The sequence below is a fragment of the Nothoprocta perdicaria genome, unplaced genomic scaffold (assembly GCF_003342845.1).
Source record: "Nothoprocta perdicaria isolate Ctin4 unplaced genomic scaffold, notPer1 scaffold_51, whole genome shotgun sequence".
Lineage (NCBI taxonomy): Eukaryota > Metazoa > Chordata > Aves > Tinamiformes > Tinamidae > Nothoprocta > Nothoprocta perdicaria.
Genome location: NW_020455766.1, coordinates 3660340 through 3731609, shown reverse-complemented (window position 1 = coordinate 3731609; position 71270 = coordinate 3660340). Strand labels below are relative to the sequence as shown.

Below are 71270 nucleotides of genomic sequence, written 5' to 3'. Positions count from 1 at the left end.
TAGATAAGGACTGTAGCAGAACAACCTGGGGGCAAGAGAGGGAAGATCCGCTATCCGTTATCCAACTGACACRCATATCAGAGCTATATAGACCTCCCTTCTAATGGCAAATAGCAGCTTAGGATACGTGGTTACCGTAACCCTTCTGTCCCCTAGTGCTTTGCTGAGGGAGAGGATGGTCCTGCCTGGAGAAGATGGAAGTCCAGGTAAGGCTTGAAGAGAGCCTAGCCTGGAAAAAAACCATGGAGAACCTCTGAGAGGAGCAGCACTCCATGAAGTGCCTCAGTAAAGCAAGGAGCTTGTAGAGGTCAAGAAGTCCCACTCTCTGACTTCGCTGGGGCATCTAGCATATGCATGAGCTGCAGAATTAACTTCTTGTCACTTAGAAGCCTTGTAGCTAGGTGTGCAGCTCCAGCCCTGTCTGGAACTAAAATGAAGAAGAATTGGTTAAAAATGGAGAGCAGGTTTTGCAAGCAGCTTGTAGGCAGTGCTGGCTCCAAGAACAGGTGTTGGAGCTTGCCCCTTAGGGCTTGATTCTTCACAGATGCAGGACTAATTTGGCACATGATTTCCCAGGCTGGTAGTTTACACAGCAGCTGACAGTGTGCATGGTTGGGATGTCTGAAACGTGCTCACTGTAGGATCAGGTGAACTCTGCACCATCTGATGAAGAAGAAATAGTTGCCAGGTGGCCACTTGGGTGCAGATTACGGCTCTGAAAACACATGCTTGTTATATGTGGAACTCCTGAGCAGCTTGTGCTGGCAAGCCTGTAAGCAGCTTCTTTGAAGAGGTAGGTTTGATCTGTTAGATGATGGGGAGTTACAGGGCCAAGAATCAGGGGCTGTGAGAGGCACAGGGTGAAGTCCTTGTTGGTGTGGGTCTGTTGTACAAAAATGTTTTCACCTGCAGGTGGCAAAGAGCCTGGATGAAGAGGAGTTGATGTTTCCAGGAACTGAGTGCCTGGAGTTGCCTGTTTTAATGTTGGAGACAGGGATTAGTGCTGTTGACTGTGACAGATACCAAAAGGGTTAGAAGTATTTCCCTGCTCTAACATCTCTTGCTAATATAACCCCAGCCCCCCACAAATGAAAGTCAGTGGAAGCTGCAGGCACCTCAGAGCTCTGAAATCAGGGCATTCACTCTTCGTATCTCCTTTCAGCACTAAGAAAGTGTTGCAGTGTCCAGGCAGCATTTTCTGCTCTTGTTTTTTCATACCCAGCCTGCTTCATAGCCAGCCCTGCCACGGCTCAGCAGGCTGCTTTCCAGTTGCTGCTGCTTGTCATGCTTCCATCTCAAAGTGCTTGATGTAGCAAGAGTTGATCCTGCTTTGCACCCAGACTTGAGGACCCTAGAAACCTCTATTTCTGATTTAAAGTTAGTGCCTGCACTGAGCTGTAAGCAAAACAAGCAAGCCAACAACAACAAAAATTGTTCAAGAAGCTACTCTACAGGTTAATGTAGCAATATGACTTGCAAATTTCCTCAAGGCAAAGGAGTGCTTATCTACTTAAATATGTGTCAAAACAGCACTGAGATATTCCTGCCTGGAGCAGGGCATCCTGCAGGAGGTGCAGGAGGTGCAGGAGGGTCATATATAGACAGGAATTTATGCACAGTGTTAAAATAAACATTTCTTTATTTCATAAAGAAACCTTTATGAAATATTCCAAGTGGGGTATCTCTACAGGCACGATCCAGCACCTTTGAAAATCTCATTCCTGTTTTTCCCAAGAAAAACATTTCTGGGTGGAAAAAAAAGATAATCCCAGAGAGGCCCTAATGTATGGTAAGGGTCCATGCTGCTCCAAAGACTTTTAAGGCTAAGGTAATGAACAGCAGGTGAACAAAATAAGCATCCAGAGAAAGCTCCAAGAGAACACAGGTGCAAAGGAGGTGGTCCTACCAAACCAGGAGAGCAGCAAAATCAACCCTGATTTCAAACCTCCCTTCTTTCGTTTCTTTCTTTCCCCTTTGCAGGAATGGACATACACATACAACCACCAAGTCCGCCAGCAGCAGTTGTGCTTGTCCGTGTACACCCTCTTCCCAGGGTCCCAGGTGCAGCTGTTACCTTGCAAAGAAGGGGATAACAAGCAGGTGAGCCTTTTAATCCATCTCCTAGTTACGTTTGCTTTGCAGCAAGATCAATGGGATATTACTACACATCTAATTGCCAGTGTATTGCTTCCTAGGAAAGGCACGGCCTGCCCGTGCCCTGGCCTGCTCAGCCCTTTGCCTCTCAAATCAGTGTGCTGATGAGGGTGTCTATTAGTGTGGGTGGTAATCTGGATGATAAGCCACAGAAGTCGAACCGAAACTGGCAATTTAGTTCCTGCGAGCTGCCAGTCAGCCCGCAGACACTGGCGCTTCTCAGAAGTTAATCATCTAGCTGGCATTTGAACCAGTGACCTGGGGAAAAGCCGTTAGTGATATCTCATCTGTGCGAAGGCTGCAAGCCGGGCAGAGGCCGAGTCCTCATGGTTCTGGTGTATGTCTGACAGGAGAGGCGCTCAGCACGTGTCCTGCTCAGCATGGGCTGTGGGTGCTCTGTAACTGCCGGATTCAAGCCAGGAAGACTTAGCGATGACTTTCTTTTTGATCCCGGGAGGGTATGTTAAAAGCCTGAGGAGGAGGAGGGTGTTTTTCCCATGTTTCTTATCCTCGTGTGTGTCTCTCCACAGCGATGGGGTAAAATCGGCTCGCGCATTGAGCACATAGCTTCACGCTTCTGTTTAGACACCGAGACGATTGGGGACACGAACGAGAGTACCAAAGAGCTTGTCATCAATCCTTGTGAAAGTACAGCCATGAGTCAGCGCTGGGACATGGTSATGTCTTGACCTGCTTGAGGACTTGCCTGGTTGGGCCAGACACTGAGACTTTGCTACGTGCAACTGATATACACCAAACAGAGCTTAAATGCAAAATCGTTGGGGGTCCTTGTGTGTTACTGGGCAGAAGAATCCTTCAAATAAAAATAAGGACACCGTTTTCTAGGTTGAACAACAAATACAGACTGCAGGATGTGTAGGCATTATTGGCTATTGGCAGTCATACGTGCAAAGAGAAGGGATGACAAGGAACCTTGAAGAAATCTTGAAATGTCTTTAAGTGATCCTGAGGTTCCTGGGATGGGCCCTGCTGCARTTCAGTGTGTGTTTATTGATCTCATTGGAAACACTGTCCAAAGAGGCCCAAAGACCAAGAGGAGACTTGGACTTGGCAAAACAAACATCTCGGGAGCTTTGTAAGAAGTGGGGCAGATGCACAAGGAGAGGACTTGCCAAGGGGTAAAAAGAGACATAACCTGGGGTCAGGTGGAAAACACTGAGTAGTCTTTGCACTTTTTGTTGGGGTGGTTGAGCTTGTCTTCTGAAGACAGTGTGAGCAGAGCTGTGTTGCACATTTTAGTTTGTGTGTGATCCATGTTTGTGTTGTGTATGCAGAGAGACAGAGCTGTCATTTAGGAGTGCAGCCAGGATCAAACCAGCAGGTAATGGAGGAGTCCTGCTCATGGGTGGTGTTACATCTCCAAAGTTCAAGCAAACAGAGGATTCATTGTGTGAGATGAAAGGATSCAAACTGCTGTGACGCTGGAAGGAGAAGCGTAATGTGATTATTTAACCTCTCTGGAGGCCATGGGTGAGCCTCAGCCGCTAAAAACTCCCTTATAATCTCAATATATGTCTCACTATTTCACATCTGGAATAAGTTAATTTTTCACTCTATTCCATAAAAGTAATATTTTTGATAATTGAAGGTAATTGTGTCATATTTGTATTTCTCAATTTCCTGACAACAAAAGGAACAAAGGAGTTGATTAAAACTAGAGACTGTGGTAAAGTACAAGGATAGGTAAAGGAATTACCTGGTTTTGCTTCCCAAGTGCCCAAGTAGCCCAAGTAGCCCAAGGTGTGAATTGATGAGGAAATGCTTGGGGCCATTTCTCTGAAGCCTGGGTCACAAAGTACCTCTCTTCTGACATCTTTTCATGTGGGCAGATTTCTTTGTGTTTTGGCATTAACCAGAAGTCATGTGTAGGTGCTAAAGCTACACGACAGTTATAATTGCCAAAGGAGTAGAGGATTAAAGACCACAGAAGAGGAAGGTACAGAGAAAAATGAAGGGTTCTTTCCAAGCTCCCTTTCAGAGCAGATCCCGCTATGGTGACAGATGACAGGCAGTGAAACACCAAGAGCTGCATGTACAACTCTTGTGTAATAACAGTTCTTGAGGAGAGTTTTCACAAGACTCTAAATGTAACCTCAAAGCAAATGCAGTTTGTGCCTCTAAAAGCCCTAAGTGGTAGCTGAGGTCGCATCCTTTTGTCCCTGTACTGGAAACTGCAGCTAGGATATCGTAAGCTTTGAACCTTCAAGCTCCTTCAGCACCCTTTCTTGAATAATGTGTTAGATTTCAGCATTTTACTGCCTCAGTTTCTTCTTCCTCAGTGCTAGGAGAAAGCAATATATGCAAATCTCCTTGGCTTTAGTGGCAAAACCAGTATAACTCCCTTTATCTACAGAAGGTCAGAGTCTATAAATGCTTTTCCATATGCTGTAGTGATTACTAAWCTAACAAAACTCCCATGGTGCAGACCTGAAGGGCTTATGTTACAGAAGGGCTGGAGTTAGCTCTCACTTTGTGGTGGTGGATTGCATTGTTTTAATGTCACCACTTTCCAAAGGAAACAAAGGAGAATATTTGAAATGTAATGAACCGTTTCACAAAGAACGTYAGTGATCTTATGGCCCTTCTATTTAATTGAACCAGGAAGCATCACACCTGCCTTTCTCCCTGCAGATGACAGGCAAGTTTTAATAATTTCCTACTCATTGCTCACAAGGGAAAGCAGCTTCCAAGAGCATGCAGCTTAATGAGGCCACACCTGGGCCGTGCTTGCAGCCTGACAATGGAGTTGCTCCAATTCTTAATACTTAAAGAGAAATGCTGCTGCTGCACACCCATTAGCTGAACAACTTGGCTTTAATTCGAAGTCCAGCATCTGCCAGGTACACTCTGACCTAAAGTTTTATAGCTTATTATTTTCCACCTGAGCCTGAACCATCTGTTCTGCTGACAGCCAAAGTTCTCTAACCAGGTGACACTCTTCTTTGCCTTAGTAGAAACAGCTACCTCACTGCACACACGTGGGCTTGAACGTATGTGTATACGGGACCTGCATAGATGTATTCTGGGAATAAGTTGTTTGGACAACTCTCCAGCTCTCTTGCCTTTTGTGAAGGACTGAATTGGAGTACTACATACCCATTGCAAGATGCACATGGGAGKGATCACTGGGAACCTGCTTAGGGGTAGCTGGAGAGAGGAGGTGGGGAATGTGACATCAGGCCCGACATCACCTGCGAGAGCTGCATCACTCAGCTAAATCTCTTGCCAGTCCAAAAGCTGCCAAATACCTAAAAGTCCTGGGAAGCAGCAACTACTTCACAAACCGAGGATTGTTCCTCATGCATCCATCTGCTCCAGCCCTTGGACTACAGCATGCCTCGTGGTCCAGGAAATGAGATTAGCCCTGTGGATTAGCAAGGTTTTCAGAAGCCTGAGGGTGTGAGCGTGACTCCTGGGAAGCTTAATATAAGCAAGCATGCAACAGCGTGGCACTTAGTGAATCTTCCCTCGCTGTCCCTGCAAAAGACCTTGCATTGTGTTGGTGGAAAGGTGACTGCTCCTGAAATCCAAGTCACTCCTTTGGATTTATTTTACTTATTAAAATTACACTGGATACAGGTTTTTTTTTTCTTTATATGTTTTACTGTATGTTTACACTTATAATCATACTGTGAATTGAGCTATGGTAGACACACGTAGATGCTCCTATGTCTATACACCTGAATCCCTAATACCATTTGGTAATATTTTTCATTGACTCAAAGGAATAKCAGATAAAGTAGCAACTGTGGGTCTAACCCTGTCTCTGTTGGGCTTTTTGATGGGCTGTATGACCTTCAGATAATGCTCCTTGTGCCTTGCTGAAAACCCATGAGAAAATTAGATTGAGAGAAGGAAGTTCTGGACTGGAGCCTGTACTACCTCTGAAAGGACTGAAAACAACAACAAAAACTCATCTCAACAAGAAAAACCTGAAGGAGATCCATGTTCTAATGAGAACAACTACAGAAGGTTTTAAGTGGACTAGGGATAGTTTTGCAGTCCCTATCTTGTTGCCTATCCAATTTCCAGTTAATTTGTGTTCATCTTCTGCCTGTACCAGCACACTACTCTAACATAACAATACGAAGTCTTAGTGCTTGGAACATCAGCTTATAACCTGCTGTTGCTATCATTTAGTAGTAAAGAGAAGGAAAGTGAATTCAAAGATCTTTGATCAGCCGGGAGGCAATAGGGAAAAGGAGGCTGATGGATGAGGACTGGGAGGCTGTGGTTCAAGACAGGCACCAGTGTGTTGAGCGCTGATCCCTTCCACTGCTTGTAGAAGTGCGCTAGGATAGCGTAGTTCAATTCTCTTAGTTTCCCRGACCTTTAGTAAAGACTGAGGGTGACAACAGTAAGACTTTTCTCACCAAAAGAAAACACGACATGGGTTTCCAAACTGGATTTTGCATAAGCACCCTTTCAGGATTGCTCTGTCATCTGTCCTTCACRAACACTGACATCTCTTGATTTCTTGTGGTTTATCTGAAGGAAGGTTCCAGCCAAAACATTTCTCAGGGTTAAATCAAGCTGTAAAACTAACCCAACTGAAAGGAGGGGCAGGAAACAACATAGCTTTGGCAGCTTGTACGTAACCTGAAATGTGTAATAAAAGAAGGATATTACTAGAAGAGCACTATGCCTATGCTGAAAGCAGTTGGGGTCTCTAAGTTAATAGAAAGGGGTTTAGGGACTTTTTTAAAAGAAAAGAGATCTTCACTGTGAACAAAATGAATGATTCTAAGCATATTATTTATTCCATGCAGTTTCTGCAGTCTAAACTTTCCAACCTTGGGCTAAAAGCTGGTGAGAGGTCAGTGTCCTGACTAACCTGTTGCTACTGCTCAAATGGAGAGAAGTGGGACAGAGCCAAGTCTCATCGACTCATTCCCACCTGTGAGAGGGAGGGAGATGGCTGTTTTTCCTTTAGGGAGCAGCTTGCTCTCTGTCACAGCAAGGCTTCCTCTGCAAGGACATCCAGAGTGTAAGAGGCACTTTAATGTCCACAAACAAGTAATGTATATTCTCCTGCCCATGGGCTTAAGCTGCTGTGCTCTGTGCGAGCAAGCTGCAAACCCACCCCAGTGACCCAGGTCTGCCCCACCACTGCTGAGCTCGATTTCTTACTGAAAAGATGCAGTGACTTTGCAGTGTTCTGTGGTCGTTCAGAGCTGCAGTGCTTTTATTGGRTATTGAACACACACTACGTGCTCCAAACTAGCTCTAGCCATAAGGGCATGTAACGATCTACAAATCTATCTGTGGCTCTGTGCAGGAGAGATGTTGAATGCCTTTCTTCCTCCTCCTCTTAGCTTTGCAGAAGTTGCCCRAGCCTATGTTATTAGAATTAGAATGCCCGAGGTCGGCATTCTAGTATCCTAAGTCTAGGTCATGGAGTCTTGCATACGGAACGTTTTTAGATGAATCGGTATTAGAAGCACTTGTAGTAGTTTTCCTGACTTCTATTTTTACTACAGCCTTCTTGGATCCTGCATATGAACATCCCAGCTGAGTGAGCTGGGCCTTTTTAGCCTACAGAAGAGAAGACTGAGAGGAGATCTGATCAATATGTGTAAGTRTCTGAGAGGAGAAGGTAGGAAGGAGGAGGCAAGCTCTTCTTYGTGTTGGCCGGTGATAGGGCAAGGGATAATGAGTACAAGTTGAAACACAGGAAGATCCATCTCCATATGAGGAAGAACTTCTTTACTGTGAGGGTGACCAGAGCTCTGGAACAGGCTGCCCAGAAAGATTGTGAAGTCTTCTTCTCTGGAGATGTTCAAAACCCACCTGRATGTGACCCTGTGCCATGTGTTCTAGATGTCCCTGCTTGATCAGAGGATTTGGACTAGATGTCCAGGGACAAGGAAGGGACTAGAGGTCCCTTCCAGCCTTAACCATTCTGTGATTCTGTAATCCAATCTGTTTCCTTTCATAAAGGTTTTCTTTTTTTCTTCTTTTTTTTTAATGCCTAATGCATGAATACTACGTGCAGTCATGACTTAATCCAAGCATATTACTGACATTAATAGCACCTGACTTTTGAGCTAAACCAACACAGTGTAGAGAGCTACTACAAAACTTAATGTCCTTTAGCTGTCCACAGATGTTGAGACAAGATCACCGCTCTGTTTAGCTGGAGGAGGATGTGTAACCATGTTTGGTTCTTGCAAAGTCAAACAGCATGCCAAAGTCAAAGAGAAGGACCTGGATGTCATGGTGGAAGTAAGTTGACCATGAGACAGCAGTGTGCTCTGGTGGCCAARAAGGCCAATGGGATCCTGGGGAACATTAAGAACAGCATCTCCAGCAGGTGAAGGGAGGTGATCATCCCCCTATACACAGCSCTGGTGAGGCCACATCTGGAGACTSTGTTCAGTTCTGGGCTCCCCAGTACAGGAGGGATGTGGAGCTGCTGGAGAGAGTCCAGCGCAGGGCCATGAGGATGATCAGGGGCCTGGAACATCTGCCCTATGAGGAAAGGTTGAGGGAGCTGGGCCTKTTCAGCCTGGAGAAGAGAAGGCTGAGGGGGGACATGATCAGTGTCTATAAATACCTCAAGGGAGGGAGGAAGTGAGGAGGATGGGGCTGGCCTCATTTCAGTGGGGGCCACTGATAGGACAAGAGGAAATGGCCATAAACTGAAGCACCAAAAGTTCCACAGGAATTTAAGGAAAAATTTCTGGACAGTGAGGGTGACAGAGCACTGAAACRGGTTGTCAAGAGAGGTTGTGGAGTCTCCTTCTCTGGAGATCTTCAAAATCCGCTTGGACGCAGCCCTGTGCCACTTGCTCTAGGGGACACTGTGTGTGCAGGGGGGTTAGATCATCTCTAAAGGTCCCTTCCAACCYTAACAATTCTATGTTGTATTCTGTGCAGTATTTAGGGGAAGCCCAGGCTGGGATGTAAACGGGTACGGTGTAAGTCACCTGAGTATGTGCCCGCTCAATGCCCTGGGGAGAACCTGCATAGGTATTGGGTCAGCACTGAATTTTGAATTTTTGTTTGTTTGTTTGCCTGATAACTGATTTACTGGTTTTGAAATGGCTGAAATGGCTAAAATGGTTAAAAGAGATTTGTTTATCTGGTCATAACACATTTCAACTTCTGTACGTGAAACTGTTGTTAGAGGAGCATTGGATTATTGAGTGTACTGGAAGTGAAACCTTGATTTGGGCATGGCACATATGTGGACTTGTAATACTTGTCTCCATATGTTTGCATTGCCAAGCACTTAGTACATTTACAATAGATCTTTGGCTTGAAAGATCACAGCCATTGCAACTTGAAATTGATTTTCCTCTGCAGAGAGATGTTTGAAGCAAAAACCAATTTGGTTTATATAAAGTACATTAGATAAAAGAAGATACCCCTCAGACTGCATAGGATCACCTTTGAAGCCATTTTCACCCTACTGCAAATAACAAGTTGCACAATAAAAAGGAATTTCTTACAGCTGATCTGATGTCTACCCATCCATGAGTTGTCCCTGAAATGATTTGAGCTTATCTGCTCCGGTTCAGAACTGGTGTTTCCTATTTCCTAATCACATTGCAGAGACTCATAAGGCCTGGTATTGTAAACCAGAGAATGTTACCAGAGCAAACAAATCAGTTCAGCCTATTTTTAGGGTCCTGACATGTTCATAGCATGCCAGAATGCTTCTGTTGACTTCAGTGGAGACAAGTTGGTCTACCTGGGCTGCTGGGCGATGAGTTGTGGCTTTGGAGGGTCACATGTGTTTCCTGTTTTTCTCTTTGAATATATTCAGTTTCTTCTTATGTGTTCTCCCTTGTTATTACAGTCACTCCATACCTCTATCCTTAGAGTCTGTTCTCTCCTTCTGGTCTGGCCCACAACCAAGGTAGCTGGCTGCCTGTGYAGCTACTCCAGCAGCCAAATTAAAGCAAATGATAAAACAGAAAGCATGCTTTMAAGAGAGAAGTGGTGACAAAGACAATCCCTGTATTCACCTTCTTTACTACCTTCTTAGTCTTCTGTAGTTGGTTTTCCTGGAGTCTTCCAGTATCTTATTTTGAGGGTATATAAGTGGTGTTGGGGTTTAATACGCTTGTTGTGTAGTTGACCTGGCCCAGGGCAGGCGCTGGTCACTCAGCAGGTGAGAGGGTGATGTTTCCTGCTGAGCTGACTTCTTCTGGTGGTGGAGAGCATATCCTGCCCTGATTTGCCTGTATGCCACTGTGAAAATTAATGGTCCCGTGTTCATATTTCATGATAATTAATGGGAGTTGTCACAAGATGCCCAAAGTGCATGCATCCAGAAGCAGAAGGAAAGGCTTATGGACATCAATAGGATTAAATAAGAAGCCACTGGATTGGAGGAGAAGAAGGGGGTTTCACCCCTTCACACCCCAGCCCTTTCACTCCTTTGGTGAGCTTTCTTGCTTAAGGAACCTCAAGATCTGCTCTATGGCATTCAGGGTGTGTTGTGCATCAGGACTCCTTTGTCTGACCATAATTTAAGTATCATAGAAAAATTTCAGACCTCAGTTTTTCAGTATAGGGATCAGAACCTCTAAGGCTCTGATAAAAAGAAGGGACTTCGTTTCCCCTGCTGGCTTTGTGTCTTGCCCAGCTGCCAACAGTGATGGCCAATTGGGTAGCTCTTCTTCTTTGGTAGTTGTTTGCACTGGTCTGTTTTCTGTGATGTGCAGTGGAGCACAGCMATGAGGAATGGCTCTTGTGTGTATTCTTTGCTACCTCAGTCTGTTTAGGTTGTGAACAGGGGGTAGAAGTATATGCTCTTTATTTTCAGTCTGGTGAGTTTGCCCTTCTTGGCACATCATCCCTTTCCTGTGACAGCCAGTGAAAGAAAGCGCTCCTGGGGGACAAACACAAACCTCAGTGGGACAGATGGGATCCTGCTTCCCTTCATTGTGGCCCCAATGGCACGAGGAGCTTGGCGTTTTCAGGCAGCTGTGTGAGTGAGATGCTCCTTGGAGGCTGCCCTGTCTCATGCATCATGCAACCTGCTTGTAAGAGTAAGCTAATTTAGAATGACTCAAGCCCTTAATGGCATTTGAGATGGAAAGGTATTAGTGAGCACAGTGACAAGGAAGACTCCAATGAGCCGCTTTATGAAACCAAATCCTTAGGAGTTATCAAGGCCATAATTAAATTTGAGGATAATATGATTTTTTTCCCTTCTCTGGTACTTGACAGAAAGTCAAGGAAAAAAATTAGAGCACTCCGTTTTTTCTGGTTAAGTTGGGGTGTGGTTTTAGGCTTTTTACTCAATAACCTGAATGGATTGCAAGTTGGTACTAGCTAGCTAGGAGGATGGYGTGTATATCGAAGGTATAGGAGTCTCTTGCTGTTGGCCTCATGGATCCTTTACTATGCAACTTGAAATACTCTCCTGAGCCATAGGAGCAATTAATAATGAAATTAGCTAATAATGGGGCCCAAAACACAAAGAGAAAACCAGACAGTATTTGTTATGGGGAGAAAATGAACAAGCCAGCAGGGGACATGCTGATCGTGGCTGATTCACGTTGTCTTTACAATCCCAGCTAAAGTTTTTGCAGTCCAGGAAGATGAATTACTCGCTCTAACCTACACACAGATCAGCGTGGGGTTTATTAGAAGCAGACTATCATTTAGCAATGTCAGGAGTATATTTATTATTAAGCAGTAGACTCGACATTCTAAATGGAAAACCATTACTCCTCCTTAGACACCAAGCAAGGTACGTTTACAAAGCCAAAGAGCCTAAGTACTATATGCTTGCATAGACACAAAAATTGGGTCTGTTTTACTGGACCTCAGGGCTTTCCATCTTTAGACAGAGATAGCAGAACGGGAAGCTTTAAGTTATAGGAGGACAAAGCTGTATGCTATGTGTTAATTTTGATCCCACAGATTCCCTGCTGCAGCACTGTCCCACAGGACCTCTGCAAGAAACCASAGAGATGCTTCTGGTACAGAGGAACTGCTGAAAAGCAGTTGCCTATTGGCCACAGTATGAAAAACAATGAGGAAACTTGCACACTGCCTTCCCTCTAACTTTTCTGAGTTATGGCCTCTGTGTTTTTCGTTTAGAGATTCATCAGAGCCCTTCCCTTTTACTCAAGATTGCTGACTTTGTCCCTGGAATGACAAACTAGTAAAAAGTAGGGGAGGGCACAGTCTGAAGGGTCTTGCTGTACCTATACTTTTTCAGCCCCACTAGCTTTCAGTGCTCCATTTATCCAGTCAAACGTAACGTCCTTTGGTGTTTCCTTGTGGTTCCTATCAGCCAGTGCCGCTGCTGAATGCAGTCTGTCACTGTTCCCCCAATTCCCCATAACTATTATTCACAATCAAGTCATAAAAGGAGACCTGATATCATCTCAACAGGAGTGATTCTCAGCTAGGCATGATGAATTCCTCTTGCATTCTGATACCTTGGACTTGAGCCATGCATAATTTTTACATTAATTATATCATTACTGTTTAATTGCTGCAATTAGCAATATCACTTTCTCTGAGCTGTGCCTGTCATCAGATGGCCTCCACGCTCTACCAGACTCTCCCACTTCTGCAACGAGATTCCTACCTGTAGGGRCAGTCTAGACTTTTTCTCATATATGAGATGTCCATCTGGAAGATAGACCCATAATTCCCAGATGACAAATCTCTTTAATATCCTCAGAAGAAAATCTTCCTGCTTATAGCTACATTGCAGTAGACAAAATGAACAGTGCTCAACTGACCAAGAGGAAGTGGCATGAGCTGTTTAGTCAGGACACCTAGCACCCTACAAGACAAATGAAAAATGACACCTCTGGTTAGATAATGTCCTCTTCATTTGGTTTCAGATAGCAAAGCAATGTGCAGGTAAGTTTGAATCAGCCCTTGAAACCTGAATTCTAAGGACTGTTTCATAATAGCAACCTGGATGTTGCCATGTCCACTCTTGAAATATCAGTAAGTCCCACCAGCAACTGATATTCTAGCCATTTAGGTCAGGGAGTGTGGGGCAAGCTGATAGCATGTTTTAGGTGGTAGACTGATATAGCTGATTAAAAATGTGACTAGGGCTTCAGAAGTGTTGCTYCTGGTCCCATAAGGCAAGTGTGGATCAGTTCATAGCCATTAGGGTGATGCTTTTGGAAAACAAAATACTCCCTGTTGTCTCATGGAGGTGTTAAATGGTAGGCTAGTGAAGGGAATTCATCTCATGTGCAAACAGTTGTGCTTCTTGTGCTGCCAATGAGTGTGTAGTCAGTAAGAAAAGGGTAGACTTATAAATACATCTTCAGTGTGGAGGCTCTATGCGGACCTGGTTATGGATGCTGGACTCAGTCTTGTAAGATTGGGGTGATCATGTAGCACAATGAACTGAATGGAAGCATCTCATAAGTAGGCATGAAGCTCTCTGCTTTCATTTTCTTACAGCAGACTTGAATGAAGCCCAAACTCTCATGGCTGTAGACTGCATCTTTATTCTCTTTGACTTTGTCAGCTGAAATTTTCAGGCTCAGCTCTACCTTTTGTCAGTATTCTTCACTAAACTGATCTCCATTTTTGGATAATGTCACAAGGAAGCTATTAGTCTTACTGCCACTGAAGAAAACCTGAAGAACTGAACACCTGAAGAACACCTGAAGAAAACGTTGCACTAGAGCACACTCTTGATACTGCCCAAGTACCAGTGTCCATGTTTTCATTTTGCACAGGAAATTACCCTTCAAGGAATCTGACCAGCCTCCAGAGATCCCATAATTATAAACTACTCTCTGACACTTGGAAGCCAACTTAATTCTTTAATAGGAGTCATGTTCATTACTATGGCTGTCAGGGTCAGGCAGCTTCTGACTGGCTGCAACCTGTTATCTGAGCCTCCTCTCTCCCACTGAGCAGTAAGCTATCTCCTAACAGCTCCATCAGCCATCATTACTGCACAACATCCATCAAGCAACAAACCTTGGCATTTATTTAGCAGCAGGAAGTGATTATCCAGTAGAAGTGTTTTTCATGCCTTTAGACAGTTTACCTTAAATGAGGATCAGCCATCCAGCTGACTGCTTAAAAACTTGGGTTTACCCTGACTGCAAGAAGTGTGTGTGTTTGTTGGAGATATGAATAAAACAAGAAGAAATTGAATTTCGTAGACTGCTTTTAATTCTCAGACTCTTTTTTTTTTTTTTTTTTTTTTGATAATGTAGGATGATGAGGCTGTATGTATAGTTCTGGGGACTTTGGGCAACAGCAATTGCTCTACTGGGAGCTCTCGTTATTGTTACATTCATTGGAGTTTGCTTACACAGACAAAAATCACTCGAGCAAAATCAGTGCTGATCACTGTGCAAGTGGGAGTGATGTTAAGGTGACAATTATATGGATTTTGTTGCATGGATATAAACTAGCTTCACTGGCTGGAAAGCCTGCCTTGGGAGGGGGCCTGAGCTTTTCGCATGGCTTTCAAGTGCTTAGGAAGAAAGGCAGCAATTACAGAGCATGGCTTAGGGTCACTTTAAGTCGTTCAGTGATGAACATTTATGTCACATATTACCAGCCTTTTAAAAGGCACTGTTCTGCGCCAGCGGTTACCCACTGTATAGATAATTGTAAAACAAACTCCATATTCCAGTTGACACCCTTTCTAATTACATCTCACCTTCATTAGGCTATTAAAGTGATAAATGCTAGCAATTACACTGAACTCCAGTGAAAACACTCTCTGTGACATGCACCGAATGCGATGTGAGAGTTATTTGTCCAGGAGCCTAGCACAACTCTGCTCGCACAGAGACGTCCTGAAGGAAGCAAACAAAAATAATGAGCCAAATGCTGCCGTGACAGGCTTTTAGAGAGGCTCTGACTGTAGTTTCCCTACCTGGCCGTGAACCACTCTGCTGGCGTGGGCTGATCTACCAACGTGGTGCTCGGCAGCAAGCGCTGGCTGCCGACGGGCCTGTTGCTGGGAGCAGGTTTGGGGTGATAAAACACATTCCTTGTTGGCTGAAAGAGGAGAGCATCAGGAGTGGGGAGCGTGGGTGCCAGGGAAAAGAAGGGAGCACATATGGCACCTACTGAGAAGCGGCAGCCCCTGGGTAACTCCTGTGTCTGTAAGTGAGCCCTGCAACCAAGACCSCTGGGCTGCTGAAGGGCTGATGTGCCCTTGCCTTGAGCCAAGGGTTGCTGACAGAAATGGCAGAGGTGGCAGAAAGTTGAGTGATGATGACGAAGTTGGGTGGTGTGGATTTTTTTTTTTCTATACAATATCTTTTGCAAACTCTTTCCTGAGGTTGGCTGTAGGGCAGCTAAAGTTGCTGCTAAGAGAATGCCCTGAACTAGACTGAGGTTCTTGAGAACTTTACTCAACTGTTCAGAGCTGGTGATCTGAGAGAGCTTTGTTTCCAAAAAGTAAATTATTTCTAAGAGAAGGAGATTCAAAGTTGTCTCTTACCACTTTTAACTTTCCTATGGACARATTTAGAATTTCTCAGATATATTTGCTGTTTGAAATTATTAGCTGTTTACTATCATCCAGCATATTTGATTTAGGCATTTTTCAGTCCATGAGCAGCTCAAACTCCAAGTATTTGATATTCAGAATCTTGGTTGCATCCATGTGTTGGTTAGCTAGTCTGTATGTGTTAAGATACTTAATGCGTTTCTATTTGCTGATTAAAATGAGTGCGCCCTTTGAATATTTAGTACTGCTAAAAACAATAAGTCATTAAAAGCATTAATAGTTGGCCTGTGCCTTAAGAATACAATCCAGGCCTAATCAGACTCAGTGTTGCATGAGATGAAACATGATTTGATGCTATAGAAATTCCTGTGGTTGCCATCACCAAATGTTGCAAGCTTATGTGCGTGATGCATAATTAGAAAACTACATAGTTTAGTTAGAAAACCACATAGTTTTCTAACTCTGCATCAGTTCTCAGAGTGAGAACTGAAAGCTTTGCTCAAAATACTACCCCTGAGTTTCCTCTTGTTGCTAGAAGTGTTTGCAAACACACTTGTAGAAAAGTTGAGTTAAGGTAGCATGAACCTGAGGGGAAAAATGAAGTCTTGAAGAAGAGGAAAGGTAAATCCACAGACAAAAACCTGCAAGGATTATCAAGAAAGAGCCTTCCCTGAKTGCCAGTCCTCTGAGCTCTCTGTGGGAGCGGGGCAGCCGCAGTCCCCGCCACCCGCTGTGCCATCCACATGGGCAGAGCTGCTCCTCAGCTTRCCTGGCCACCCCCAGACGCCAAGCAGTGATGGTGGAGGGCGCAGATACACACGTGTGTTCCCTGATGGCTGCCRTGCAAGGTGCCCTCTGCACCACAAGCAAAGCAAACGCATTAGAAATCTTTACAAAACGTGCATCCTTTAAAAAACACTTTTTTGTTGTTGTTGTTAATCTCTTCACTTTTCCGTGGCACGTGATAACGGCACTCATTAACAAAATGCCCAGAGATTTATTAAGTCAGTTTGGTTAATAAAAAACAATTAAGGATTAACTGCTCTGCAGCTACCCTGTGCTTTTTTATATCCCCAACTGTTAAACATAATAAAATGTTTTCAGCCTTCCATCGTTCTGACAGGGAGCAATTGTTTGTTAATACTGCATGGATTATACAGCTCCTGGAAGTGCCAGTCAGGGATCAAAGTCTTGCTGCACCAGGCACAGTGAGCGCTGAGCAGCCCCAGAGAGGTTGAAGCACATGCTGCACCTGTGCTGTGTCCTGCTCGGGTTCCACCTTGGCAATCTCTTCCACTCCTCCTCTCTGCATCCGTTTGGATATTCAGCACGAAACCCCTCTTTGTGCCTGCTGCAATGTCCTCGGTAGCCCACAGTTGGCAGGACCATGTCTGGTGCCGTGGCGGGAGGCAGCASAGGGAGTGGGGAAGAGGAGGGTAACTCTCAGGAATCAGACCCACTGAACACCACAGCGTTTCCTCCTCGATACATTCTAGTGAGTTGCACCAAATGGTAAGTTGGGCCAAAGAATACCCCACTGCAGTTTGGTTCTTTGGTGCCCATGCCAAGTTTTGTCTCGGGTGCAGTAAACAAGGAGCTGTTGTCGCCCTGTCCCACGCTCTCCGGCATAACACGGCTATGCGGAGAGGTCCCAGCATAGACTGTTCCTAAACATAAAGCATCTCATCGGAGGCAGGGAACAGACCTTGGGCTGTTTGCTGTGGCTGAGTGAAGGTCCCTGGTGTGCTCGGCAGATGCGAGGGTGCTGTCACCTTCTCTTCTCCATCAGTGAAATGGGAGAGCTGCTCAGCTGAGCTCTGCTCAACACCCGCTTCCTTCTTCTTGCCTTCGTGGCACCAGGGCACCTGGAGAAAATGAAATGCCATGGAGTAAGACAGGGCTTTTCTTCTCAGGTGGGCTGTGAGGGATGTGACAGCTTCTCATCTAGTTCTTCATCTGTTTTAAACTCTCTTTCATATCTGTGTTAGATTAGTGGAGTTAGTGATTTTTATTTGTGAGTTTCTAATATACTTAGCAAATTAGAATTAATGTTTTCTGTTAAAAAAAAAAAAAAGAAAAAAGAGGAGGGGAGGTGAGAAATGCAGCAGATATTGAGGCACTACCATGTTGTTTTCCAGACCCTTTTTGGACTCTGCTGTAGGCTTCCTCTGGAGGAGATCGCAAATACTTCACTTGCCTCAACCCAGAACAACCATTTCTGCCTCTGCTCTGCCTTGGGGTGTCTCTCTTCTCTTCCAATGTTTTGTGTTCTCTTTCATTTCCCACTCTTTTACTGGAGGATATCATTTTGACAGACATTATCCTCTGTACTGAGGGCAGTACACCTGAGAACTTGCTCATCTCCTTACAGTCTTTATTTTGGTTTCTTTTRCCTGCTGGTTTGTGACTGTTAAATACAATGTCCTGTTCCTCATTGCAGAAGTTTAATACAGGTTGGTTCCCAGGCTTCTACGCTTGGGGAGACAGTAGGTGCTGAGATGTACGGTGCTGTAATGTTAGGCTGGTAAAGTTACCTGTATTTGGTGAAGAATTTCCTTTACCTACTGTAAAACAACTGGAGAAGAGAGAGAGTTGAAATTGTCCATTAAAAAGGCTCTGTAATATTCAGAGGGGCCATACGCAGTTCTCGGTACTGATATCCTGCGTTCTTTACATGCACTGAGCCCCAGTGAATGCCTTATCTAGCTAGTTAAGGTATTTAATTAATTTAGTTAAGGTACTTAATTAATACCTCAGATATGGTAATGATCCCCACTGCAGAAATGCTGAAAATGATAAATTGACTGATAAAAGTAAAGGCTTCATGTCGATGCTCCTTACACAGAGGCTTGGCTAGAGTGGAGTCCCCACTATCAGGCTTCATTTTTGATGTCCAGGTACAAGGAGGAAGATAAGGGACACCAAGGTGAGAAGGGCAACGGCACACAGTGCTCCTTCATAGCTCTGGTTACTAAACGTTTATCAGCAAGGTTTGGTAAAGCAGAACAACAGTCACCTGAATACTTGAAAGGATAATGGCATGAATGAAAATGAAACAAAACGGCAACAACAAAAAACCAAATTGGTGTTACTGCTGATGGTGTAATGGGCTTTTTTTTTTTTTTCCCTTGGAGGGTTTCAGTGTTACCTGTCACAGCCAAACTGAGCTTTCAGTTTTGTGGGCAGTTCAGTACAAGGGACTTTCATATTCTGTTCCTCACTCAAGAGGAGACCAAAGTCTAAATTCGGCCACGAAACCAAGGTCTGAAAAATAATGCCAGGTTGAATGTATTGAGCTATTGTAATAATATTTTTGAGAAGTTATTTATTTATTTATTTTTACATTGCATCACATTAAACCTTTTGGATAACACATAGAGGTTCCAGAAATGCTGTTTTTTTTCATAAGTGAAAAAAAATCAAAATCGAATATAGTGATAATGCTGAAATATATCAAGTCTTTCTTATAATGAAACTTTATTGCTAGTGGCTTTCAAGTTTGATAGATAGACATTTTCTGAAKCAAAACTATTCCCCTGGGAAATTTCTAACCAAAGCTAGTGCTAATATAGGTGCCAGTAGTGGCTGTCTGCCTTTTTGTTTTGATTTTGAGAATTCACACTGTCATTCTGAGGCCAGTGGATATTTCTCCTAAAAATACAACCCTAAAGAGATGCATATTTTTCATACTGAACCTCTCTACCTCCAGTGGCAATAGGGTCTAGCTGTGCAGGTTCACACTCCACTTCAGCAGCAGTTGTTCTCCATTTACTAGCAAAATGATTCATATATGAACATGGGTGAGTGATGAAGGCCTGGGTTAGTCTGTGTGAAGGGGCAGCTGCTGGACAAAGGCTGGGTAAAAGCAGATATGGAGGTAGGACRTTGGTACTGCCTGATACTTCATACACCCATAAAAGACTCTGCTTTAGAATGGAAGGTCCTGCTGGAAACATTAGCTCATGAAGTCAGAGCAAAGGAGGTAGTGACTTGTCTGTGAATACAATTATTCATAGTCTTCCTAAATCTTGACTAAGAGAAGCAAATAAATGGTAACATTTGACTGATACAGAAAATTATGAATGAGTAAATGATGTGGCTTGATAACAACTTTTCCACTAGTCCCAGCCCACGAAAGCAGTGGGATGCCCAGGAACAGCGACTATGGCAAATGTCAAGGTTATTGAAGGAAGATTCCCTCCTTTACATGCGAAAAGAAAAAACAAASAAAGAAAATAGTAGTTTTCACTGCCCTGGATAAATTCCCAGCCTGTTTCTCATTTTTTTTTACCATGATGTGCATTAGGACAATCTCTGTAAAGTGGGATCCTTACAAGGATCCCACTTTCCAGCAGTGGAAAGAAGACACGCAGGCACACGTGTGAAATCCTGCAGACGGTACCAACTGCAGTACTTCAGCACACAGGCACCAAGGGTGCAGTGGGGAGCGTTACCTTTCCTAATGCCCAAACTGCCAAAAGTACTCGGGCAAAATTACACCATTCCCTTTCCTCCTCGGAAGGATGACATAAAACTTGCTGCTCCGCAGCGCCTGCAGCAGCWGCCTGCCCTTGGGACTGCTGATGGGCATCAGCAAGATAAATATATTTCCTTTAAAATCTCCTTTAAAAGAAGCTCTGGTTTTGTGCAGTTTACTTTTCTTCTGCAGAGGAGCCGCAAAAGGGTAGGTTAAATCCCCAGATACATTAAATGCTGTGGTGCTAGCCAAAATATGAAAAGTCAGTTTAACTTCACAGAAAACAAGGCTTCAGCATTTGATGTTTGCCCTTGGTGTCAGTGCAAGTTGGATGGGAGGAATTGCTGAACCGCTGATGTTGGCCTGATGTCCAGGGACCCCATTTAATTTGTATTTTTAACTGCCCTCACCCTGTAGAGGCAACTCTGGGTTTCCAGTGATCTCCCAGCATCTTTTGCCGGTGAGTGGATTAAATTGCATGGTTTCCCCAAAGGCAGATCTGTGTCTCTGCTCAGCAAAAGCAAACTCCAAGTCGGGGCAGTGGTGCATCTGCCAGAGCCTCACAAGCAGAAGACATCCCTGTTGGAGCAGTGCAGAGCCCTGGGCTTTGCACCGAACATCCCTTCCCTTCCGTGGGATTCCACGGGCACTTAGGAGAGGAAATAATCCTCATTACTGTCTGTAAATCTCTCTGCTTTCCAGGTTTCATCCTCCAGAGCCCCTGTGACAACAGACACATCAGCAGAGCCTTCTGCAGAAAAGCTGGCAATCACAAAACGGTGTCATGCTGCAATCACTGAAATCCCCTGCCAGGCTGGTAACGGTGCCTTCTAATCAACTTCGCAATGAATATTTCTTAAATCATGCTAATCCAGCATTTAAGGCAGAGATATCCGTTCCGGACAATGAATCCCTATAGCTGGAGGGGGATATACCTGCCGTTTCCCCAGGGAGGCAGCGATTAACAGCACGGGCGCTGTCAGATGAGCGAGCAGCACCGGAGTTTATCACCCCAGAGCGCCTCTCCTGCAATGAAGGAAATCTTTGCTCCCTGCTTCTGGTGCAAACAGCTTTTATTTATGTAGTGGTTGTGGAGTATAGTTCTTAAAGGAAAACCGCACCTGTTTTGCTCTCTGGGGCAGGTTTTTCCTCTACTTTATGCAGCGGCAGTTTGCTAAATGTTGAGTTCTCTTGTGGAAGTGAGAACTGTAAAATGTGGGCAGGCAAGATACCTTGCACAGCTTCTAAAGATTCAGTCTGGAGTCCCACAGACCTGAATTAAACACTAGTGAAGAAGCTGAAGTGTCTTTTTTCATGAAAATTTTCTTCTTCTCATCTCCCCATACTCTAGTGAACCAGCTGTTATGGAAAGTGCAAGCATTGCACCTCAAAGACATTGTAGCCATATAAGAAGTCTTGCTCCAAACACATTTCTAAGTGCAGGTGATGCAGTTATTGGGGAAAGAAGTAGGCACAGGTTCTATCTTATGTGTAGCCCCAAACTAAATTTCTGAGAAGGGCGTTAGGCCATCACTGAGCCCATCCCATGTTCAAACCAGGGCTATAGAGTTAGGTGGGGTTGTTCAGGTCTCTGTCCAGTTGAATATCTCCAAGGATGCAAGTGACTCCTCTCCCCAAAATGAACCACCCTGAAGAATTTTTTCCCCACTTTGACCACCTGGAAACTACTTTGCTGCTGCTTGTGCCTGTTGCCTCTTGCTCTTTTGAAGTGTCCCTTTGAGAAGAGACTGACTCCACCTTCTCCATAGATGCCTTGTAGGTGGTGGAAGATTGTAGTCAGATCTGATTCCCAAAGCTGAAAAGAGCAGCTTTCTCAACCTCTCTTCTGACATCACCTACTCCAGGTTCAGGGTGCCTCTTACACTGGGGACCCCAAAATTGGACCCCATGCCACAGGTGTCAACCTGCTGGCTGTGCTTCAGCTTTTGTGGGTGGGATGCTGGTGACCTTCTTTGTTGTAAGAGTGCGTGGCTGGTTTGTGCTCAAGTTGCTCTCCACAGGGACATCTAGGTCCCTTCATCCAGGAATATGTTCCGTAGGTTCCATGTTCCTATCTAAGGAAATCACTTAGATACGCTGCTGGGGGATGTGTCTCATAGAATGTGTGGCACACCGTGCTCTGTGCCCTGCCTATTTAGGCTAGCTCAGTTCAGCCGCCACCGCTTAAAATCACCTTCTCCACACACAGTTGCTAGATACTTAACTTTGGCCTTTAGGAACAAGGGTCAGATTCCTAGACATCCTAATTATATGGATAATCCTTACCTCCTCAGCCAGTCCGACCCACTCATGCTAGTAAAGCRATAGAAAATTCAAGTTCTGGCATAAGGGCCCAATGTAAATTCCAGCAGATGCTGGCCTAAAACTGCTGGCACTGGCTTGTACTGCTGCAGAAAGAGATACTAAGCTCTGATAAGTTGTTTCTTGGTGAGTACTGCCAGCCTGTGACTGGACCCAGGATCATTTTTGCTCTTCCTGGAGCTGCCAGGAGGGGAGCAGATAAGATAAAAGAGCAGGAGCTACAAGCAAATTCTGCTTTTCCTATAAGAACAACTTCGTCTGAGATCCCAGCAAGCTACGAGAGGCTAATTACCAGCTTGTTTTGGTAGAGAGCCAGAGTTGTGGGCGGCTATTTGTAGTAGTATATAAATATACATGTATATGTACCTGTGCTGGAGTGACTGCACGAAACTACTATGACAGAGTCACATTGTTTGTTTTTTGGCCTTGAACTTGAGTTCAACTTGATTACGTTTCTTAAAGGAGGGGCAAAACCTGCTTTATAAAAGAATACAGGATAATGCTGTCGTGTCTGTCGTTGTTTTTGGCTGGATAGTTCCACTGGAGGCTTTGCAGGTAAAACATGACTTTGCTGTTTTACATAGTACGAGGTAGAGTAGGAGAAATACAAGCAATAGTGCTGGAAAAGCACTATGCTCACATTGAGAGGGATTTGTCTTGGGGAGATGGAATAAATTAGAGCTCCCCGTCCTTAATGGTACTTGGAGGGAAAGAAAAGATGAATTTGCCATCCTAAAAGGAGCCTTGCAGTAAAACAGTGAGTTGTCAGAGGTAATTGGATCAAGTGGGAGTAGAGATTCTGGAGGAGGAGGAGGACTCTATAGTTACTGTGCGCTGCTGTTAAATGAGGCAAAGAAATGTAGCTGGAACTGTCTTAAGCTATGTATGAAAATGAGAGGAAATTGTCTTAATCGGTAGCCAGAAAGAAATACTCCTAGACACCACTGGAAAAATATTTTCTTATAGAGTTGCCAAAGTGCCTGGCTTTGGTTTGGTTTTGATTTTCTGAGGTGCTCGAGGCTTTCGTACAATATAGGCATGGTGTTGTCCATCCTTGACAGAGAGGATTTAGGGGATCCAATTTGTTTCCTGCTCTGCTTCTGCAACATACTGCTGTGGTGGGAATGCTGCTGAAAACCAGCTTTCTCTTTATTTGTGTGTGTGTGTATGTGTTGTTTTTTCTCTGACTACAATGAGTTAACAAGCTCAGGCGTTGTTCGTGATAAGATTATTCTGAAACCAGCTCTCCAAAGTTCATCCAATACTTTCAAAATGTTAAATGACAGAGTCTTAGAAGGAAAGAAGGCTTGCATTATTATAGCACGCCTTGAATATTGTGGATGAAATTAAATGTACATGGATATTTTTAAATGTCTGAGAGGGAAGAGAGGAGGGAGGGCTACTGTGTTTCTGGAGTATTCTTATAGTGTCTGAGGCAAGTTCAACTGTTCTTCCTAAAGCACAGCTGAGCCCACACATGATGGAGATGTCCTGGGATAACTGGCAAAGTGCTAAAGAAGGCAGACAGCTGACCTATGAAATAGTCTGTGTTTCTTCTTATCTAATTTCCACCCTAGTATTCAGTGCAAAATAGCAGAAGATGCCACTGAACGAAATGATGTCTATCCCCCGACATAAATCTTTATGCAACGTACAAGTAGCTGCCAGTAGCATTTGTCTTCATTGAGTTTCTGGCTTTAATAGTGGTTTGATGTCTTTTATGAATGAGTCCTGGAGGGAGTGGAGGAGCATCCTTCACCATGGGGCTTAAGCTGTTTATGACTGAATAAAATGATGGGTTCCTTGGGTTTCTTTCAGTAGTCACCAACATTTTAGCTCCCATATCCTGACACATTCAGCCCTCTTGCCTGTCCTGTCCAGCTGTCCCACYTGATCTCTTTTCTGGCTTCTCCCAGTGGCTTTTTCATTGACCCACTTCCCTCTCCCACCCTTGGCCGTTTGACCCTCCCTCRGTGACTGGCAACATGCCGTCTGCTGAGAAGGAAGAGAGGAACCAAAAAACAAMAAGAAAAGGGAAGTATACACAAATTTGGACATGATTCATGCATGCATTTCAGATAAGGAACTATCTTGGAGAAGCTCCCAGTATTAAGGAAATGTCTTTAACCCCTCCTGAATAACAATTTCCTTTCCTAGAAGTGACCCAGTCTCTTTGCTTTTGCCAGTGCTCCACAATTTGTCTGAATTGGCTTTTTGAGATGTTCAAAACCCCTTCCCCTTCCCCATGCCCTGTGGTAGGGAACAGTCTAAGGCCAGTACCTTGGAGACCTGATCTGTTACAAAACTGAGGCACAGAGTGCTTCAAGGGACAGAGTTCAGCACTGTAAGATGCTCCTGAACCAGGCAGGCCACGTTCTGCCTTATAAGATGCCCAACTTTGCTGTTCTTGATACATCCATCAGAGCAAAGCAGAAGGGAACCGTGGCCAGAGATAAGGATGCTGCTCTAGATAGTGCAGACTGAGTGGTCCAGCACTGAGTCAGGGAGCAAAGTGGGTGCATGGTGCTTGGGGCTACAGACACACGGGGCTCATGCATCCGTGCGCACTCAGACACAGTGCCTGCAGTGCTGATGAAATAATTCCTGAAGGGAAAACGCTTAAGTGTATTATTTTCTTCACTCTGGTTGCTAAATTATTCCGGATATGTTAAACAACATAATTAAATACACACACACACATGCTAAAAACTCTTGTTCTCTGTCAGAAGAGAGGGAACGTGTGTCAGCCCCAGCCTTCAAGCTCTGTTAGTTTTAATTTGAGTTGTGGAATTAGTAATCAGTTTTGCTGGAACACTGTTGCAGGAAATAGATCTTAGCATGCATGGGGTCTGGGCACAGTTTCAAATGAGTATTTGTTAAGAAGAAGCCATTCCCTTGTCGTGCTATGGTACATTACATAAGATTTATTTCCATTGTATTAAAAAATGCAAGCCCAAAGGGAATGCGCTCTCTTCTTGTTGGCCGAGGTGACGATTCCTGATATTTTTTGTGGGGCTTTTAATTAAAATGGTAAGACACAAAAGTCCTTCTCTTTCTAGGCTGTTGCTACAGGTCCTTAGAGGCCCATGCCAAAGGTCAAGTTACTTTAAGCACTTGGAAAGGCAATGACTCTAAGTAAAAAGGGGGGATTGCATCGCAGCGTCAGCGAGGCCAGCCTGTGTTTTTTGCATTTGTGTGAAAGGTTCACAGGGGAAATCAGACATGTAGCTCTTACCAGAATCGTCATGCCTCTTTACACAGCAACAGGAATATACCAGTTTAAGGGGAAGTTGGGAGCCAGGTGCATGCATTAGTAGGTCTGTCCAGAGGGGAGTTTTCCTGGGTGTGTGTGTACAAAATGTTCATTTTTCCTAAAGTGAGTCACCTCGTGGCTTTACACAAACAAACACATCCAGCAAAGGTGGGATATCCTCCTTCAGATACCAGACTCCCCAGCCTAGATATGAATCTACAGTTTGGGTCTGTTTAAACAATGTCCCCAGCAGGAACTACTGAGTCCGGAATTCCAGACCCTGGGCACACTCCCATCAGTGAGCAGTGTGTGCCAGAGGCAGGTCTGGTCCCGTTCTAGTACTGGAGCTCTTAGCAGGTCTGATCTGGGTCTGTGGATGATGGTAGGAGCCCATGTACATATCTGGGTGCAGGATGCTTGTACCATCCATTCCACAGCCCCTGCTCACTGGCCGCGTCCTTCAGCAGCAACACAGCCCTGCGCTAACAACTCTGTTCTCTGTCCTCAGGGAAGGCGCAAAATTGAATCTGTAGCAGTGACAGCACTGGTTTAAGATAAAACCAGCTGGGATTCGACTGCTCCATTTTCCCCAGATGTTTCCAGCTAATAAGAATTTTGCCACCGCGAGTGGCCTCTGCCTCGCACGCAGGGCTGGCCGGGGGTGTCCGCTCCCCTGGGAGCTGCTGCAGAGCTGCTGGCTAACGGCAGGCCCCATCTTCTCTCCTTCACAGGGAAGGGGCGCAATGCTCTCCCCCCGCTCTTCCAGGAGGCTGGGACAAGCCTGGGCAGCAACAGGGACAGCTGGGAACCTCCAAAACCTGAAGAAATTTAATGACCAGGACTTCAGCCGCCTGCGAGCCTCATGCTTGAGCCAAGGCCTGCTCTTCGAGGATGACACCTTCCCAGCTCATGTCAGCTCCATCGGGCCCAMCCTGCTTCCAGAGAGAAAGCAGGGACTTGTTCAGTGGAAAAGGCCAATTGTAAGTACCCGGCTGTGGTGTTTCCATGCGCTGCCTCTGAAGGGGACTGGCGGCTTCCAGARTGTAAATGCCTCGGCTCTGGGGATGGGGCCTCGGTTAAAATAGGAAAGCGGAGCTTGAGCACCATGGAGCACGATGCTGCAAGGAGGGATCCTCAGTGAGAGACATGTGCAGTGTGGAAATCCATGTGGATTCTCCTTTGCAAGTCAGTGCAGAAGGGAAGGTGGTGCTGCAAAATGCCTCCTTGGGCAGGGAGGTCTGCAAGCAGCTCATGGGAGATGGCCGATGTTCACTGCATGCTCTGATCTCTTGGGCAGGAGCTAGTCAAACTCTGGATCTTTGCAGAGCCTGTTTATTCCGAGATTTTTCTCCCCAAATCCTGGTGCTCACAAACTGCCCCTTCAAATCAACTGCCTATTTCTCTCCCATTCTGAAAATGAATTCATTTCTCCATTTAAGTTTTCCTGAAGTAAGCAGTGCCCTAAATCAAGTATCCTCAGATTTTCCTTGTATTTGGTAAACGTGCAGGTTTGAACCTTCCACTACTGCAACTCCTGTGGCTTTACTCATGGCTGCAGATCTTGTAGATGTTGCATGACATGTAGCTTCCCTTGTATCCATCCGAGTGTATCCTACAGAGGTGTGAAAGAGCCTTGGTTCCTGCAAGGTGATCTCAGATGTTCACCACCTCTGGATTTGTCCTGCAGAATAAGCGTCACTAGCAACAAATCCAGCTTGCTATGCACTCTGCTGCCGTGTTGGTTACAAGATTGTCCTAATGACCTGTTTTTGCAGGGTTTGTCTAGCAAGGCTAAAAGACATCTGTAATTTCCCTAGGGAAAACCATTTCATACCAGAACGTATCTTCCAGAAAGTAAGAGAATTTTCATCCTGCCTACAGAGTGAGACCAATTTACCCAATGTCCCTTGTTTTCTCACCCACCACCACTGGCTCCCTCTAACATTAAAAATTTGGCTGCAAATGTACCTGTGACAAAAGAAAATGGCAGCTTGATCCTGTTAATCTCAGAGACTCTACCTTCTGAATCATATAGCATCTAGTTATCAAGTGGCAGATAGCAATTGCAACTGCTGCCATTGCTCCAGATCCAATATAGCAGTTGAGCAACATGCTGCTTGTGTTTTAGTCAAGAGAATTGCCAATTATGTTCAAAGTTTGGAGCCCTCGTATGCAGTGCTAATGTATAAAGCAGAAAGAAAACAGCTTGATTTTTCAGACAGCAGTACTCAGCAGTGACAGGCAGAAACAACTTGTTTTGATTTGCAAAGTGAGCCCATCTGACATGGGAGTCCCTGAAAGGGGAAGCAGATCAGGAGCACCAATACAAGATTTTAAATGATACTCCTCTTAGCTCCTTCATATTGTGCAGTAGTTGCAATTTCTCACTAGGAGTGAACTGAGACAGTTCATGTTTTCTACCCCAGGTCCTCGTTTGGTGTCTATTGAAATGCATGTGCTGTTTGTCACTGAAATTTTGCATGCAGTACTTGAGGCACTAGAGGTAGGCCTGAAAGTACCAGATGTGGAAGGAGTTTGGCTGGGAACAACACTATGTGATCCTGCAATTAGAAATTATATTGTAAGAGCTCTGCAATTAGCTAGTCTTTTTGCTTGCCCATGATTTTGACAAATGGAAGGGAAGTATTATTTTAGGCTAAAAGGAAGTGCTTTCTATTGCCAGTATTTTAAAAGGTCAGTCAGAGGGAAATCCTACTTGAAAAGTTGAACCAGACTTTAAAAACTGAGCTATTGAAAAGAACAAGTTCCTTTCCTTGYTTGGTGCTTTCCTTCATGCAAGAAAAGGAACGGGACAGAGGAAGTCACAAAACTTCAGTGAAGTTGAACTTTTTTTTTTTAATCAATGAATGTTTTAGCTATTTCACTCTGTCCTAATCACAAAGCACAGTATCATACAGATGTAGAAAGAAACGGAATTATCACAGTTCAGATAATAACACCACCATGACTCATGTTATCTTTTAAATGTTTGGCCTTGCAGTACTAGTTATGTTTCTAGCTCCATGTTTTTGTGGAGAGAGAGGTTATCATTATGCAGCGATGCCTTGGCTTTGGGACAGAAGTGGCCCTCCCACCCCCGCTATGCTAGATCCGCTGCCCAATGCACACTTTGGTACATCAGGATAGTTCCTGGTCTGTGGAGTCTAGGGCTTAAAAGGCAAAAATGGGCAAAGGTTAAGTCGCTGATGGTGTTTCTAGGGAATATGCAGCTGTTTAGTGGAAGAGACAAGATGTGAAGTGGGGTGTGCTGTTGCTCGCATTTTTTTTCCCTCTCCTCCTCTGCCTCTTCCCCGTGCAAGTTTCTCCTTCTTTCTAGACCAATGCGTCTGGCATGGAAAAGGACGGCTTTTATTCAGGAAAAAAAGCAGGCGGTGGTTTAAACTTAATCTTAAAATTTAGCTCTAATAGTGCAGGGGAAAAATCCATGAAAAAGCAATGAGAATCGTCACATGGCCAACTTCAACCCAGCTATGGGAAATGGGCAGCGATGATGAACAGTGCTGCCCTGCCCTCCTTGCAGGGCTGTTGCTCTATAGGGCCATTTTCTGGCATGAGGCAAAGCCACTTTCCAGCTCTTAGTGGTGGTAGCTCACAGCTTTAATATTTCATAGTGACCACAAGAGTAGAGAGGCCTTTGGATTCTGCTGGCTATTTTTCCTTGGCAAAAATCAAAAGCAATTCACCTTATTGCGTGCGTGCGTGCACACAATCAGTGTAATTGAATGGAAGCGGCGTCTCCAGCGTCTATCAGAGCCGCCTTCGCCTGCTCAGCTGATTGAGTCTGACCTCGACTTCAGCATTAATATCTCTGGGCTGAGGAAGCTGCAGTGCCTCACTCTTTATTACATCTGCCTCCGTGCGTGGGCTGCAGCATTAGCACGTTTGGTCTACATGGTGTCTCCCGGCTCTGTTTTGGAAAGGGCTCCTTACGGAGGGGGACTGTGCACATCACCATTTGAGGGGGGAAGAAGCAATTGCGATCTTCTGCTGACCAGCACTTTCCCATTTCTCCAGCTGCCCAGTCAGATAGCAGGATTATAGAGCAATGCTGGGACCTGGCAAATGACTAGTAGCATTGTCCCGCTCTGGAAACTTCAACTAGAACAAAACAGTCTGACCTGAGAGCACAGGAAATTCATGCCAAGCCTTCGCCTCGGTCCCTCCAAGCAGCAAGGAGAGCAGGACTTACGTGCTAGGTAGCCTGGCTGCGGCTTGGCTGCGTAGCAGCCTTCCCTGCACCAAAGTAACCTGCCCAAGAAAATGGGGAAGAGAAAATGAAAATGGTGAAGAGTGAGAGACAAAAAAGACCACCCTGACTTGAAGCCAAGCAAAACTGAAGCAATTCTGTCAYTGACATCGTGTTGTTAGTTAAGCCTTTTATTGACTTCCCCACTTGTGATATAGGGGTATGATTTGTGAGCACAGTTCCCCTGCCAACACAAGCACAGATTGCAAGGCTTCTAAAGAAGCAGTCTCTGACAGGCTCAAGGCAAGACTGTATTTACCCTTTTTGATGCAATTTTCATTGTATTTAAGCGCTGAACCACACAAAATAAAGTGTGGATAAATCTGAGCTGGCGCTCTCTTCTGGTGTTTTGGAAAGTAGTTCCTTCTCCAGCAGAACTTTGTGACTCATGAGCATTTTTATTTTACTTTTTTTTTTTTTTTTTTTTTTTTTAAGGAATTGAGGGATTCGCCAATTTGAGAATCGGAAATTAAGAACTCAGCTAGTTATTCTGCCACAAAGCAGGAAATTGAGTCCTAGTGGTGCAAGGAAACCTCTCAAGCTCAGCCTGTTTTTCTTCCCCTCTAATGAAATGTCAAAGAAAAGCAGTATATGAGTAAAAAATAAGATGATTAGGCAGAGCCAAGGGAGAGATTCCCTCAATGTCTATTAAACACCAAAGAATATACAGAAAAAGCCTGTTAAGTCTTGTAGCATCAAGAGAGGGGAGATGGCAGGAGATGGAGGAGGAGGTGTTAGCTCCTGCTTGTCCTGGTCTTCTCCACCCTCACCACGCTGTTGGAGATGAGGAACACAAACAGCTAGATGCTGGTCTGACTCCATGTGGCTGCTTCTCTGCTCAGTGTCCTTCATCGCTCCGAGAAGCCTGTTTCTGTGTCAGTTATTCCAAGGAGGCTGGGGGATGAGTTTGGGTAGAGCAGGATACCTGCCCAGGCTGCTCTTCCCTGGCATCCGCTTGGCTGTAGGAGTGTGATCCATGCACCAGCTTGGGACAGCTGCTTTCCATCTTACCACCTGCTGCTGGAGGAGCTTCTCTAGAGGGCTTTGATCCCTGGGAAGCCATTTCAGAAAACTGACAGTGTTTGCTAATTCTGAGCTCATGCAGCCGTTGAGTCACGTTGTGTGTCGGTCTCGTTTGTGCAGCGAATCGAATCAGYCGGGGAGAAGAAATACCAGGACCTGCTTAAGGAAGAGCTGCTGTATTATTTTCTTATTCGGAGGTTTTTTCTTTTCCTTATSTTCATTTCCGTAGGTGTGCAATGGCTTTTCTACATAGGGCTGATCGCTCCTTCTAAACAGATCCTTAGCCGTGGAAAAGTGTGCCAAGAGTTACTCCTTGGGAATGTTCAGGTCCTTCCAACCTGAGCACTTGGGTATCCCAGGCCAATAGATGGTGCAGGGAGAACGGTTTGAATTTCTGTGTGCAAGGCCAGGTGATGACACTCTTCCTCCTACATTGCCCAAGCAAGTCTCTCTGAATATGGGGAAAATTCTCCCTGAATTTGAAATAAAAAGTCAGCTAGGGCTGTGGGATTTTGCAGCCAGGGATTAAGCCCTCTTTCTACAGTTTATTCGCCAAATGTGATGAAAAGCAGCCTAGGAAGATGTGTTTTATCTGTGCATGAAACACAAAAGACTCAACAAAACCTTCACAGGGTTAGTGTGAAGCAGCAGCACAACCCTGCTCCACGTTCCGTGGAAAGCTGTCCGGCTCTCTGCCCTCCTGGCCCCCAGAAACTGCATGTTTTGGCAGCCTTGCTCAGAGCCCCAGCTCAAAGATATCAGTAGCATTAGAGAAATTCAAATGAAAACCCAGTGAGGACCCAGCCACCACTTCCCATCCTCGGCAACAGCCAAATGAACTGAAGAAGTAGCCTTACTCACTCAACCCAGCTTGACTTTGTTGTTGGAGGCACTGAGGTATGCCAGCTCAAGAAAAATGGTTTTCCTCTGGGGAAATAGGGTTAAAAGGCGGAGTGATACCTCTGATAACCATAGGGTATCTTCCAGTTTCATGGCACTGTAGTAACCTTAGTAAATTCTTCTGAGATTCCTAACTGACAGTAGCTAGATGCCSTTGTGGAACTGAGTTTGTGACTTTTTGCAGCCTTTCCATGAGGATTTGCAACCTACCATGACAGGGGCTCATCTGTGTGACAAGCGATCTGCAAGGGCAGGAACATGCTGCTTGTAAGGGCTGGGCACTCATGATGCTCTTTGCATTTTTTCTTTCAGGAGCTCCAGGGAAATCCTCATTTGATCGTGGATGGAGCTAGCAGATTTGATATTATGCAAGGAAAAATAGGTATGGTCATATTAATGTTTTGGAAATCAACATAGAACAATGACCTGTGGTTGCTTTGCTGTGTCCTGAGTGGAGTGTTACAGGTAGTGGTGGCTGCAGTAAATAAGCAATGAGTGCAGGTCATTCCAGATCTAAGAAGTCCCTACAGAATTCATTGCAGATGTCTAACAAGATTCCCAAACTCAGCAGCTCTAAGCCCTGTTACATTAATTATACTACACTTTCCCTCTCTCTGTATAAAGATAAGCATAAAAATGGAGGCCCAAAGAAGACCAGGGAGTTCTGGGTTGAGCAGGCACAGATCCAAATTAATTTTGATAAAAGAAAAAAGTGAATTTTATGTTTTCATCCTATTGTCTCTATTTGRTCACTCTCCGGCTCTTCTTTCAAAACTCTTCACTTTTATGGATGTTGTTACCCATTTTCTGTGATACTTATGCCCAATGTCTGTTCCTGTACTGGTTCCCATAAGCATAGTTGTCTTTGGGAGTAGCTCTGCTCCAACAATTCACTGTCTCTGTTTCTCACCCCAATGGGAGATTTGTGAAACCTCTTTCTAGACCTGACCTTCTCAACATGACTGCATAGGTTTGGAGGAGCATGAAAGCAGAAATGGATAACTATGTGGCAACACCCATGCTAGGTGATGGCTCAGTTTTTCAGTGGGAGGGAAGGGATGATAGACAAAAGTCAGTTTCTTTTAAAAAGTTGATTCTTAGATGTTTTAGATGTTGAAACCCTGTCTCCTAAAGGATTATTTATGGACCATCACAATGGGACAGTGAATAGCTGTCTGAATGTATTTGATTCTCCTCTTCCTTGAGGTGACTGCTGGATGCTGGCTGCCCTGGGCTCCCTGACACTGCGGAAGCAATTGGACAATGTTTTACCAARGGACCAAGGATTCCAGAAGGATTATGCTGGGATTTTTCATTTCCGGGTGTGTATTCTGTGCTGTGCTGGGGCTCCTCTGGCTTGTTAGGGTGGATTATACAGAGGGTCCAAACTGCAGTCTCAGATGTCAACTGCTTTCAGTGTTCTGTTTCTTCAGTTCCCAGATCAGAATTTCGTAAACCCCAGATTTAATAATGGCCCCTGTGCTCCAGGCATAGGCAAACTTCAGGGAATTCAAAACCGTTTGCCAAAAGTTATGAGTTATGTACAGATGCCAGCTATTCAGATAGATTTGTGTCCATATGCGTTTTAGAGGGCTTTCTGGCACCTGATTTAATTTGTGCTATTTGCATCTGAATTCTTTACCTATTTGGACTCATTTTCTATTTCTCCATATGCTTCACCTTCCATTTTCAGCTGGAAGAACTTGCTTGAAAATTACAAGACCTTTGAGACAGATTGGAGGAACTGCCTTTTGACATTTTAAAAACAGATCTGATTTCCGTAGTAAATCTCACTTTCTAACAGTTCTTGAAATTCTCTGAATCACAGAGGAGGGGGCAGATGGGTGCCTGGGATACTAACTGGCAGGCCCTGCTCAATTGTATCTGAGAGAACCACATTTTATAGGGGGTTAGAGTAACATGCAGTGCCATTAAGTCCCAGAAGCTAAATTGGATGCAGAATCACTTGGCCATTCATCATCCTCTTTTTTTTTTTTTTTATTATTTTTTCCCCGTCAATCTATTTTGTTATATTATGCAGTTCAGCACTAAGCAAAGAGCTCTAGCAGTGACACTTCTTCGACCCCCTGGAGCTCTCATGCAGCAGCCCAGGAGGATTATCTCGCAGTCAGTCTAAATATTCCTGTGCTCCTTTGCTCCTTGGAATACCAGATGTTTCTGGCTTGGCACATTTCCAGCATGCAGAGGTGCATTATGTGAGATAAACCAACTGAAGGGACACACCAGTCCTGCTTAAAACACATTCAAAGAACGTAAGCTAGATTTTCTTCCATGAGAGCTCTGAAAAGGTAGGAACAATTCTTAAATCTTAAGCAGCATAAATACCTTACAGTATTTGAAAATGTTTGCCCTGTCATCTCATCTGCAAATCAATGCAACTGTTTCTAGCTTTCCTCAAGCAATAAACCCTTGAGAAAGCTACTCTGAATGGAAATGCCTTCTCGGAAATGCCTTTCAATTATTCCATCAAAGATATTTTACTGCCATCCACAGGCTAAGCTGCCAGTCCTCAGTTCAGTGAAGGATCACAAACAAGGCACATCATATGCTAATAGAAAAATTTCATCTTACAACTTTTTTCTCACCTTTTTGTATCTGAAGCACATTGCCTCTCAGCAACATGAGGAGCTGCTCTGGGCTTCCTCTGTAACCCTGACTATTCAGGTGCAAGAGTGTTAAGCACTTCAGCAGTGGTATTTAAGAYGGTGCCATTTTTGTCTGGGGAGTAACTACAATGACATTGCTTCACCAGGAATTCATTCAGTCTTGCATTTGTACAGGCATCACTTTATCTACCACAAAACCCCTGATGTCTCCAAGAAGGAAAGTGCCAGGTATTGTGACAGTGTGCAGCAGCAGCTTGACCTCAAAAGCTAACCGAAATATCCCTCGGGAATGGCAGGGAATTACAGCCCAGTGCATCTGCCACAACGGAGCTGACCTGCCTCTAGCCTAGATGCCCCAGCTCTTAGAAAGAAATGAAGGAAATCCTTAAAGCTCATAAATTGTGAAGACCTTCAGAACTCATCCAAAAGGCATCTCCCAACACCATACCACCAACTTTCCTCTGCAGAAGAGAGCCGTTGAAAGGCATGGATTTTCACCTTGCTTGCTCTTGGAACTGGATTTCTTTAAGACCTCTGTCAAGGGAAGGAGAAGGCAAAATAGCAACAAAACGTTCACCTACTATCTTGTAATCTTGCACCTCTCCATTTCTTTTTCTTCCTCTTCTAAGACCACAGAAATAAGGCACTGATTTGAAGGGCTGTATGGGTGGAGGTGAAGGCTTTCTGCAGTCTGCCYAAGTAGAGCTTCTTTGTTCAAGCTACTGTCATGTTTCTTGCTGCAGTACCTGCAGCCTTGCAGGAATCAAAGCAGAGATCTTATACGCAGGGATTTCATGAAGARCCATTTGCAGAATGACTCTTCCTCTATTACACTCTGAGACCCAGAGCCATCATAGGCTTTCCATGAGGTTCTCATTCACTTTCTGGCCTCCTCTGAYCATGCAAGTTCAGATGAGACCATGACCTGAAGGCTTGTGGCAGGTAGGGTGAAGCAATTCTGTTTATTCATCCAAAACAAATAGACAAAACAAAACAAAAWAATCCACAATGCTACCGTGAGAAGGCCTCCAAACTTGGACTCCCTGCTGAAGACTGCCAAGGAATTTGGCTTTTAGAAAAACTCCACTCAGGGGATTCAGACTGCATTAATCCCCAGAGCCAGCTCCTTATTATTCTCTGCAGGAGTTTGCCCATCATGTTTGCACTTGAAGCGTCACGTGAAGGTGTGGCTGGAGGTCACACCTTTTCTCCATACAGACCTGCAACCAGGTGTTGGCTGGTGACTGGTGACCAGGAGGTACCTCAGGTGACCAAAAAGACAGCTCCTTTTGGACCTTTTGGAAAGGTAGAAGCTCAGATCCTTCCAGACCTTGCATGTGTGTGTGGTTTGTTTGTTTGTTTGCTTTTTCTCCTGCCAATAGAGGTGACCTGGCCACAGGATTTCCCTCCAACTCCAAGTCAGGAAGAATTCAGACCCATCCTATAGCTAGGTTTGGGGCCCAGCGCTGCTGCCTCCTCTTGTCAGCAAGGCAGAAAGCAAGAGGTTAGGATGAGCCAGGATCACCAGGATAATCAAACTCGCTTTCCCTTGAGCAAGCTGGAAGCTGCTCTGCTGCTCCTAGCAGTCAGGTCTTGTGCTTTTCTAACAGAACTGCTTATTTTGGGGCTTTTCATTGACTGAAGCTATGAAATAAATTCAAGCTAGACTAAGTCTATTGCTGGTATAATTCCACTGAAGTCCTTAGCATTACTGCAAATAAAAGCGTGGCCTCTTATGATTGCAAATCATGCTAAGCTACATTAATCTGCTAATGACTCTGGAAATGGCTCTTTTAGTTCATCCCCACAGATTTCCTTTTCTGTCTTCTTCCTTAAAGGTTGCATTAGCTACATCAGCAGGAGAAACACCTGCTCTGTCCACATGCTGGAGAAACTACCTGCAAAATTATTCACTAAGGAGATAGATATCACCTCAATACACCTTTAATCACAACGCTGTCCCTATCTACTATAGTGCGTGTCAGAATCTTATCTGAAACACAGAAAAAGGAAAATCGACAGGCTGGATCATGGCATGGTCTTTCTGTCCAGAAGATGTGCTGCAGGGAAAAATCCGAGCGCTGCTGAGGAATGAGGCTTCCTAAATTGTCTGCATGATTATTTCTTATCGTCCTGGAGGCTTGCTCTTGCCCAACAACATTAGCATTAATTTCTCATGTTGTATCTTTCCTCCCGTTGATTGCAGAACTGCTTATATTTCCCAGTGTCTTTCTGTGCCACTAAAAAATCCAGCCACTTGGTAGCTTGTTTAACAAGGTAGAACATTAGGCCGAAGCAGCTCAGAAAAGAACTTGCACATATTTATGCCTTAGATTTGTTCCTAGGCTATTTCAGAATGCTGTTGCTTGACATGAATATTTGCTCTTAAACGAAGCTTGTTATTCTGTTTCTTGTCTATCTGTCTTTCTCTCTTTTGCAGTTCTGGCATTTCGGAGAGTGGGTGGATGTAGTGATAGATGACCGACTGCCTTTGATAAATGGGAACTACCTGTTTGTACATCCTCGAACATCAAATGAGTTCTGGCCATCCTTGCTGGAAAAAGCATATGCCAAGTAAAGATACGCAGCCTGTTCTCCCACCCAACACTGGTGCTTTATATTTATTTTGCTGTGTGTTTTACACAAAGTGCACAGGGAGGAGCTCAGACTCGCAGCTGCATCTCTGGTGCCGTGCTTGTACACGGGGCTTTGGCTGCAGGGCCAGCCTAAGCTGGAGATGCAGGTCTGGGACTGAAGGTCTAAATGCGGTCAGTCCAACTCTGGGCTCTTAAGGTCTGAAAATCAAAATACCTGTTAACACAGAAGGGCTGGGCCTCCCTCCCTTACCTTAAGTGAATTTCTTTAACTTTGTTTTCCTTCCCATGCTTTTTGTTTGCTTAATGCTACAGACCATGAGCGGGGATTACCTCTGTTTGCAGCCGCTAATCAGGGGCTACACAGAGACTGGGGCCAGACGTTGAAAGGGAGGATGAGTGAGGAACATGCCCAAGCACAACACTGTGAGTCTCTGATCCACCTCACTTAGCACGGACAGCTCTGACTCTTCGCTGAACACCCCAGAGCACTGCAAKGTTAATGATGATTAATAAAGAAGTGCTGGCTAATAAAAAAAATCCTTGGAGGAGTGAGTCAGAATGTGATCTGCTGGCATCCGTGGCACTATCAGCTATTAAATAAGCTGAAGTGAAATTCTGGTGCAAGGAGGAGGTACAAGGTTGCTGGACATGGAAGACTTGCACTACATCATGTGGGTATAACCCATGCCGTGCAGTAAGGAGGGGCTGGACAAAAGAGCTAGTTAAGTTGACAGATTAAGTCAGGAATAAGCAAATATTAAATCAAGGTTTGAGTGACTGGGGGATAGAAAGTGTTTTACCCTGAGATACCTCAGGAAAGTTGACTCAGGCGGTCAGTATCAATTTGCTGCCTAAGATTTTAATTATAAAGCAAAACAAGGCTCAATTAAATTGAAGTTGTAAGAAATGCTGTTTGAGATTCCCATTTGAGAAGTTTTTCCCCAGTGCCCATGACAAATCCCTCTCATCAGCATTAGACAAGGACAACCCTACAAAATACAATTAGCCACAGACTTCATTTGATTATGTTCATTAAATACACTGTGTAAGGTGGGGTTTAACAGCATGCTCTGCCTGCTCTAAGTACGACATGTTCCAGTTTATTTGCTGTCTCAATAAAAAGCACATGATAAGAACACAAGGATTGTGCTCGTAGTATTAAATTTTTGTCATGTTATTGTGCTCTAGTAGAGTAAATTGGAAGCAGAGCTGTACACTTGCTTCTTTGTTGTTTTGAGAGCATAGGTAAATACCTTTACCTCTCATTTTGTCCTGTTTCCTATTTGTAAAGGGAATACCAGCCATCTCTATAAAGAGTCATGGCAAAGTATAATATAAGAGCTAACAATTTAGCTCACCAGCCTTTCTTCTATTAGAGATTTTCACTCTTGGCTCCTTTTCTGTTCAAAAGAGAGAAACCAGATATTTCAAGGTGAGATTCAGCTCATCTCTCTGGAATGTCTGTGTAGGTATAAGAGATGCCAGATTATTTCCTGTTGTCCATAAACAACTCGAGGCAGCTGTCTCCAATTTAGATAAATACAAAGGAAAAAGTGTCGCTTTGCCTGGTTCATTCCACGGAGCACGTGTTGTGTCTGGGCATGTATTTCAGTCATGTTTCTCTGTCTTACCCTGCCTCAGTGTCTGCACCACTTTGGCTTTCCCTGTGTTCTCCACCTCGCTGTGGGTGTCTGTCAAGGACACTGTCATTTTGTGTTGATCATTAAATTGTGGCATAAGAGCTCATTAACTTCTCTTTTGTCCAGATTGCGAGGCTCCTATGAGAACTTGCATGGAGGCTACATTCCTGATGCTTTAGTAGACTTTACAGGTGGAGTCCAAGTACAGTTTTCATTAAAGGACCCACCTTCTGACCTGGAGGAGATACTGAAAGCAGCTGACAGGTCACAGTGTCTGATGGGGTGTAGCACCTCAGGACAGGTAAGTTGGAATTTTTACAATTATAGAGTATTTTTACAAAAAAGTTACTCTTTTGAGAGGAGCAGATCATGCATATTAACTCTGTATGCTAGTTGCAACTTATGGATGCCTGGAGAAATCTTAGAAATAGGAAGCAGATAAGGCTCTGCAATAAAGAACGTATAGGAGATAAGGCAGATATAGAACTAGGCAGTCAGAGAGAGTCCTGTGGATGCTCTCCTGGCTAATTCCACTGCAACACAGTGGCATTCTCTTATAATTTGGCAATGAATTTCTAGTTGAGCCAAAATGCACCTCTCTCCTGCAAGGGGATGCTATGATCATGATTTGCAGATTACGGGTCCAATGGATGTAGTGCTGGGTAGTTGCAGAAGGCTCTGTGATATTTTGTGTGTATTTTGCTAAATGCTTGCCAAGGGTTTCCACAGGATGCAAGGGAAGGTGAATACATGTGTTACATTGCTCCTGTAGACCCTGGTTCATCAGGACTCCATGTCCTGCTACTGCAAGAAAGGCAGGGACCAACCATTCAGCTCAAGTGACGCTGGGCTCAAGGCATCAGGGAAACCTCAGCAGCAATCCAGCCCAAGTCATCCTGCAATGGCCCCAGCTGTGGGCTGGTGGAGAATTTGCAAACATGCCAAGACATGTAGTTTTGTTAAATTTACTGTACTTTTTATTATAGCTGCAGCAGGAACAGCTATCGTGTCTCTCGGGAGCCAGTATGGCTGAGATGCTGATGTATAAAACCAAGTCTCTCTCTCTGCCACGTCAAATGCCAGTCCTGTGAGTTGATGTGTCAGGGAGTTAAGGTTTGTGTTTTCTCCCTTCTGCAGCTGAGGAACATAGAACTGAGAAATGGGATTGTGCAGGGTCATGCCTACACCATCACAGGAGCTAAAGAGGTAAGACTGGGGACCTGCTCCTGCCCAGCAGTCTCTTCGTGCACCACCACTGAGGTGTGGAGGGCAGTCACACTGCTGTTTCTGTAGCGTTATTTTGATTAACTTTAGACATAGGTCTAAACTCATAGATCTCTAATCTTGCTCCTGTACCCACGTGGGAAACACGAGCACATGTGGCTTTTTCCCCACAAACCACTCCTTCACCGTGCAGCCAAACACACTGACTTCTAGTTACAATTAAAGTTAAAGCAGTCCGCCACAGCGTAGAAGATGCATTTTATTGCCTCTCCCTTCACTGAATATCAGGACTGTGGGAAGCTGTAACTGTATTTTTCCTTTTGTTCTTCCCTGTTTTCAGATACTCTACAAGAACGGTTGGCAGCACATCATCAGAATCTGGAATCCTTGGGGCCGTGGGGAATGGAAGGGCCCCTGGAGTGATAAGTATGGCTTTAAAGCTTTAATCTCATAAGGAGAGTTACTCTTTTACAGGCTTGTTATAAAAAAGCTCTGCCTAGCACCCATGATAATGAAGCAGACATTTCTAAATCAATTCATTTATAGCCTTACTTCCATCGGCAAAGCCATGGCCCACAGAAATCCTGCTCAGCCCTGGGAATATTAATGCAGCATTGATTTTATGTGTGCTCCTCACTGAGCCTGGCTCAGGTGTTGCCTTTTGTCTAGGAGTACAGTTTTCACAGTGGATAATTCCAGATAAGTCATGGATGAGAGAACGGTTATCACCTGAAGTAAGTCCTGGACCTGCCCCCAGTCCTGCCTGGCTGCTACTAGTGAGCTGTCCTGCTGCAGCTGTGCATCTGCCTTCCTGCCCTCCTCCTCCTGCCAGTGTGGAAGGTGGATACTTAGCAGAGGTCCAAGAGCAGGACCACATTTTTATGTGATTTTGGACACAGAGAGATAAGGGCCCTGAGTTTTTGCAGAAACAAAGCAGTGCAGGTTGAACTGAACTACTGCCTTGGCTCCTATGTGCAGTTTGCATGGGTAAGGACTGCTTTGCTTTTGCATGGACAAGCAAATTTGTCTTCCCAGAAGAAGCTAATGATACAGAGGACAGACTGCAACAGAGGGTTTTTGTTGTTGTTGTTATTGTTTTTTGGGTTTTTTTTTTTGTTATTAAGTCAGTGCTAGTTACCCAGTGGAACTGCTTGAAGTGTTTTGCTGATTAGAAAGATGTACAGGTGCCACCCTTATGTGATTTAATAGCAAGAATCTCTCCTTTGCCTCGTAGTAGGATCATTTATAGCTCTGCTGAGAAAATAAAATCAGGCCAGCATGCAACATCTGAATGGGCCAGTGGGTGATGCGGGCTGGGATAATAGCTATCTGCTCAGGCAGTATCCTCCTGTTTTTTGGAAGGGTGCACTATAATCCTCACTGTAATTGAAATGTCAGTAGAGCGCATTCATAGGTAAACTGCATAAATCAATAAATTATTGATTCATGCTCTGTTTATTTATCTTACACTCTGCAGAAAGTACAATTATCACTTAATTACAAACCTGCTGTCTGGAAATAACACAACTCACTGGCTAATGTGCTCTCTGCACCGCGATATAATATCAGGGAGTGCAAAGTTTCTGCACCTTGCTCATCTCTTAGGTCTGGGGTGTGGGATTGGGATGCAGAGGGCAGAGGCAGGACTACCCAATTGCAGCTGGGGACCTATAACTTAAGTACAGATACAGCAAAGCACCAACATCCTCTTTTCTTGTCTTGGCTACAAAGGTAGTGAGCACAGTCCTGTCCCCAACACCGAGTTTGCCCATCCCTCCTGATCCTTTGTGAATTGCCAAGTGGGATAGATTAATGAATAGGCCAAGGTTATGGAAAATGGTGCCTATCAAAACTGAGTGTTGGTTTGTTCCTGTCTGCAGATCTCCTGAGTGGGATTATGTTGAGCCTAAGTGCAGAGAAGAACTCTACAGACAAAAAGAAGATGGCGAATTCTGGTATTTTCCTGTTAATGTTTTCATTATACTGTGGGGTCTGCTGGGCAATGAGTTTCTCTTTTCTTAGTAATACTTCTAGGATGCCTACTGGGGAGCCCAGAACTGGAGTACTGTGCGCAGTTCTGGGCTCCCCAGTATAAGAGGGACGTGGACCCTAGAGAGGGTCCAGCGGAGAGTGACCAAGATGATTAAGGGAATGGAACATCTCTCGTATGAGGAGAGGCTGAGTGAGTTGGTCCTGTTTTCTCTGGAGAAGAGACGGCTCAGAGGGGATCTGATTAATATGTATAAGTTCAGGAAGGGAGAATGCAGGGAGGAAGGGGACAAGCTGTTTTCACTGGTTGCCAGCGATAGGACGAGGGGTAATGGCCACAAGCTGGAGCACAGGAAGTTCCGTCTCCAGGTGAGGAGCAACTTCTTTACTGTTAGGGTGACAGAGCAGTGGAACAGGCTGCCCTGGGGGATTGTGGAGTCTCCTTCTCTGGAGGTCTTCAAAACCCGCCTGGATGCCGCCCTGTGCCACATGCTCTAGGTGTGCCTGCTTATCATAGAATCATAGAATCCTTAAGGTTGGAAGGGACCTCAGAGGTCATCGAGTCCAACCCCCCTGCACACGCAGGGTCACCTAGAGCATGTGGCACAGGGCTGCGTCCAAGCGGGTTTTAAAGACCTCCAAAGAAGGAGACTCCACAACMTCTCTGGGCAGCCTGTGCCACTGATCTGTCACCCTCACAGTGAAGAAGTTCCTGCTTGAGCAGGAAGGTTGGACTAGATGATCTCTAGAGGTCCCTTCCAACCTTGAATATTCTGTGATTCTGTGATTCTGTATGCCACTGTGTTAGCCCTGTGAAAACAGAAAATTGGAGGTTTTCCAGGCCCCATGGTCTCAAAGGCTGACAGAARGCAGGAAAGGAAACAGACCAAGAGAAATGGAGTTGGCTGAGCATATGGAACAGACTGGTTAAAATAATAATAATAATTTTTTTAAAAAAGTGAAAGAATTGAAAATTCAGCTCCCTGATGCCTAGTTATTATGTCATGTTGTCCTTCCCAGTAAAGGGACAAGCTTGATGAAAGATCGATTGCTCTTTGGAGGGGATAGGTGCCTGAGTTTTCACACATGACTTGTCTGAAGATGCAAGTGGCTTTTCCCAACCTCTGGTTACTCTCAGATCCAGTTCAACCATGGGGGAGTCCTCCTATTAGCTATTAGTTATACGAAAATGTACATTTGCTGAGATTGAAGTTCTGAGGACAGCAGGAGAACAGCAGGCTGGTTCAAGATCAATACTGAAAGGCTTGAACCAAGCTTGGATGTGGGGTAAGACACAGAGCCACTGAGGCAGAGGTGTGCAGGAGACAATAGGGCTCCACCAGGCACTAATGAACATGCCCAGTAACTAAACAGGGCCTTTGGGATGGCTGGAATATCCTGGAAGCTTCTGCAGGACATGAGCCAGCTCAGGTACGGCAGGTATATTCTGCGACCCCTTTGGAGATCATTGCAAGTGAATATAAATAAGTGGCTGGCATCTCAAACAGAGAGGTAAGACCTTCTTCTTTCTGGCAGGATGTCCTGTAAGGACTTCCAGCAGCAGTTTTCCTGGCTGTATATATGCAACAGCACCCCAACGTTTTTGGACTTCGGAGATCACAGCTACACCAGGTGGTCTGTGGACAAGCACATCAGCACCGGCAGGAGCAACTATTCCTCAGGTAATTAATGCCCACTGCGATCACCCTGTCCTCTCTCCTCTTTTCCTCCAGGGCTTACGCTGAAACATTCGCTTAGATTTCCGCTTTGCAGAAATATTGATTGCAAGTTATTAAAGCCTGCTCTTTCCCATTACAGCACCTATCAGCTAAAGAGGCAGAAACAAAGCAGCAGCACTCGCTGCTGAGTTAAAGCAGAAGAGCTGTGATTTAGAAACCCTAAACTCTTTAAATCAAAATGTGCTTGCCTGTCTTTTTTTGGGCAATTGCAGTAGGTGCTATTGGGGACCTCATTATAAAGCCTGATCTGGCGACATATGTGGCTGGTTTCACAGAGCAAGTAATATTTGAAATTAAATGGATATGAAATGAAAGAATTCTGCTCCAAGCTTCTGGTATGGAATGTAGAAAATCCTTTGAGCAGATAAGACTGTTGGGTTTGCTGTTTGTGCCAGGACTGCAAGCTCTGACTATCATTATTATTGCTATGATAGTTATTATTGTTATTATCTTACTTAATTTTACTTTTATTGCTGCTGCATCACTTTGGAGGCTTTGTGATTTTTAATCTAAGATGATGACATTTGGTCAATGAAGGAGCTGCTTTAATTTGCTCCATCGATCCCTGACTCAGCAGCAGACAGGTTTGTGCTTACTGGTTTCAGTCCTCATAACCCTGATCAACACCTCAGGGGAAGGTATTACAACAGTGCACTGAAGACACTGAGACCCATCAGAGCCCAGGCTGAGAGAGGAGGTGGAGGTGCTGAACAGAGAGCAACAGGAGGGAGTTGTCATCCTCGGAAATGTGTTTTGCCACTGACCCTCTTGTTGGCTCCATGTCACAAAACAGTCTTGGGTTAAAATGCAGCTTTCAAAGCCAACGATATATCTACTGACTTAAAGACCAGCCTGGTTTAAGCAGATGATGCCACCTTAATGCTTTGCCTCCAGTTTGAGCGTTTTGCTCTTGCTGATCAGTGACACTTCGTGTTCAGAAAATATTTCCTTCCAGCTCTCAATACTTTGCTTTTTCCGTGACAAAAACTAACAGAAGAAAAGGAGGGAAGCTTGGCCAGTTTTATCTTTGTCTTCTAAGTGTTGTGATTTTCAAGACTGAGTTCTTGTCTGCTCAGCCATTGAATCTGCCTGGGAATTGAAAATCATTGCTCTCCCGTCTCAAAGAAAGTGTACCATGTAGGAGAAACACATGATGCAGGGTTGGAAAATCTCCATGGCATTTATTATTTTGCCAGAGAGTTGTAGGTTGATTAATGGCCAATTAGTTCAACTCCAGATGCCTCAACTCCCTACTGATGATGTAGAGACTGCAGGGCTCTACTGTATCAGAAGCATCTTAGAAAAGGAACTGCATCTTCTTCTGGGTCTATATAAGCAAGATCCGAGACAACAGACTACTAACAGGGCATCTAAGCACTGTTAAGTGACCAATACTAATATAATAACCCTTTCTTAACAGGTGCACATTCAAGGAACCCTCAGTATTTCTTCAAAGTGACAGACTATGAACCCAAAAGCTATAATGTGGTCATTTCACTCATACAAAAATATGCTGATAATACACAGGATGCACAGAAATTGAACATAGGCTTTTTGATCTWCAAGGTAAGCAGAATCAGGCATCATGAACATTTGTTTTCTGTGTGGCTTATTTTACTGATTAATGGAAATGAAGAACTAAATTGTCTCTTGGGCTGTAAAAAAAAAAAAAAAAAAAAAAAGGCAGGCAGGCATTATTTTGAAGTAATTTCTGGTTCCTCAGAAAGATTAGTTGTCTAGCTAGGGAGGGAAAAGAAAGGACAATTCTGTGTTGTTCTTCCTTTGTATTTATTTTTCATCTTTCTTCCCCTCAAATTGATCCTCAGGTGTGTTCATTTAATTTTTCTCTTAATATGTTCCCCAGGATGGGTGAAATTCAGTGAATATGTTAGCTCTGCATGACATGGCCTCCATAGAGTGCTTAGCTCAAGCTCAAGTTAGACTTCCGATTCTTCTCAGAATTGTGACATTTCTGGATGGCAAGGCCAGAAGAAACCATTAACAAGGGCACCAGGATAAGTGTAGGGTACCTGCTTAATGAAGAAACGTAGATTATTGTGCTGCTCTAATCGTGAAAGGGAGCACATCATAGGTTTTAGTAATGTAGTGATACAGTACAGGTCCACACAGCAGGCTATACAGAAAACATTCCCACACTTACATCATGAGAATTGTCATATTGGCTCCTATTAGCTAACCCAGCACCCTGTCCCTGAGAGCAGTAAAGCCAACTCCAGGGTGCATATATGGTGGTATATTCCCTTGATTTATTTCCCAACTTCTCCAATCAGTGCTGCAGGGTAATCAGAGGTGATATCTTTGCCTAGAAGTTTACATGGGTTTTCTTTGCTGGTGCAATTGCAGAGATTCATGTGGCCTGACTCTTCCTCTCTCAACAGCTTTCAGTTGCTGTTATTCATCAGCAACATTATTTATCATTCAATACTTTCTAAGATGCATCAAATCTTTGCTGTGAAGCAAAATGGATATTATCCCTTGGCAGGATGAGAGGGGAATACAGCGCAGGCAAGGATGCAAAACTGAATGGACATATCTGATAGCTCTAGGAAGCCTTTGATTAAATATAGACATGAAACACTAATACATGGCTGTGAGGGAAGTTTAATGTTGTGTGATAGAGCTGAGCAATGTATAGGGCCTGATTCTTATCTCTCACCAGTTTTGACTTCGCTGAGATATTAATCTGCTTCTGCTTTTTACCAGAAGGAATGTGTAATGAGACCCAAAAGTATAAAAGGATTTTGTGCTGTTTATTTCTTTGCGACATCACCCATTTCTATCAGCTGAAGATCTGACCCAAAATGCTTGGCAGTCTGCACACCTCCCAAACTCTGTAACAGTAGTCATCTTTTTTTCTCCAAGAATAGCAGTTTTATGTTATTTTCTCCCAAAGGCATGGCTCATAAATAACTCTGCCACGCTGTATAACCATTCTAAATGGAATTTATACACGCTGATATATTTTGGGGAATATGTTTAGTAAGGGTTTTTTATTATGCTATCTTTACATGTCATCATGGTAATAGCTGTTACCTTGTATTTGTTTCATCTCAGCAAAAATACTGGAATAACAGACGAAAGATCAGGTTATACTGTTTTCTTGCCACACTTTCTGGAAGCTTTGGACTGAGTTTCTTGAAGCATTGTCATTTGGATGAGATGCTTTGTGAGGTCTCTGACCACTATTGGTCATGCTATGGAGAGTTCTTGTAGCTGTATTCACCCTTCATTCCTTGATGAATGAAGGAACTCCGGACTGCTGAATGTTAATTGAAGTTGACTTCAAATCTACTCATCCACATTTTACCTTCTATTTCTTTCACTTGTTTTCCACCCTTGTGCAGTTTTGATGCATCCTGGGATAGAGGCTGTATCCTAGGTGCTCTTGGCCTGTCACTGAGGAGGATAAGGCATCTTAGATGCAAGGTAGTTTCAGAGATTTGTGAGAATGCAAGACTGCTATGAACGCACTTACTGACRTAGAGGAGTAGACAGACATAAAATTTTCTACATTTTTCTTTCAGGAGAACTCCGGAGTTCTAAAACAAGACTTTTCCCTAGCCAGAGATGTAACCAACCACTTTATCCTCAGCCCAGGAACTTATGCTGTCCTTCCTGTTGCATCAGAAAACCAACCATTTGAATTTCTTCTACGAATTTTTCTGAAGAATCAAGACTACAATGAGTAAGATGATACTAAGTATTCCTCATAGGCCCCAGGCTTACAGTGTCCTGAGATTTAACAATTTAATGTCAAGATAACAAATGTGTCAATTTGCTGCTAACATTCTCTATAAGGGCATTGGGAAGAGAAAGCTGTGTTGAGGGGGGTCAGATGTATACAATTAGAAGTACAGGAATGGCCATTGCAGAACAGATAAACAGCTCATCCACACTCATCAGGGGTTTCATCTTCAATGCAAAGAGACACGGTTGCTGGGGCTCACAAGTGAGCAATAGATATAAAATATGTCCTGCCAGACTTGTGGTGAAATCGCTCTTTAATGAAAGGAGAACTGAGAGCTTGTTTGTCCTAACAGTCAGTAAATAGAGTCATAACTGCTGTGCCAGCTGAACCCCGTAAGGGTCCTCAGGTCCCCACTCTCCTCGGGGTGGTAGGGAAGCAAAGCCCAGGGAAAGGCTGTGATCCTGTGAGCCAGTCGCTGTGGGCAGTTTCATTGCACARACTGGCTGGTAGGACTCCCCAGCTATGAGAGGTAACTTAATTATTGCCAGATTTTTATGTAAACATTTGCTTGTACTTTATCTAAGGAGGAAACCACAGCATTTAGTGTTAACCAATTAGTTTGAGCATCAGTGACACAGTGGTTTTCCTTCAGTAAGTTTTATTATGGAGGTGATAAGAGAGCTTACCTCATAGACCCATATCTCCAGAATGAGATTGGTTTCTGGGCATTGGCCTCTAGTAAAAATATCCCAGAATCAACTCTGACACCTGCTTAGTTATGGAAAGCAAACATGAGAAGACTGTCCTTTGGACTAGGCTCACTTCAAAATGATGATTCATGCACCAGACAGCCCAGCCCTGGGAGGCAGCTTTTTCCAGGGCAGCCTACAACTCTTACATATGGTCATGAGCAAGCTCCAGGACAACTCTGCAGAGAATCTCAGTGGGTGCCTCGGATAGTACTGCGAGTCTGGGCCTTGCTCTTCAGGCTGCCTCAGGGCACCACAGGAATCCCCTAAGGTGCTAGGCRCAACAACTACTTGTAGTTGAGGCACCATGCCCTCTACTAAGGGGAAAGGAGGCTGAGCACTAAGTGATGAGAGGGTGCTCTGGGGGCTACCATCATGTTCACCGTCTGGTGGCTGGTGCCCCACCATGAGCTGGAGGAATTGTAGGAAAATCTGCAGGCCTCTGGCTTGCCTAAACTCTTCACTGAAAGCAAACCTCAAATGTTGAATGCTGCTCCTGAGACAGCCTCTGTAGAAGCTCTAGAAATGATTCCCCAGCTGACTATTGTGTAGGCTGCAAACATTCAAAATACCTTGCCTCTTCACAGCCTGTGTGCTCTTATTCCAGATTTCTTATTCCAGTGTTTGATTTTATTTTCATGATTGTTAAATGAGGTAAAAGGAAGACAAATGATGTGAGGTTGCATAGGGAAACTTAGGTGGGATACTGAAGGTGTGACTGAACTGCATCAGCTTGCTGGACTGCAGCCAGGAAGAGTGGTCCTGTTGGTGTCTGTCTCCTTCCACATCTGCAAATCAGGGTGCCAGAAAGGCTGTTCTCCCCAGCTGTGACTCTTGTAACTCTTTTCTAGGAAGCCAAACTACCTGCCCAGCCCAGTGTTGCCAAAGGTAAGAGGCTGTGCAAACTAATCCATATATTGGACTGGTGGTGGTGAATGATTGCCAGAGAGCTACCATGACCAGTCATTAGCCAAACTTTCTCCCCTTCCCTTCCCCGTACACCAGCAACCGCTCTACCCTGGTCTCCTTTCACCACTTGGTCTCTGTCCTGAGTTCAGCTTGGGCACCCTACCCTTACTTTGCTGTGAGAGAGAGGCCAAGAAGGGTGCTTCCTGGGGAGAAGGGGTTCAGATCAAAGTCTTCCTCTTCACACCTGCCTCTTTCATATTGTTCTTTCTTAAGGAAACACAATTTATACAGTCATTCTGTCAGTCTGTCTCTCCCACCCTGCAACCCATCAATCAACCAAACAGTGATGGGGAGAGTCTTTTCAAAGACATTAAATTCTCTCAGGATCTGTAAAGCGAGTATCCAATGAGAAGACATGGTGGGGGAGACTGAGGAAAAATCCACAGCGTGAGTTTGACTCTTCAYAGAAAGAAGGCACACCTGAGGGAAGGGGCCTACCTGTTCTCCCTGTCAATACGGCTTCATTTAGAGCTTGCACTTTATTAAGCAGAGCAGTCCATGCCCCAGAAGGATTTATTCTGATTTTCACCAGTATATCTTCACAGACCTAGAGGAAATTACACCTGAAAACTTGAGTGAGCCTAAGTCTGTTCAGCAGAGATTGAGGCTATTCAGTGCTGCTGTCCTCCTGGTGTCTGCAGCTAGATTTGCTTGCAAACCTGTGCCTCTGCGTGGACTGTTAGTTATAGTAATACAGCCTGAGTGCTGATCCTTGAAGTCAAGATCTAAAACTGCTTCAGGAGAAGGAAAAAAACGGGTCATTTTCCTTTGATTCGTTTTCCAGCCTGCAATTAAGGCCCATTAGTGAGGTAATGTAAACGGTGGCTTCTTATCCTTTCTACTAACTAGCTGTCAATCTTCTTGGCACATGTCCTTAACGAGCATTTTACCTTGGACAAGCACAGCACCTATTGCTTCTGTTCTTGCCCAAGCAAGTGGGCCTTGCTGGTGTGAATTATCTCTTAATGCACTTGCCTGAGAAAGGATTATAGGGTGAGGATCACGACATTTTACCAGCTTTTTACCATTTCCATCAGGAGGTTTYCCGCCTCTCTCGCATGTCCCAGGGTTGCTCAGGTCAAGCTTGCCTTAGAAGGGGGCCTAGAAAGGAGTAGAGATGGGAAAAGTCCACAGCTGCTCTATTTTTTTTGTTCATGTTATTATACTCTTCTAGGTGCATCTTCATGTGTCTTGAGCCGGTGGTCTCAACTGAGGACTGCCAGCAAAAATCAGACCTCATATCTCTAGTCTCACTTATTTCCTTGCTGAACTCCATTCCACCTGTTTTCTGTCATCCTCCTCAGGTCTTAAACTGCTCCCTGAACAACTCAATTATTTGTGTGGTTCCTTTTTCTTTGATCCAGGAGGAACCGAGAGTCGACCAAGACAGCTCCTACAAGACTATCTTCCTAAGATATGCTAATCAGGTACCTTATTTGCAACAGCTTGATGAAAAAAATAAAATGCAAAAAGACATGTGGATTTTTAAAAGAAAAAAAATCTCCAATATTCATACCCATCTGTTTAGATTTTTAAGGTTTTTTTTGGGGGGGGAATGCCAAAATGCCCAGAGGAAAAAAAGGAACACTGAGCTGGAATAGGTTGTCTAGACCCATATATGAGAGGAGGAGTTGAGATTTTTGGTGATGCTGGTGGTGGGATTGCATGTGTGCATTTTTTGCCTTTGGTTTATTTCTTTACCAAAAAAAAAAAAAAAAAAAAAAAGGCAATTAGAAAGTCCTGGCTACTCCCTCCTCTCCTCAGCATCATTTTCCATTTATCTTTACGGCATTTGGAAACCAGACATCAGTCAGTGTTTAAGTAATTGATTCCTGCTCTTTCTGAGCCAAACTGGTGTGTTCACAGCGATGCTTTTAATGGTTTAATAAACTGTTATAAAGGACTCCTTGACTTAGTCAAGAGRAAAAAAATCGCTGCCAAAAGTCTTTGCACAATAGACCTCTTGCAGTTAATAGTTATATCAATGCATTAAGGTGAAAATGACACCGACTGTCACACTGAATGCGCTGCAAGTGTCTGCCGGAAAAGAAGACAGTGCCCGAGTGAAGAAGTTTGAGACCAAGATGAGGCAGGAGAAAACCTTATGCTCACATTCTTCTCTTCCTGTTTTATTCTGCATTAGGACTCGGGTATTGATGCCTCACAGCTGCAACAACTCCTTAATGAAGAGGTCCTGCAAGGTAAAGCTTTTACAGCCCAGCTAATGCCTTTACACGTTTCCCTATCCTTCTTCTTGTGTAAATTAGAAGATTTAGTGGTGTCCTGATGCTCTTTAGAAAATCTTCAGCATGGCTTATTGCACTATTGCAGCCTGAAGAATGAGGAGCTCCTCCACCAGGGCTCCTTCATGCTCACAACTCTTTAGTTTTATTCAAAAAAGAGAAAAAGGAAAAAAGAAAGCATCATTCACATGAAGTGGGCGATGCAACCCAGCCTGGGTGCCAGAAGGCTCTTCAGTGCATGGCTGCCAGCAAGATCACGTACTTGTGCCTGCACAACTTGCACCTTCTCCCCACACTCTGCTCTGCACTGAGCGGAGCTTTGGAGGCTTTTTCCCCATGACATGGTGCCTGCCCTACCCCATGTTGCCCTTCTTGCTGCTGACTCTGAGCCTGAGTGAGGTCCCAGAGCTTTCCAGGGACGTGATCCTTCAGCCTGATGTGCCATTTCCCTCCAAACAGTGACCTGGAGGTAGAGCTCACCCCAAGGTGCAATGGTGCCTCCTCAACTCACCCCACTCCRCCTGTTTTTCCCGTTTTGTCAATCCTTGCAGACGAAATGGCCAGCCTGGGAGGAAGATTCAGCTTCGATTCGTGCAGAGGCATTTTAGCGCTGATGGATGTATCCTTTCAGCAGAAGCAATAAACTTCCCCAGCACTTCCCATCCTTGCCTTGAGTTATGGCTGAGCTGAGCATCCCAGCGTGAGAACCTGCAAGTAAATATTAGCCACAAGCCTCAGTAAATAACCGCCCCAGGGTCTGTGCAGGACTTGGCCACACGTGCCCTGGCTCTGAGAGAGTCTCTGCTGAAAGACTGAGGTGAACCTCCAGTCTGGAACCTACCGCTATCCCTAGGCACTGTCCTCGGATTGCCCCGCTGAGGTTGGCGAACCTTGGCCTTGGGGTCCCAGGTAGAGGCTGGAGTGAGGAGGCAGCGCAGGGCCCGCGTGCAGCTTGGCCCTCTCACCACATCTGCACCCACAGCTGCCCGGGGAAGCCGCGGCACTGCCAGCATCTCCAGGAAACAGTGAGGTCAACGGGAAGGCTCTGTCACTGCTGAATCACAGGCATGTGCCTGGCAGGCTATTTATCCTGTTGTGTGAGCTTTCCCTAGTTAGATGGATCGCGGAGGCTTTTTACTGTTAACAAGACAACATTGGAAATACATTGCTAGCTGTTGTAGAACAAGAGGGCTTCTTGATGAAAACATAAATTCTCCCTGGTGTGTTTTCTCTCGCTTGCTTGCTTGCTGTCTCTTTTCTTCTATGCCTTAGAATAACTTTGAGACATTTTCAGCCCTTTACAAACTGCCAGTGAGTGAATAAAAATGACCAGCAGTGCCTCTCTCTTACCAGCTTTCTTGGTGTTCCCAGAAAAGAAATCTTCCCCTCTTCCTGAAGCCCTTCTTGTCTAAGAGGACACTGAATGCATAGCACGTGCAAGGAGCTGGCACAGCAACTGCTCTGCTTTAATTCAAGATGGATTTTTCACTCTCTAGGCTGCTTACAACCCATATACAGCGTGACCTATCCTGGCCTGCAAAGACGGGAACAACCTTTCTCAGCCAAGTTTCATGGCAGTGACAGTGTCTGCTTGTTCTTCACTGGAGATGAGCTTGGCTTTCTGAGATCTTTTGCCACCCCAGCTGCATAGGTGAAGTGTTGCATGCCTGCCTAGGACTCTTAGCTGATGTACAGAGGTGATGATGTCCCAATATATGTCCCTCAGAGCAGCCCAGAAGGAGTCTGTTGACACTGGTCTATGGCAAGGAGCTATTTTATTGCTTATAGCTCACAGGCTGCCAGTGACTACTGAGAACAGGGGTGAATATCAGTCTCTCCATCTCACCTTCAGTGCATGCTCTGCTTGGAGGATCTAGCCAAGGTTAATCCTATGCAGCTTGGGGGATCAAGCCAAGGTTAATGCTGTGCTGCCTTATGCACAGGGACACTGCAAAGTGCTCCAGCTACATGGGCCTGGAGCACTGGGTCTCCTTCCTTCCACAGAGCTACCGGGCCTCAGTGTCTACATGTAAACCAGAGCAAGCACTGCAGGATTTGTTGTGCTTAAAGGCACCATACAAATACAAACAAATCAATATTTATGAGCACAGATGTTAGGAGCTGTACACTGTGCCAAAAAAAAAGGTGAGTTTAAATACAATCGAGAGCAGAAAAGCTCTTGGCACACACCGTGTAACAAGCAGCAGCCACTGCATCTTTTGGCTCCATTTACATGCATGAGGCTGAGTCCCAGGCAGCAGCTGGGGCAGTGCGGACAGGCAGGTGCAGCTCTCATTAGTGGCTCAATTCTTAACCAAACACACAGCTCAACTCCAACGGATGGCTCACGCTGCAGGAGTTCGGGAGCCTCTGGAGGCGCCTGGCTAAGTACACGGTATGTGAGGGCTCTGCCCACACCGAACCCCGAGCGTCTCACGAGCAGGGTGCCGGTGCTTCATGGTACCAACAGTCTGAGGGGAGACATACTACAGGGGCTGCGCAGCTCAGTGGGGCCCATTTCCAGTGTCTCTCACCACACTAACTGACCATTTTTTACCTCTGCTTTTTCCTTGCTCCTTTCTTTCTATTAGACCGGGATGTTGCCTTTACACCTGGRAAGTACTTAACATGAGAAGCTGAGGAGAGGCTCCCCAGATCCTGTGTCTAGCAGTGGGTTGGGACTGCAAGAAGTCATGGTGTAGTGCTCTTCCTCCTAGAAAAAAATGCACTTTGTGATGGTCCATTTAATCTGTTGCATTTACTTATAGCCTACTTATTAAGGGGGGGGAAATAACCTCCATAATTAGGTGCAGTAGTAAATTTGGGGAATGCTGATACAGGCTTAAAATGTGTTTTTATGCTGTTTTTCAGGATATTTTCAAAAGGGAGGACAGAAATCGTTATGGATTTCTTGATGCCTCAGAGCTGAAGAGGGCGATACGTGCAGCAGGTATGTCCAGATGTGCAACTTTTTTCCCTGTGGCGGTGTAGGAGAGGCTGAAAAGGGAAAGGAGGAAGAAGAGAGAGCTTCTTGGACTAGGTGGTCTCCAGAGGTGCCTTCTCACCTCAGCCCTTCTGTGCTTCCCTGCCAAGCAGCCAGCAAGTTCTTGAAGGAAAGCGCCAGCACGAGGCTGTTATTTAGTTTGTACTGACCTCTGTTGGCTACACTCACCAAGGCTGAAAGCGTGAGGAAAACTGAAACGTTTGGCCTGCTCTTGCCTTCTCCTGAGCCAGGCATCCGCATCTGGAGAGGCCTTTGCAGCCAGAGCCAGCAATCCAACAGATGGGGAATGCAGGGGGAATAAAGTAACGAGAAACAGCAGGTACCTGAGACATGTTTTGGCAGCTGAGAGGATTTAGACTTCACTCTTGCTAACTGAGGTTACCTAAGAAACATTGCCAGGTGAACAGATTACAGGGCAGACGTATCCTAGGCCTCACCGTGCCAAAGCATCCCTGTTTTACTAGCACAGGGTGTGATTTTAGCAACTCTGGAGAGGTGCTTCACTGAAGCCTGCTCTTCACAGAACTCAATATATGTCCATGGCCTTGAAAGAGTTAAAAAGGAATAATTGCTCACTGTTACAGGGGTCCTTGGCAGTGATTTTGCTTTGCATGTCTACTTAAAAAACTTTTAGGAAACTTAAGTGGCTTTTCTGGCCATCACTCCAGCAGCACTCCGCAGAAAATTTCTCTTGTTCAGTAAATCAGTTTTAAGCGTTGACAGTGCTGTGCTCACACTTGGAGTGAGGAGAGCAAGCGGTGGTGCCCCTGTTAGCACTGCCCTCTCCTCCACGTCCTGCGTGCAGGTCTGCCCGTCAACCAGCAGCTCCTGCGGCTGCTGGCCCTGCGCTACGGCGATGCCGCCGGCAGGATCGGGCTGTGCGACTTCATCTGCTGCCTGCTGCGCCTGGAGACCATGACCTGTGAGTCCTGCTGCCGGGGAATCTCCTCTGCTCCTTGCTCTCCTTGYTCTTTTCTCCTTTTCTCCATTTTAAGGGAATTGAGTTATGCTTTGCAAAAAACATGATTTTTACCATTATTATTACAAGCATTTTGACTGGAAATGCAGACACTTTAAGAACCCAACAGTTGCAGCCTTTGGAACGAGCTGGGCTTTAGCAGTGCGCTGAAGTGAGCACTCCGTTTTTGGCCAGTTTTTGTTCTATCACYGATATTTTATGGGCCACTAGCAGTTAGGGTGAGCAGCACTGCTCCAAAATGGCATTTTGAGGGGGTGCAGCAGAGGCAGATGAGAGTCAGTCTGTTTTCTTATTTTAATACTTTTTTTCCTTAAAAAACAGATGGCTTTTAAACACCCATGTTTCCCTTATTATGTATGTCACTTGCTGCAGACAGAAATTCTTACAGCTGAAGCAGTATTATAGCAGTATCTCTCTCTTTTTTTTTCCCATATTAAAAGAATCCTCTTGCATACTACGTGCCAGTATAAAGACAACTCCTTTAAATCCATTTGGAAAGGAATCACTGAAAGTTTCATTGCTATCTGTAATGAGTATCTGAAATTGTTCTCAAGTCTTTCAGTTATCACTTTACAGAGAGTTTAATGTGGAATACATTTTTTTTTCAAACTTTTCAAATCATTGTGAATAGGCTTTTTACAGGAGAGGATAACTGTGCCAAACGGGAATAAAAGGTAGTCCACCTTTACGATGATGTGAATGCAGCAGTAAAGATAAAATCTGTCCCATTAAATCATTGCTCATCCTTTCAAGATGGCCAGAGATGAGACCCAAGCCAAAAGCAGCAGTAGCTTCTTTGCAAAGTCTGTTTAAGTGGAGGAAAGGGACTAGTCAAGGGACAGTTACCCGTTTCAGCTCAGCTGTAGGTAGCTCCATTGGCTGTGAGCACAGGATATTTTCCTATCCTGAGAGCATAGTGGGCAGCAGGCTGTGGTGCCCTGGCCCCACGCCTTCCTGCCACCCTTGTGCTTTACCTACAGCCAAGCAGGTGCTGAAATATTCATGCTCTTACAATCATTTTCCAATCAGAGCAGGAAAGAGGATCCTGGAGAGGAGCCCGGTGAGCCTACGGAAATGCCTCCTTCTAGGATAGGCAGATTGTAATTTGGTTCTCCTTTTTATTGCTGTTCATAACAGCACATTTCCAAGTGAAAAGTAATTTCAAAATAAATAAAAAGAACTGAAAACACTGCGTTTCAACTTTATCCAAACACTTGGATTTGAATGTTTCTCCTAGACAAACTGAAATAAAAAAGTGCTCATAGAATATCAATATTTGGATGGGTTTGAGTTTTCTGGCTGCAAAGTATTCCATCAGAAAACTTTCAGCAGCGATAATTTCCAAGTCTAGATGAATAACAGCAGCATCTGCATTCATATTCCCTAGKAGAAGTTTGCAAGGCATACTAATGACTGCGAGTGCATCGCTCCATGGGGCATGCTGTGATCACTCACAGCCATGGAGGATGGAAAAGGACCAGAAGAAAGTTGTTCCATGGGAAAATGGGTTTGGTTACTCTTCCTTTCTCCTACCATTCTTCAGGCTATAGAAACAACCCATGAGAGAGAGGCAGCTGGCCACGTTGGCTGGAGCACAGAGCTGGGGTGTTGTGTGCTCAGATCCATGCCTGGGAGGCCTTGCTGCACCCCGTGTGGCTCACATCCCACTGTGATCCCAGGGGAAGGMGGAGGGGGGATAGGGCCACCCCAGCACAGGGACATGGTGAGGTTAGGCAGTGCATGAGAAAGGCCAAGTGCAGCGGGGCCTCCTGGCTCTGTGCTGCAGCTACTCCCAGCAGCTTTGTGTTCCTCCTAGACCCACGCTCTTCTCTATCCTACCTCTAGATGCATTTCAAAACCTAGCAGAGGGTGGAACTYGGCTTTCGATGACTGCAATGAAGGTAAGGATGCATCTTCCTTTGATGTCCCTTCTCCCTTGCCTGCCTCTTTTCTCTTTCCAGTTGCAAAGCAAGATGATGGAGCGGGTTGGTGGGAGAGATGCAATGCCAGTGCCAGGGATGCAGCTGGGAGAATGGCCATGGACACTGATAGGGGCCAAGTATCACCTGCCCAGAGATGCATAGTGACAGAGAGGAGATCTTTCCCCAGGAGCAACCGATCTGGTTGGGCAGCCTTGTTGGGTACATGCAAGGCAGTGTTGGACGGGGACTGGCTCCGCAGCTTAACAAGGTCTCCTCTCACCTGTGCCAGCCTCTCCTTGCTGTGATCCCAGTGACTTTGAGGGAACGACAAAACAGCTCAATGCCCTCATTTCTTCCTGCCCATCTGTTAACTTTGGATTGTGAAGCATCTTGGTTTTAAAAGAAAGAAATAGCAGACAAATGCTCACTGCTGCTGTCTGTCTTAAAAGCACAGCCTGAAGGATAGCTGGCGGAACAAGGATACATCAAGCTTTCTATCAGCTAGTCTGAACCGAGAATCCTACTGTGCACCATGTTGATATGCCCAACTGCTGCATTTTATCAGCCTAGAGACTGTTATTTGACAACACAATATTTAAAAAGAAGGGCATTTTGTTCTTTCCTAAAAAAAAAAAAAAAAAAAAAAAAAAAGCAATCTTACCAGCTGCTGTTTAAAGGATGTGTTTCGTTTCGTTCAGTAGTGTGGCTCTTAGTTCATTGCTTCTTTGCTGCACCAGGAGCCGAGTCTGTTTTCCATGCATGGAAACTAACATATGGAAAATCTTCCTGGGTCTGAACTAGTGAGAAAGCAATTTCCAAACCCCTAACCCATTTTGCACAGAACTGGAGTGCTGCAGTCACTATGGCCCATCCTTGAAAGCGCTGAGGTACGTGCCTGAAGCATCCCTGTAACATCATATGCACCTTTCCTTCTCCTTTTTGTAGTGGCTGACTCTCGTCATGTACACCTAAAAGAAAATCAAGACTCAACAGAGCTGGTAAGAAATCTCCTTATTACTATGCATGCTTAGCACAAAGGAGTTTCCTCACAGCAGCAGCCATGGATTTGGCCGGGGGGCTCTACAGAAGGCTCACCCTGGGAGGAGAGTTATTTTTAAGAGAGAGGAAGCCTTCAGCTACAGCTGGAGTAGGGCTGGCAGGAGCTGCCGAAGGGAAGTGAGGGCAGGGAAGAGAAACAGGCTGCGAGACACTTTCCATCTGGATGATAGGGGAGCCTGTAGGAATGCTAAACATGTTKCTACTGTTATTTTTAGGATTTTACATAAGAATTTGGGTTGAGAATGGAAAAAAAAAAGGTTAGAGTACTAGTTAGAGTGTGGGAGCAGAGGGGCTGCCAAAGGCAAGGAGGGATGGGACCTTCCTTGTGGCAAGGCAAAGGAGGGCTGGGATCACCAGATAACTGGTGATCACTGAGTGCCCTTGGCAAAACATCGTTTTCCTTATCAACTATGCTTGAAAAGTGAGTAAAAAACAAAATAAAAAATTCCTTATTCTGTCACTGCAACCTACAGACTGCATCCAGATGAGCTTTTCTTTAGAAGGGAATTATAATAGTAAATAATATTTTAAAAGGATCTCTGGTACCACACACCCTGTTTTTGAAGGCAGCTGAAACTGGACACTAGTTTTGTCGAGAGGTTGACAAGGAAAATACAGACTCAGGGTGTGAATTGCACTCCTGCAGGGGAAAGCACGATGGATTCAGACCTAAGGCATGGAGGGCTCTTTGCCTCTGCCCCGTGGTTCAGTTCTTGTTCGGATGTGAGGCTGTGGCACCTCCATCTGCTCACTGCTGAGCACACTTCTGCTGAGCTCCATGGCACCGAGTGAGAATTCACCCTTTGTATTCCCAGGACGTGAGCCTAGGATCATGGACCTTCCCTTTGTCTGGAAATCTGTGATTTCCAGAGGTTCCTGGAACAAGTTATTCACTACACAGGACCAGGCCATTGCACCATGGCTTATCATTAGGTTAAATATAAGACTAGAAGGACCTTGTCTTGGGGGATGAAGTTGCTTTAAATTATTGCTTGCAAATGATATTCATAGTCTATTTGCTCTCCTTATTTCCTTTCATGAATCATTCATAAACTGATCATAACTTTGGCAAATATAACATTAATCATAATTTTCACTTAACAGTTTTGAATGAAATTCTGCCTGCAGGGTGTTCAGAAGCAGTCCACTTGAGCAATTCACCAGTTGCTCGCAGCCAGTGACTGGGCAGCTACGGCACATGCCCCTCAGAGGACTGAAACTCTTTAAATTAGAGCCTAACAAATCATCAGTGATGTGGGAAAGCACACCAGGAGTTAACACTCATCAAATGTTTGGAGATTTGAGATATTTTACCGGCTTCCCAGCTTCTTGACATGCCTGGGACAACATGAAGTCAGATAGTCTGATTCCTTGGGAAAGGCTGGTGGTATCTCAACTGCCTTGAGCTGCTCTTAGGTACCAGGAGCGTGTAACATCTACCCTGCTGGCCAGCAGTGATGGGCAACTTCACTGTCAGCTGGTTTGACCCAGTGTGGTGTGGGAAGACCTTGCCACAGTGCCAGCACAGAGTAAAAGTCCTCAGGTTGGCATAGGTTTGCTTTCCTAGCACGTAACACTGCAAAAAGAGGGGGAACATCTGTGTTCGTTTTAACTTCTATTAGGAAAAAAATTCACAGATTCACACAGATTCACAGAATATTTAAGGTTGGAAGGGACCTCTACAGATCATCTAGTCCAACCTTCCTGCTCAAGCAGGCACACCTASAGCATGTGGCACAGGGTGGCATCCAGGCGGGTTTTGAAGACCTCCAGAGAAGGAGACTCCACAACCTCCCTGGGCAGCCTGTTCCACTGCTCTGTCACCCTMACAGTAAAGAAGTTGCTCCTCACCTGGAGACGGAACTTCTTGTGTTTCAGCTTGTGGCCATTACCCCTCGTCCTATCGCTGGCAACCAGTGAAAACAGCTTGTCCCCTTCCTCCCTGCATTCTCCCTTCCTGAACTTATACATATTAATCATATCCCCTCTGAGCCGTGTCTTCTCCAGAGAAAACAGGYCCAGCTCACTCAGCCTCTCTTCGTACAAGAGACGTTCCATTCCCTTAATCATCCTGGTTGCCCTTCTCTGGACCCTCTCTAGGAGCTCCACATCCCTCTTATACTGGGGTGCCCAGAACTGCACACAGTACTCCAGGTGCAGCCTCACCAGAGCTGAGTAGAGGGGCAGAATCACCTCCCTTGACCTGCTGGCAACACTCCTCCTGATGCAGGCCAGGATCCCATTGGCCTTCTTGGCCACGAGGGCACACTGCTCACTCATGGTTAACTTAGTGTCAACCAGGACTCCCAGGTCCCTCTCCGTGGAGCTGCTCTCCAGCAGGTCGACCCCTAATCTGTACTGATGCCTGGGGTTATTCCTCCCCAGGTGCAGGACCCTGCACTTGTCCTTATTGAACCTCATGAGGTTCCTCTCTGCCCAACTCTCCAGCCTGTCCAGGTCCCTCTGGATGGCAGCACAGCCCTCCGGAGTGTCGGCYACTCCACCCAGCTTGGTGTCATCYGCAAACTTGCTCAGGGTGCATTCCGTGCCCTCGTCCAGGTCATTGATAAACAAGTTGAACAGCACTGGACCTAGCACTGACCCCTGGGGGACCCCACTGGCCACAGGCCTCCAACTGGACTCGGCCCCATTTATCACCACCCTCTGAGCTCTGCCATCCAGCCAGCCCTCGATCCACCGCACCGTGCACTCGTCTAGTCCACTGTCCCGGAGCTTCCGTATGAGGATAATTCGTTTTTTAGAAAAAAATATCTTTATCATTAGTGGTTTCTGCTGGCTGACCTCCAGTCATCTGTGTTCTGAACCACTCTCCCTACATCTGTTTTAGGTGCCCATGTTCTTCTCAGCAGGACACAGCCCAAAGCTGCTCCATGCAAGAACTATCAGTGGGGATCTCAGAAAAATCAAACACGGTGAAAGAGTGAGCTGGCATTTTATGTGAACATTTGCTTATATTTGATGGTATTCAGATGTCTGGATAGAAAGTCCTTCTCTGGCACACTGGAATTGCTCTGGAGAGAGAGGATGGAGATAAAGAAACAGGTCCCCAGGAGAACTGGTACTGCATAACTTGCTTAATGGGTTCATACTGCTTGGAAGTGCTGATCATGAGCTCCTTCCCTCATCTTCAGGCAATAAATRTGGCTGATTCTGCTGGATATTGCATGGAAGCCAGGAAGCCATGGAAGCCACTAGCTCCATTCCAGATGAGAGCAGAATATAGCCTTTTATTTGTGAAGTGTGTCTGCTTCTCAGATAACAAAAACAAGTAGGATATAGTTTGATTTGAGTTCTCTCTTAGTTTGTCTCATTTTTAAATGATAGAAGAAAAGGGTGAAGAAAAGGTTCTTATGTTACAAGAGGCTGTGCAATATTTTTGGTTACTTTTTATTAAAAAAAAAAAATCTTGTCCATACTGAAAAGTGTGTTGGCTGCAGGGGGTACATTTTATCTGCTGTGGGAGGAATGAGAAGTATTTGATACGCAGAGCAGATTGATCAGTGTGTTTTCATGATTGCCACCTAAATCAGGACTGACTGGGAAAAGACAAGTTTATCAGAATTGCATCTCTTTCTTTGTCCTGATATCTTCCAAACTTCAGGGCTTCTTCCTATACAATGCGTGCTCAAAAGTTTAACTTAAATCTGCTTAATAACTCTATCTTTTCCGTAGCCTATACACCAACTCAGCTTTCACACTTCTAGCACTATGATAAAAACAAATCTAATAAAGTCCATCCCACTTGACTACTAAGAAAAAAAGTCCCTGAAAACTCTGTGAAAATGTCAAAGAGAAATATGCAAATGTTGGTGGATGAAACCGGTCAAGGTTGTCATGGCAATATCATTTCACTCCACAACTTGCAGCGCAAGTTTCCATCACGCCTTCCACATGCAAACAACAAATTTGCTCATTTGGCTGTGAGACGTTACACGCTAGAGCAACAGCTCTGTTAGAAGATGAAGAAGGGCCTCACATTTATGTTATATTATAGTCAGATGCATTGTCCACATGCTGCAGTGTGGAGAACATTAGTCACTTCAGAACATCAGCATTGCATAAACTATAATTTCAAACTTTATCAGGAAATGTGGGGAAAAGGAAAATTATTAAAAAATAGACAAGTTTTCAGTCATTTCTGAAATCCAAAATGTCTCTGAAAATAAAAGATAGAGCTGATAAAGAAAAAAAAGACCATTAGAACAAGCAGATATGGAAAAATACGCTTTGCTAAAAAGGCGGATTTGTTTCAGAGAAGTGTACTTGTTCAATTTAGCCTACGATTTCAAAAAGTGTATGCAGAAATGTGGAACTACTTTTGTGTGATGTACTGCCATGCAGCACAGGGACACTCGAGCTGGCTTAAAACTGCTGGGAACAAGMTATTTGTAGCTACATAGATTTCACCATGGGCTATTACCCTGCCAGGTAAATTGCCTAATTCAATCCAAGACAAAAAGCCTACACACATTTTTGTTGCTTGAAAGCCTCATCTATAAAAACAGTAAGCTGTTGAATGTTAAGATCAGTGCATTAAGATTGGTCTTAAAGATCTTAATTTGCACACAACATATTACTTTTCCTTTTGTTATCATGCATAACTACATTTCTATGGAAGGTAATTTTGCCTGTCATGAGACAAAGATCCTTGTCTCTAATAACTTGGTCTTGTCACTGAGTGACATAGTTTTGCTTTGTTAAAAAGTCATCAACAGAGAGCACACACCTCATGTGAGAATCGCCACTCAAGGTAATGTGTAAGGTTGACATTATCAAATCAACCTGCACTTATTCAGAAAAAAACCACTTCCATGAACCTGTCCCACAGATTTTCAAAGATATTTAAATAAATAACTATGAAGACAAGTACTTAGTTACTTAACTGTGTGATTTTAAAATATTGCTGCTGTGCAGATTGCCGGCCAGGGTCCACCTCCAGGCTGCATCATGTTGACTTGATCTTCACACCCTTGCTCCAGCATCAACATTAGGCTGGTTCTCAGAAGCACCATTTCGGTTTGTGTTTAGGTCTGTGTAACGAGGGCTCTTCTTCCCAAGAAACCTGTAGCCCTTTCGGGTTTGGGGGKTTGGAGCCTGCATGCTGATCTCACACTCTGGCGGAAAGCAATAACTCATTGTTGTCGAGCCGAGCATGGCTGCTTGTCTGAAGCCTTAGAAGAATTGGTATTCCACTTGATTTATACTTCTAACCAAGCTAATTAAGCAACAATTCAGGAGGAATCCATCATTGTGACAGACTGGTTGATTAACCATCCCACAAGCAAAGTCAAGTGTGCTTAGTAGCCTGAAAAAAACAGGTCAACAGGGAGAAAAACAATGATTTGGCCATAATAAAACAACAATTGTTACTTCCAAAAGCAACAAGAAGTTTAATACAGTTCACAAACACAGCAACCAATATTAAAAACAGGCAACTTAAATCAGCTGTGCGGTGCATAAAGAGGGAACACTTCCACATCTCAGGTAAAGTTATGTGATTAAGCAGTGAAGCCCAACCTTACAGGCACTCTAGTAAAATCTCTCTGCACCTTCATATGTGTTTGCCAGCTCTGAAATTTTAGTGCAGCCTGTTAGGTTTCAGACATTTTTGAAAACTAGCTCTAAGATTCAGGCAATCTGGTAATATCTGTTTTTGTTTGTTTATTTATGGAAAACATCTTGTCCTCAGGGACACAAGTTTGGGAAGGCCTAAAGATGCCCACTACTGGAAATCAAAGAAAGGGACTTCAAACAAACCATTTATTTTTAAATCTTCATGAGGTTAAGATCCTTAAGGGAGTAGGATTATGCTGACATGGATAAGATTAGTGGAGCTGAACTCCGTAGAGTTGGAGATAGGATAAAGAGCTGATGAAATTAGGTGGGATCCAAGGAAACCATTAGTGTCAAACGGGCTTTGGTGTGTAAGTACTGACAACTGAGCCTACGAGCAAGCACCTCTGAATGCAGATTCTGCCATCCCAGTGTTCACAGCCTGCAGGCCTTGCCTCAGCCATCGCAGAGTGGTCGGAGGAGGAGCCTCTCCTCATGCCTTGCCTCAGGGCCTGGCCCTGCGTGTGTTGTCGGAGCAGGAGGCCTGTGTGGAGGCTGTCCCAGAAGGCCCCAGAGGGAGCAGTGCTGGTGCCCATGTCACCATGCTGTATGGGTGTGGGAGACCAGGAAGGTCCACAGCTCACCTGGGAGGGTTTGAGCACAGCATCACCACCTTTGGGTGACCTACAGAGCACTCAGAAGAGCAGCACTCTATATGTCTCACAATGAAACTACTACAGTTCATGCAGGTTTACTACAAAAAAAGAAAGCATGTTATTCCGTAACTTTGTGCTGGAGGGCAGAGGGAGGGCCTCGCTGGCTGTGAACCAGGGAGTGCTGCCCGCAGACCCTTTCCTGCCTCGGGCCCTCCCCAGGACCTGCTTTATGACAGACAGCTTTACCTAGATCACTTCTGTCAGACAAATTCTGGCTAGCAAGAAAGCGCCAGCTAGATCCCATGGGATTCTCCAAGCATATCCAAGATGATGAGTGGATCTTAATGCTAATGCTTTTTAAAACAAACAAGCAAAAAAACCACCTCAGCAATCTTGAAATACTTCATGACAGGCACTAATATTATTTTTCAATGTAAGGCAGTTCTTGAACATGGGCTATTTGGTCATGGGTATCTCTTGGGCAAGAGAGCAAGTTTTGGACTGACAGATGTGTGTGTGTATACACACGGCCAGAGGGATGCATGTGAGACCAGTAACATCTCAGCTCCTGCTGTTTGCAGCAGTGACCTTTTTTGCTCTCCTCTCATTACCCCAGACTCAGGAAGATGGGTATGAAGCTAGTCATGACGGACCCTCCATCCATAGGTACCTAGGCCATGCTGAGCACAAGCCCAAGGCAAATGGAGGTTTTTTTCTAGCATTTAGGGTGCCAGCTGTATTTCAAATGATCTCTACCTGGCCTTACCAGGTAGACCTGGCCTTACTGCTCTACAGGATCTTGTTGCTGCTGTGCAGGAACTGAAACACATCACTGCTACACAGAAAATCCATATTTTATGCAGCAATCCCAATCTTCCTTCTCATGCCAGTCCAACAATCCCATATGGCAAGAGCTGCTCTTCTTCAGGCCTAGAGAGACAGGGGGAGCACCAAACTCTTCAGAGCATTTGCCATCACCCACCAGTGGCCCTTCCCTGCTCTCAGTGCTTGCTGCCAGCTGTGCCACCAGCCTGGCTCTGGTTTCTGCTGCCTGGCAGTGACATCTAGAGGCTCTCGAGGCCACGTCCKGCCTCACTTGCTCAGCTCACATCCCGCTGGCAGACAGAGACCAGCCCCTCTGCAAAGCCCTGGGTCTGCAAATGCACAAGCTGCAGGGCACTTCTGCAGCACCATAGCCTGGCTGTGATGCTTGCTCGGGGCCTAAGGCAGAATTATTCTGAGATACAAATTAGAGCTCATTTCCTTGCTTTCCTTCCCATTACCACCTTGTCGTAGCACTTTGAGGAAGTTACATTGACTCTGGGAGCCCATGATCTCATGGAGTCAACCCATGAGCCTTGCCCAAGGGACAAACATCCTCGCAAGCTGGTACTAATAAAACACATACAGCTTTTACCTCGAGGAAATATCTTTCTTTTGCTTTCTAAACCATATGTTAGACTCACTGCCATCCAGCATCAAACCTACTGCTGCCACCAAAACAGCTCTGGCTGGAGGTGTGTAGTGCAAGATGAAAAATTGTTGTACAGCCAGTAGTCTTAAGTTTTAAAAATCATGCTTTCAAGACAGACAGTAAATTCATCAGCCCAATGACCTGAATAGCTCAGCCATTTGATACACGCATTTCCTGAAGCATTCCTCGAGTTTGAGGTGCATGCCTACCACAGTAGGCAAGAAGCAGGAGATTATTACTGTGTGAGGGGTACTTACAAGAATACGTATTCCTTAGGTCACACACCTTTGGCTGTGCAGGTCAGTCTGGCAGACTGCAGATAATCTTCTAGCCCGACAAAGTGACATCCTCACCAGACACACAGACAGATGTTAAATTCACGTTTGAAGGGAAGCAGATGYGCAGGCCAGGCTGGAGGACCGAGCCCCACAGCCACGCGGGGCCAGGAGGCAGCTCCAGCTGCCTGCACCCCAGCTCGTGGCCATGGTGAAGGCAGCCTCCTGGGCATGCTGGCAATGAAGGGAAGCTTCTCCAAGCAGGGAAGTATAAATGGAGCCAAGGGTCTCCAGGGGAGAGGCAGGGAGAGAGGAGAGCCACCACTGTCAGAGATGCCTCCCTGCTTGATGCTTGTTATCCCCCTACCCTCTGCTTGTTCATTTTGCTTGATGGAGGGAGAAAAATTAGGCTGCAATGATAGCTCCAAGCCTCGTGCAGGGAGCACTGCAGAGATCAGAGGTGAGTGCTGGGAGCTTCTGCAGCGCCATCAGGTCTCACAGCCCAAAGAAACCTCCTGGTCATTTCCGTGGGGGCAGCAGCTGCGCCACTGGAGCTGCTGTAGTTGCTAGCRGATTGCCAAGTATAAAAGCAGTCACTGATCTACAGGACTGCTAATGTTGTTTTTGTTTGTTTGTTTTTTGTTTTTCTCCCAGATTACCTTCAATGTTGCCTGGACCTCAGAGGTGACAATAAATGTGGGGAGGACTTCTTAGCTTGCCTTGATCTTACAGCTAGATTTCAAGAGGTAGAGTTAAAGCAGAATGATGTAGTCCTATTCAGAAAGCATCCAGGTTTTTCTTCTTCACACTTCTGTATCCATGAAACAGCACGCTYATAAAAATTGTTTTTGTTTTTCACCCTGGCGCAATTCCACTTGGAAGAGTTATTACTGGCCTCCTCCCCGAGGCTGGGACAGTGTCACAGCATGTGCTGGGTGTGAGTTACATCCCAGGAGTTACCTGCTCAGCAAACAGCATTGCTCTGCTGAGCCCCAAGTGTCCCAGTGCAAAAGAGAGCAGCCAAATCAGTTGGCAAAGTTAGCGAGAGGTTCGGGAGATCCTCTGGTGTCCCTGCAGCTCCATCACTGCCAAGCCCCCAGCATGTGATCTCCGTGTTGCTGGGCCTGCAGGGGCTCAGACACATTCTCAGTGGCCTACAACAGAGGAATTTGTGAGTCACACATAAAAAAGAAATAATTTCTTTAATAAACAGATGGCTATTATTGAGATTGCAATTTTGCTTTTCTGTGAGATGCTAAGCAAGAATCTCTCTTTCAACATAATAATGCACTTATAGCACAGCATTAACAGAAAACAACCGGCATAAGGCCTTTATACTGCTATGCATGGCTTTCAAGGCACTTTGCAGATGAATTACTTCTCTTACACAGATGGCAAAACTGATGCGTAAAGAGTTACTGCCTTTTCTTTTTACCTAAGAATCTTCATTAGAACTGCAAGCAAGATCAAAATCAGAGCCAAGCTTTCCAAAAATCCCTAGTGTTTTTGACAGAGCAACTTGAGAGTCATTAGAAAGACCCGGGTTTCAAGCSTACCTAGTAGTAGGAAGTCAGCAGCAGACATTTTGGGGTCAGGATCAGATTTTTTTTTATTTCTAACAAGATCTGCTCTGATTAGATAAGGATTTCATTAATCCAGGGATATGCCATGTCATGCATAATACAAGAGCTCAAGGCTCCCTGAGCACAATGTTCTCTTCTGGTACGAATCTGTGAAATCTTGATGGGTGATGGTAATAGCTGCCTGGATGGCGGCGATCTCTGGGGAAAGGTGTGATGCTCTCTGGGCACAGTTCACACAAGTGGAGAAAGATACATTGACAGTATGAACAGAAAAGTCATCACAGTGTCCTAGGCMTAAGCTGATCAAGCTTGCTGCTGACACAGCCAGGGCTGGTTGCTCTATATATCCAAATCCATGTTTACTAATTCATTTATTAAACTATTTTTGGGAAGCCAATTGTGCCCATTCCTTGGAGAAACAGGTTGCAAAGAAAAGGTCTTGCAAAAGATTTGCAAGAAAAGGTCTTGCAAAGCTTGTTCTTGCAAAACAAGCTAATTTTTTTCCCTTCATTTGTAAATTGGGCACATTCTGTAAGACCCGACAACTAACATGGATATAAGAATTTTGCTTACATAAGTTATTGCTTGCATAGAAGTGCTCCCATGAGATTAATCATGCTGTAATTTATGATTTAGATGTGTATTTTAACTACCCAAATGCCAGTGCAAACACTYTATCTCATTATACAGCACATTTATTTCTGCTAAATGTTGTTTCTCTTGCTCTCCCCTCTGGAAAATTTAAACATAGAAACTTTAGCTGAAATGATCATTTAAATAAGGGTCTGTCTACCGATCTCCAAGTAAGAGGTTGTTTATGCAGCAGCAGAAACCTCTGGCAGTTTCAGACGTGCTCTGCAGATGGCAGGATTGAACTGCAGACTTGTTCTGAGCTCCAGAACTCTTTTTTTGCTCTCAAAATCAGCAAACAGAAAACTTTCACCGAGGAGAAAAAGATAGATACAGTATCCTGTGGGGATGACCTGCAAAGTAGTGTCAGTGCATAGCTAGGTTTGAAGTTTTGAGAAACTCCTTTTGCAAAGTAGCTTCTGTTTCCCCACAAACAGGCAGAGTCCAGCCAGCGTTGCAAACCCTGGGGATGCTCTGCCCTCTTTCCTCCACCTGCCAAAGAGCTGTCAAAGGCACAGGGAACAGCAACCACAAAAAACAAGGGTTCTGGGAGGCTTCAGGCTGAGGACTGACTGAATAGATTAAGCTTCCTTAGCCTGGAAAAGAGATGACTATGGGGAAGATGAGGAAGAGGAATGGCGAAGAACAGGTGCAYGAGCAATGAGACCCACGAGAAAACACAGCCACCTGGCAAACCTCCCCACCCAGCAAATGTCCCTTCTGGGCTAAAGTATGCATGAGTTCCTCTCACAAAACCTACTTTCCTTTGAAGGAAAATCAACCTTTTTTTCCTATTTTAATTATGCTTAATTGGCAGGAAGGGTACAGCCCTTATTTGAAGCCTTTGCTTGGCTGCTGCAGATCTCCCAGTGCTGCTAAAGCCAGCTGAAGAGGAACCACAGGATCCTACCACTATGTTCTAGCCTGTCTTGCTGGCTGGTGAGGCCTGACATTGGGGCAGAGAGTGGCAGGGACGGGTTGTTTTTGCCTGCAGATGCAATTCCTCTTTCGTAAAGTTACTAGGTCTGATAWTCCTGAATACTAGGCAGGTACAAATATGAGTAAAGAATTGCTCAAAAGTTTCAGATAAGAACCGTACAGAGATACTGTGTTTAAGATTGCGTTGGCTACACGGTCTTTGTAGGCAAAACTGCAGCTCTTCTGCTAACAGGAGGGCACATCTCAGCACTGAACCTGGAACAGCCCGCAAGTGACTCTTGTTATTTGTGATGACATTCAGTAAAAGGGACCCCTCTTGCWGGAGGCAACATGGGCATCTGCTAACTGGAAATTAACTGAATTTCTTCAGTTTGCCCAAGGAATGAGTCCAAAGTACTGAAAGCAGAGAACTCAGGCCTAGTCTTTGAATATAATGCAGCATTCGTATTTCCTTGGGAATAAAATTCATATACAGTAAAAATGCAGTAGTTTTTAATCACAGAAGTGCTCCTAGRAGGGAAATGGAGTAAATGCTTATGTGATATGCTCAGAAAATATTTGGCACTGCTTCTTTTCACTTCTTTTGACTGCACAGTTCGCTGTCTGTTAAGGTAAAAGCAGCTACAGTTCGGCCAGACCCTGTGTGGAGTCCGTGCCAGCACACTGAATGAGAGGGACAGGGAGGCCAGGATTTTTCTTCTCCAGATCCTTAATAATCTCCATGTCCAGGGGCTGATTTTTGTTTGTCCTGAATTTGCTTAAAGCCTGGATGTAATCTTTCCTTGGGGCAGGGCAGCGTAATTCCATTTATTGAACTACTTTTTTGTAATTGCATTTTCCTGCAGYCAGCCCTTTCATCTGCCTCGTGTACATGGAGGGGTCCAGCAGGGCAGCCAGGCACACATGTGCATGTATCTGCCTGTGGTGAAAACACAGCCATCCTGGCCAGCATCTGCCTCCAGAGTTTCACACTGCTTCCAGTTTCCAGTGGTTGGAACAGCTGTTTCCCTACTTGAAGTTTCCTACTTGAAGGAGARGAGTCTTTAAACTGCAAGGGCCAAGTTCAGCTTGGGTATTTCTGGCTCTTCCTCTGGTGATCGTGCACATATAGATGTTCATCAAAGATCACCAAGGACTTTTGCTGGTACCATGCTCTGTGCTTCCCACACGGGTTGTTTCTTCCACTCTTTGGAGCAGATGAGGTATCTTGACCTTGTTCTTGGTCTTCACCTTCGGCCACATTGCTCCCTGAGCAAATGTGCCAGAAAGGCTGGTATTAACTAATGCATGCAAGGACAACATCCTGCAGGGATGGAGCTTTAACAAGGAGCTAATATATAAAGCGTGCTCCACATTTTTTTTAATTCGTTTTTTTAAATGAAWACCAGAGGGATTAGATGATGGAGGAGTACTGGATTGCATAGAAGTTTTGATAGGAGYATTAGAATGAGCAGCTTGTCAGCACTGAAAAATTAGATCACAAAAGTCATCTGGGGGAAAAAAAATGGGAAAATATCTGTCATTTTTCAGAAATAAATATTTCCTCTTGTGATTTTGAAATGCCTTTTTAAAGTTCATTTATGACTGCATTAGAAATCAAAGTGAAAGCAAAGTAAATTCGATGATGCCATAAAGTTTTCAAGTGAAGTTTCTGTAAATGGGGAATTCAGATATTTTCAGATTCTGATGCAGGAACAAACAAATTTTGGACTCCTGTAATTCTCTAAAACCTCATCTTTCCACAATTTGCTTACTTCTTCTTGAAGGATGAGAGATATGGAGTGCAGACTAAGTGGCTGTGCCAGAAACTAGTGGTGAGGGGCTGTTTTTTTGAAAAGGATTTGAGGAA

The 71270-nt window shown here is 44.8% G+C and overlaps 2 protein-coding genes across 2 annotated transcripts in view; both read left to right on the top strand.

Moving 5' to 3' along the window:
- The window catches only part of GALNT14 (polypeptide N-acetylgalactosaminyltransferase 14), a 67587-nt gene extending 61943 nt beyond the window's left edge, over positions 1 to 5644 (top strand). The window contains exons 14-15 of the mRNA XM_026048063.1: positions 1981 to 2100; positions 2685 to 5644. Of these exons, the coding sequence (XP_025903848.1) occupies positions 1981 to 2100; positions 2685 to 2843 (279 nt within the window). The 3' untranslated portion in view covers positions 2844 to 5644. The remainder of the gene's footprint in view (positions 1 to 1980; positions 2101 to 2684) is intronic.
- A 20737-nt stretch (positions 5645 to 26381) lies between these two features.
- Positions 26382 to 61164, top strand: LOC112954830 (calpain-13-like). The gene is made up of 21 exons (XM_026048092.1): positions 26382 to 26630; positions 32153 to 32222; positions 33047 to 33162; positions 36908 to 37041; positions 38831 to 39005; positions 39842 to 39910; positions 40269 to 40354; positions 41809 to 41883; positions 43454 to 43599; positions 45077 to 45222; positions 47202 to 47362; positions 48966 to 49002; positions 50448 to 50510; positions 51227 to 51284; positions 51878 to 51945; positions 53653 to 53721; positions 54198 to 54276; positions 55136 to 55252; positions 57155 to 57210; positions 58177 to 58229; positions 61139 to 61164. The coding sequence occupies exons 1-20, from the start codon at positions 26394 to 26396 to the stop codon at positions 58201 to 58203; spliced, it is 1989 nt and encodes a 662-aa protein (XP_025903877.1). The 5' UTR covers positions 26382 to 26393; the 3' UTR covers positions 58204 to 58229; positions 61139 to 61164.
- The last annotated feature ends 10106 nt before the right edge of the window (positions 61165 to 71270 follow it).